The 68,737-nt window shown below is 39.7% G+C and overlaps 2 protein-coding genes, 1 long non-coding RNA gene and 1 pseudogene across 4 annotated transcripts; 3 read left to right on the top strand and 1 right to left on the bottom strand.

Moving 5' to 3' along the window:
• Positions 1-18,484: 18,484 nt before the first annotated feature.
• On the bottom strand, positions 18,485-20,773 carry LOC145440246 (induced myeloid leukemia cell differentiation protein Mcl-1 homolog). Its single transcript, XM_080317822.1, has 2 exons — positions 19,864-20,773; positions 18,485-19,680 (listed from the first exon to the last, which is right to left on the bottom strand). The coding sequence occupies exons 1-2, from the start codon at positions 20,332-20,334 to the stop codon at positions 19,567-19,569; spliced, it is 585 nt and encodes a 194-aa protein (XP_080173948.1). The 5' UTR covers positions 20,335-20,773; the 3' UTR covers positions 18,485-19,566.
• Positions 20,774-28,387: 7,614 nt separating this feature from the next.
• Positions 28,388-45,347, top strand: LOC145440243 (adhesion G-protein coupled receptor D1-like). The gene is made up of 7 exons (XM_080317819.1): positions 28,388-28,686; positions 30,248-30,343; positions 39,739-39,836; positions 42,929-43,061; positions 43,608-43,703; positions 43,800-43,882; positions 44,636-45,347. Exons 1-7 carry the CDS (start codon positions 28,522-28,524, stop codon positions 44,799-44,801), a joined length of 837 nt encoding a protein of 278 aa, XP_080173945.1. The 5' UTR covers positions 28,388-28,521; the 3' UTR covers positions 44,802-45,347.
• Positions 34,841-39,375, top strand: LOC145440250 (uncharacterized). Of its 2 annotated transcripts, XR_013915478.1 has the most exons (4): positions 34,841-35,384; positions 36,693-36,818; positions 38,119-38,304; positions 39,198-39,375. It is a non-coding gene; the product is annotated as an uncharacterized LOC145440250 (long non-coding RNA). The 2 variants fall into 2 exon arrangements; XR_013915477.1 differs by having other exon boundaries at positions 34,852-36,818.
• Positions 45,348-50,934: 5,587 nt separating the features above from the next.
• LOC145440898 (long-chain-fatty-acid--CoA ligase 1 pseudogene) lies at positions 50,935-54,149 on the top strand (annotated as a pseudogene).
• The last annotated feature ends 14,588 nt before the right edge of the window (positions 54,150-68,737 follow it).

Raw genomic sequence — 68,737 nt, 5'->3', positions numbered from 1 at the left:
CGAGTTGGAAATAAGTCCAATATTTGATATAATTTGAGCATAATATTGATTTTGCTAAGCAACCAATTATTACAAAGCCACATAAGCTTGGGCTGATATCACAGTGATATTTATACAAATGATAAATAGTACGAGAGAGGTTTTGGTTGTGTGAGAGATTGCATAGTTCCAGTCCAATAACGCTGAGAAATGTTTACGTCATTATGCGCATTGCAGTTGAAGCATGTGCAGTAATGATTACGTCATTATGATTGCGTACTTGATTACTTTAGTTATTACGAGAACGGCTTAGCTTAGTTTCCAGTAACGGTGAGATAGGATTACGTCATTATTGCGTAAGTTGATCACCTTTGTTATTGTAGTTGAAGCAAGTGCAAGGAAATATATAACGTGTCTTATTTATTACATGATTATTCCTTTATCATACGCTATAGATTGAATATGTCTGCAGAAATATACCTGGAGTACTAACGTTTTACTTACTCGGAAATGACTACTTCTATCTTATTTTAAAGGATTCCTCGCTCGATGCGAAATTTCATTAGGTTTTGAATAATATCCAATGGAAAAGTACATTTCAACATTCCATTACCAGTAAATTTCTTCCAAAGTACATGATGTGTTGATTTCCGAGTGACTAAAAAAAGTAAGTATTGAAGGTATTATTTGTCTGATAACTGAAAACTCTAGTCTAAACAGATAATCGCTTGATTAAGTATAGCCCAAGCAGGCGAAACCTATACTTGAGTACTCCAAATATTCAATTATTTCGATATCGAGAGGGTTTGGATGATATCCAATATGTAAGCTCACTTTGAAGGATAATTCGTAAAACTCAAATATTTCGCAGTGAAAGTCTGCAGATTCTCGATGCATTTTTGCTATTTTACGATGCGATAAGTCATTCTGCTGTGTGAAAATGCATGATAGGATATAGATGAAACTGACGCTGGTCCTCAAGGCCATTGAAAAAAGTACATTTTAACATTTTAGTAGCAGCAAATTTTTAGTAAAGTGCAGGAAGTGACGATTTCCGAGCGAGTAAATCACCACTCGGCCAACTCAGTAGTTATTTACGGCATTTAGCCTCAGCTATGCGACTGGTATTTAGAGCTAGAAGTGATATCCACTAAGTCATTTGTGTTTTTGTTATTATAGAGCACACGATTGAATCGCTACGACTAACGCATTGCTGTTTAACTCAATGGGGAATAGATTTTTCAACGGTTAAGTATTTAGAGCTAACAATGCGGTATGGGATCCACTAAGTTCGAACAATTGCGTTTTGTTATTGTCGAATACCGCGCACCTATTGCGATATCAGCTCTCCGCATTTTGTTGTATTTAGGGCTATTGCACAAGCTATCTTTAATATGCTGCAATATATACACATACAGCTTCGGACTTGTCTAGGGTATTCACTTCCCGTCCACTAGCTTTTCAAGAGGCATTGATAAGCGCGCGTATTCAATTACCTAGTCGATGGATGAACATTCCTGACAAAGGCATAGATGTCCCCAGGGAACCAAGCTAACTTCGCTTCTATTATTTTTACATTGTTTGCAAAGCACGGTATTTTATAATTCCATGAGACTACAGTAGTTCTAGAATCCTGAATTAATGAGAGTTGAATAAACCTCACAATGATAAGATATTCAGTAATAATATAGAAATTGGCTTATATTGTGAATATCTTATCATTGTGAAATTAGCAATTATCTCGTGTTGTTGATGAAAATGATCAGCTTACGTTCTTACTTGCAGGCGTCCAGATGTAACCGTTCTAGTATATTTACATATCTTTCTATGGAGACAGCGTTAATTTTTTATTCTTGACTTAACGTATAAATAACCTACTTGTAAACATTAAATGAAAGTATTTATGAGACATCGTAGCAACGCACATATTGTATGTTATCTATTTATTTCGCGATAATCGATTACTACTACTACATTTATCAGAGTACACTCTGTTAGGGTTTGCCTAATGACGGTACTTACTCAAGTCGATTTTGTAAAAACTTTTATACTGGGAATTTTGTAAAATAAATACCAATTTTTTAAATCGTCGAACACTTTACATCAAATTTAGTAAAGTAGATAGAAACTACTTTTTCCAAAGTACTAAAGACCTTTACACTACAGTTTTGTAAAATAAATCCTAATACAACGTAAGATGATCATTTTCATCAACAACACGAGATAATTGCTAATTTCACAATGATAAGATATGCACAATATTAGCCAATTTTTTATATTATTACTTTGTTAGATTTAATATTAAAATTATTTTTTATAGTCATTGAAATCGTGTAGATTATAACAGTGAACGTCTTTTGTACAAACTAATTCATCAACTATACAAGATAATCGATAATTTAACTAAAAATCAATAAGATATTCACAAAGCAACAATATTATTAAAAGATGTTCAGTTCACCCGTTATAAGCTACAATGATTTCAATGAATAATGAAAAAAACATTATTAATAATTGTTGTTTCAAAGTTAGAACCAAAGTAATATTTAAAAAGTGGAATATTTGAAAATATTTAAATCATGCTTTGGTGCTTATAATAACGTAAGCTGATCATTTTCATCAACAACATGAGATAATTGCTAATTTCCCAATGATTCGATATTCACAATATTAGGCAATTTTTATATTATTCCTGAATATGTTATCATTGTGAAATTAGCAATTATCTCGTGTAGTTGATGAAAATAATCAGCTTACGCTGTTATAAGCTATAAAGCATGATTTAAATATTTTTTAAATATTCCATTTAAAAAAAATATATTACTTTGGTTCTAACTTTGGAATAATAATTATTGATAATATTTTTTCGTTAATAATTGAAATCATTACAATAATATTTAAAAGATGTACACCGTTATAAGCTACAATGATTTCAATGAATAATGAAAATATTATCAATAATTATTATTCCAAAGTTAGAACCAAAGTAATATTATTTTTAAAAAAAATGGAATATTTAAAAAATATTTAAATCATGCTTTGGAGCTTATAACAACGTAAGCTGATCATTTTCATCAACAACATGAGATAATTGCTATTTTCATAATGATTAGATATTCACAATTTTAACCAATTTTTATATTATTACACATATTCAATCTACAGCGTACAGCGAATAATCATGTAATAAATATTACACGTTATATATTGCCTTGCACTTGATTCAACTGCAATAACAAAGGCGATCAACGCAATATTGACGTAATCATATCTCAGCGTTTCTAAAGTAATCAACTACGCATATGACGTAATCATTACTGAACATGCTTCAACTACACAATCATAATGACGTAAATATTTCTCAGTGTTATTGGACTGGAACTAGACGCAATCATGACGTAATCATATCTCAGCATTACTGGAACTAAGCAAAGACGCTCTCGTAATAACTAAAGTAATCAACTACGCATATGACGTAATCATTACTGGACATGCGTCAACTGCAATACGCAATCATAATGAAGGTAATCAACTTATGCAATGACGTAATAAATATCTCAGCGTTACTGGACTGGAACTATACCATCTCTCACACAACCAAAACCTCTCTCGTATTGAAACCACACCCACATCGTTCTGCGTTCTGATTGGCTAACAGATGTCACGTGATCAAATACTGAACGGTGATTGGAGGGGGTCAAAACCTGCTCTATAATACTACTCATGAATATATGTCGCCTTTCGAAGTCAATCGATTTGATAACATTGCAATACCACTCTCGAAACAAGAGAGTGTGATTCACTGCTACCACTACTGAGCTCGAAACTCAGTCGCTGATTCAACTATTCCAGTGATTCTTCAAGGTCAATGGACACGAGTTTACACTGAAGGCGAAAGTTATGCTAATCTTTGTTCGCTTAGCTTCGCTTGGCTTCGCTTGGCATCACCACGCTCCAAAACTCCCATCTAGCGTTTTTGCAACGAAGCGAAGCGCATAAATTTGCTACCTGAACTCGGAATCAAAATCCGAATGAGTTTATCGCGATCGCGAAGCCGGTACCGTTGAGTAAAAATCCCGAGTACAAGCGGCTTGTTTGGTCAGTTTCATTGCTACATTTACTCAATCTGAAAAGAAAAGGTTATGGGCAATGTTCCCTCTAATTTTGCAAGAGTCTGCGCAAACAAGCCAACTCACTGCGCAGGCCCTCGGACAACAGTGCGCAACCACCCTCCAATAGGGTGATAAAACTAACAACTGGGGGGCTTCGCCCCCCAGTCCCCCCTACGGCTCTAGGCTTCTTCCGGTACTTATCATGTACATTGGGTGGACATTTAGTGGCAGCGTCCCAAAACGCGCTAGGCGCGAAAAAAATTCTATAATTCATGATTGCATCGGCCAATATGATCGGGAATTGCATATATATTGCTATCAATTTTTATCCTCTCCCTGCTCACATAATCAGAATTACCGGTAGAGCTGATCCAGTGAGGTGTGTTGGAATAGATAGGCCCTCTAAATAATAATAAAACATCTTCGGGCGTACCCGTTGATATAATGACTACATGATGCTATTTCGTGACCCCCTATCTGCTATGTCAAAAGATATTGAAATCGCCAAAACGTACTAAAGTAAAAGACGTACACGATTTCAAATTGGTATTTCTTAACTGGAAAATAATGTTCCCTCGATATGGCATTTGTCTTGTTGTGGGACTCGGATCGCCAGGACAGGGACATTCGGCGCCAGCTATTCAGGCGCCCACGGACATGAACAATTACACATATAGTTGTATATATCGAAGTTTTCGGTCAGCACCGGGGCAGTCTTTTTCGCCCAAGGTTTTCTCGCTGCTGATCGTTCTGGCGCACTTCTTGGATTCGCATGTTACATAGCCTTTAACTTCATATGTCTTGGTGCGTCATGATGCGGTAATGACCGACGCCCAACTGCCCATTTCTATAAATCATGCCTAATTTTTGTTGGAAAAGGGTACCCAATAATCAGATATCTTACAATATTAAAACGTGCGTAGCGCGAAAAAAAAATCTGAAAAATTTCAAAAAATACACCATGATTTATGTTAATTCTCGAAATAAATTTGGACCCCCTTCGAGCTCGGCCCCTCCAATTGGGGGGTTTGGGGTGCGAAAGTTACGGTCCTGAGCAATGTTCCCACTAAGCTGCGCACGTGCGCAAATGCGCAGTGCTGAAACGGTCTCTGCGCACAGAAAATCTAGGCTGCGCACAAAAAATCCTAAGTGATGACTTTTTTTAGTCGTTGCGCACAGTTGTCCAGGGGACCGCGCAGGCGCGCTGACTCGTGAAAAAAATAGAGGGAACATTACCAGGGGCAAATATAGTGTTATCGCTGAAGTTTGAACCGAGGTACAAGTGCTGCCCGCAAAGGTAGATATTGCGCTCCGTGAAGAAATGAAAATTTGCCATTACGTGCGCCTCACGAAAGAGATTTTTCTTTTAGTATGGTCTCATACGCGTGAGCGATACTGATATCATTTAAATAACGCATTTTTTTCTGGTAATGGGGAAATAACATGGTTCAACAAAGTTATAAATAATTATGGGCTATAGCTCGAAGTTAATCTGCGAGAAACTAACGAATAGTCTTTTTTCCGCATGGCATGAGCATTGCGTGAGATTTACTATACAATTACACGCCGTAAATATTCGAAGTCATCACTTCCATCAGGCGGATCTGATCGCGTATGATGAGATATGATAATATGCAGAATATGCAAGTACACGCACCAATATTGTTTAAAAAATCTATTTCTTTGCAAACGTTGATCGGGAAATGCTGCAACTGTGCACTGGAGGGTGTTGAATTATACATCATGCTTCTCAGCAGCACAAATTTTGATTTTATTCGATTCGTTTGAACGGGAATCTTCCGTCGAAAACGTCATACGCTGATATTGTTCTTGCTTCAGTCAGACTTGAATATTCGTATCATTATATCTGACTGTATGTCTTGATAGTAATGAGCGCATATTGCCAGTATTAAGACGTGTCATCACTCATCAGTGTTTTAACGCGGTAGGCCTACGTCCAGCACCGTAACTGCCGCACCCCAAACCCCCCAATTGGGGGGGGCCCAAAATTATTTCGTGAATTAGCATAAATCATAGAGTATTTTTTGAAAATTTATGCAACTTTTTTCAAAATTTTTCGCGCTGCGCGCGATTTCATGTAGCCGTTTCTCTATATTGTAGGGTATTGGGCCATTACCGCGCCACGACCAACCATGACATACAATCAAGTTTTAGGCCATATAACATGCGACTCCAAGAAGTGTGCCAGAACGATCGGCAGCGAGAAAAGCTTGGCCGAAAAGATCTATGCCCTTCTGCAGACCGAAGACTTCGTTATATAGGCTATACAAAATGCATATAGGTTTAATTGTCCATAGGCGCCTAAATGACTGGCACCGAATGTTCCTGTCTTTGCAATCTGAACCTCACAAGACAAATACCATCCCGCTGGGAAAAATTTTATTCCAGTGAAGAAATACCAATTTGAAATCGTGTGCGTCTCTTAGTTTAGAAGCCTACGTTTGGGCGATTCTATATTTTTTGATATAGCAGACTGGAAGTCACGAAATAACATCATGTAACGAAGTCATATCAACGAGTCCGTCCGCCCGAAGATGTTTAATAGGGTGGAGTGAAAAATGAAAATTTTTGAATTTCAAAAAAGGGTCTTGATATGTGGTGCCAAATAGTAAACAAATAAATTCTATTATAATTTTGGGTTCGTACACCCTCTAGTGGTCGTGCAATTTCACCGAACGAGCCAAAAACAGCTAATTTCGCCATATCTGGATCATCATTTACACTAGAAAGTCAGTTTTGGGTTTAAAAGATGCAGAAGCAACATGTTTCTATCTCACTTCCATAGAACTTATTGTGCGATTTCGGGCAAAGCTCACAGCAGAGAGTGACTAAAGATTCACAGACTGAAAGCTGAATATTCCGAGCAAACTTTCGAACAAATAATTTTTGAAATTGGCACGGTGCATGCTCGTTTAGTGCTGGGTTTCTTTTCATGGTGCCAGTACCTTGCGGAGGGTGGTCCGATGTTGAAAAGCAAAGAATTTCAACTGAAGACACGTTATAATGTCGTGAAAAATTGTAATACGCGAAAAAGGATCACAGTGCAGAACTTACCAAGGTTCGTTTGTTAACGTGAACCTCCAAATTTCTGAGGGTCACACACAGAGAGCGAGAACATGAACCTCACGTTCACACCAAACATGGGGTAATCGCGATTAGTAATCGTAATCGATTACGACGATTACAGCATTTTGAAGTAATCGTAATCGCAATCGATTACATTCGAAAAAAATCCGAAGTAATCGTAATCGTAATCGACTACTTCCCATATCTAATCGATTTGTTTGTGAAAGAACGATTACTTTTTGTTTGTACAAGGACTATGACATAAACTGAATATTCGTAAACAAGAATGAGATAATATACCACGTTAGCGTTAGCACAAACGTCTGTTTTCAAACGCCACTGACTCATTATTACGTCAGAAGTATAAGCACCGCTCGTCATTGCGTAACAAGTATCCACACATAGTAAACAGACATGCGATGGACATTGTAGTGTGATTGTAAGAACACCTCCCGTGCAATGTTCCCTCTAATTTTTCAACAGTCTGCGCAAACACGCCAACTCACTGCGCAGGCCTTCGGACAACAGTGCGCAGCCACCCTCCAATAGGTTGATAAAACTAACTACTGGGGGGCTTCTTCCGGTACTTATCATGTACATTGGGTGTCGATTTAGTAGTAACGTCCCTTAACGCGCGAAGCGCGAAAAAAATTCTATAATTCATGATTGCATCGGCCAATATGATCGGGAATTGCATATATATTGCTGTCAATTTTATCCTCTCCCTGCTCACATAATCAGATTTACAGGTAGAGCTGATCTAGTGAGGTGTGTTGGAATAGACAGGCCCTCTAAATAATAATAAAACATCTTCGGGCGTACCCGTTGATATAATGACTTCGTTACATGATGCTATTTCGTGACCCCCTATCTGCTATGTCAAAAGATATTGAAATCGCCGAAACGTACTAAAGTAAAAGACGTACATGATTTCAAATTGGTATTTCTTAACTGGAAAATAATGTTCCCTCGATATGGCATTTGTCTTGTTGAACTCGGATCGCCAGGATAGGAACATCCGGTGCCAGCCATTTAGGCGCCCATGGACATGGACAATTACACATATATTTGTATATATCGAAGGTTTCGGTCAGCACCGGGGCAGTCTTTTTCACCCAAGGTTTTCTCGCTGTTGATCGTTCTGGCGCACTTCTTGGATTCGCATGTTACATAGCCTTTAACTTCATATGTCTTGGCGCGTCATGGTGCGGTAATGGCCGACGCCCAACTGCCCATTTCTATAAACCATGCCTAATTTTTGTTGGGAAAGGGTACCCAATAATCAGATATCTTACAACAATAAAACGCGCGCAGCGCGGAAAAAAAGTCCTAAAAAATTTCCAAAAATACACCATGATTTATGTTCATTCTCGAAATAATTTTGGACCCCCTTCGAGCTCGGCCCCTCCAATTGGGGGGTTTGGGGTGCGAAAGGTACGGTCCTGAGTAAATCTTACGCAATGTTCATGCCACGCGAAGAAGACTATCATTCGTTAGTTTCTCACAGATTAACTTCGAGCTAGCCCATTGTTATTTAGAACTTTGTTAAACCATGTTATTTCGCCATTCCCAGAAAATAATGCGCTATTGAAATGATATCAGTATCGCTCACGTGTACGAGGCCATACTAAAAAAATATCTTCCGTGAGGCGCAGGTGATTTTGAACTCTAATTTCTTCACGGAGCGCAATAGTTACCTTTGCGGGGCGCACTTGTACCTCGGTTTCAGACTTCAGTGATAACACTATTTAGCCCTGGCAATGTTCCATCTTAATTTTCACGAATCTGCGCGCATGCGTGGTCCATTGGACAACAGTGCACAGCAACTATAAAATAAAAACATCACTTCTGATTTTTTGTGCGCAGCGTAAATTTTCTGTGCGCAGAGACCCTTTCAGCACTGCGCATTTGCGCACGTGCGCAGCTTAGAGGGTACATTGCTCCCGTGGTGTATATCAGGTTATCAATACACTACAGAAGCCGCTACTTGGAGCAGCAGGATATTGATCCCCACTCTGCCTATAGTTTCAAATGGTAACTTATGTATTAATGTTTGGTTGTGCTTAGTTAAACGCAGTTTACCATTGCTGCTTGGCGAGCAAGAGGCCTACGTACGCACGTGCACCTGACGAAGATTCGGAATTTTGTACTCGTCGAATAAGACATTGCAGTTTCCACAACGAAGCATTACAAATATACAGCTGCTGATATATATCATAACCGAGCCGTGAGTAGTGAAGGTTGTATCGATCGGTACCGTCCAATCAGAGAGCGCCACGTCATCCTAATTGCCACGCCCATTTTCATACCCTAAGGGTACATTCATCTGCTACGTCATCTGTGCCACATCATCATCAAGCGCCACGCCTATAGTGCCACATCATCCATCCATTGCTATATCATCGCTGCATTGATTGCCGCATCTTGATACTTTTCTCAGATATTGTATTATGTGTATTTAGGACAAATATCATCCATCCATATTTTTTAAACTTGATTTTATGTGTACAAGTTACGGTTTCTGCAGTTTCCACATTTTACGACTTATGATTGCCGCGTCAAAACTTACATTGCCACTTTACTCAGTCTCCTTGAAATAGCATTGTATAGTGTACGAGTTCATTTTATTTCGAAAAAAGAGCATATCAATGATATCGTTGATCGTTATTGCATCGATTCACTAGCTGAAATCCTCCAGATCGGTTGATGTTTCGAGGTACACCGCTTTGCTGCCGTCCGACACTGCGATCCGAGTTCTTGCGTTCGATCTGACCGTTTTGTTTGATGTAGCGATCACTGGCTTGTAGTATATACGATACGAGCGGAAGGTCGGGATTATGAACAACTACGCTAGGCGAATAGATGACGAATTCATCAGCTCGCAGTATAACCGCTACCTGTATAATGTTTGCATGTCGAGTATAAGGGTATTTAACTCGGCACTAAAATGCCAACGGAATAGCCGCAGGGATCCGGTTCTCGTTGCTATAATTAAACGAACACCTTCGCCGCAGGTACGCGATCACCGACGTTATAATGATAGGGACAAATTAGCCGCATGAAAGCGAGTCTAATGAATATAACGACAGACAACAAGTTAGTTGAAAAGTAAAACTAATCGTGACCGATGCAAGACGGCGTGAAACAGCGCTTTCGCTCGATTCTTGTAGTGACCGCAATTCATACGATTCAGTCCTTTTCATGTCACTAGAATAAGGGTGATTAAACCGACAGTGAAACGCCGCTTCACAATTGCAAGTTAGTGTAATGCAAATTTTACCCCTTCAAGGGTTATAAAAGTATGGACGGCAAAAGGTATAATTTTGGGTCGACATGGTACCTTAGCTATCTATCAATAGGTATGTAATATTTGTTGAAATAGTTGCTATTGATCATAGACCAAGCTTGCTTTCAGAGCTGGAAACTAAACGCATATGAAAATTTACCTAGGTGTTCCCCACACGCATCAAATGTAGGCCTACTCAAGTGTTTATGAGGTGGCGAATAGTTCGATGGTTGTTGGCACGCAAGGACGTCACATAGAATTGTGGAGTTTTCTGTAAACTATAATCCAGTGATCTATTTTCAATCACTATATTTTTCATTAATCTAAACTAAGTACTGTTAGTAGGCAAACCCTAGGAAAGTATATCCTCTGATAAAAGCAGGAGTAATTTGTTATCCGTGAAATAAATAGATGGTGCGACTCTAATGGACATAAAGAAATGAAAATTTTGAAAAGTAGATATTTTTCGGTATGCTAAATTCGGCTACGCGGTGCTAGACTTCTTGGTCGCATGAAATAGGATGTTTTAGCTTCAACCTCAACGCATTAGCACACCGAATTTAAATATAGGCGATAAATAATATACAGTAGCTCCAATTTTAATGAAAAAATAAAAATAAAAAAGCGTGAAAAATTGCATTTATCCTGGAACGCACCAAGAAAAACCGTATGAATTTGTAAAGTAGTTAGAAAACTACACTATTCCGCTACACTAAAGACTTAAACAATCTGGATTTTGTATGGTGTATACTAATTTTACATTGCGGAGTATTCAGTAAAGTTCAATCCAGTGAATTCGCGTAGGCTATGCATACAAATGAGGAAAGTTACATCAGCGCGTGTTAACTAGTTGTATTATGTAGCTTGCAATTCATGCAAGTTTCGAAACTTCCACACTGAGTCTTTTAAAATAGATAGAAACGAAAAAAACTAATCGAAAAAATTTACGAAGTTTGGATGCGGCATATTTAGGTTTTCATAAGGGTGATTAAACCGACAGTGAAACGCCGCTTCACAATTGCAAGTTAGTGTAATGCAAATTTTACCCCTTCAAGGGTTATAAAAGTATGGACGGCAAAAGGTATAATTTTGGGTCGACATGGTGCCTTAGCTATCTATCAATAGGTATGTAATATTTGTTGAAATAGTTGCTATTGATCATAGACCAAGCTTGCTTTCAGAGCTGGAAACTAAACGCATATGAAAATTTACCTAGGTGTTCCCCACACGCATCAAATGTAGGCCTACTCAAGTGTTTATGAGGTGGCGAATAGTTCGACGGTTGTTGGCATGCAAGGACGTCACATAGAATTGTGGAGTTTTCTGTAAACTATAATCCAGTGATTATTTTCAATCACTATATTTTTCATTAATCTAAACTAAGTACTGTTAGTAGGCAAACCCTAGGAAAGTATATCCTCTGATAAAAGCAGGAGTAATTTGTTATCCGTGAAATAAATAGACGGTGCGACTCTAATGGACATAAAGAAATGAAAATTTTGTAAAGTAGATATTTTTCGGTATGCTAAATTCGGCTACGCGGTGCTAGACTTCTTGGCCGCATGAAATAGGATGTTTTAGCTTCAACCTCAACGCATTAGCACACCGAATTTAAATATAGGCGATAAATAATATACAGTAGCTCCAATTTTAATGAAAAAATAAAAATAAAAAAGCGTGAAAAATTGCATTTATCCTGGAACGCACCAAGAAAAACCGTATGAATTTGTAAAGTAGTTAGAAAACTACACTATTCCGCTACACTAAAGACTTAAACAATCCGGATTTTGTATGGTGTATACTAATTTTACATTGCGGAGTATTCAGTAAAGTTCAATCCACTGAATTCGCGTAGGCTGTGCATACAAATGAGGAAAGTTACATCAGCGCGTGTTAACTAGTTGTATTATGTAGCTTGCAATTCATGCAAGTTTCGAAACTTCCACACTGAGTCTTTTAAAATAGATAGAAACGAAAAAAACTAATCGAAAAAATTTACGAAGTTTGGATGCGGCATATTTAGGTTTTCTAAAATTATTCATACCCATGACTCGAAATATTGTTAACTAACTTATCATGTTCTGAAGTCTCATACATGCACCGACTCTGTGCATTCAATGTAGGGGTAGCTGACTTGGAGACAGAAAAACACACATATTTGACCGTAACATGGTCTTAGTATGAACCGACATGCATTCGACTTGTGGAAAAATGTGTCGCACACTATTTCACCGAGATTACAACCCTTTCGCGGATATTCGTTGGTGCTATCGATACGGTGAACAGCACGTTATGTATAGCGATATCTCCACAGTCAAATACGCGAACCATGCACAACCATATACCCAGACTTTCGTTGAATATTCACGACACCAACAAATCTGTACATCTCCTTTCCCTCGACATCAATGATAGAATCCTCATCCCAATGCGCAGTACGAATGGTGGGTTCATCGGGTGTAAAATCCAAATCAAATGACACCAAGGTCTGCTTTCTCATTTTCAATATTTCCACCACCGCGTCTTGTCTGTGTCTTAGCACTAGCGTGTGAGGATGGCGAAATCTGTGGGTGGTAACACGGATGAACATGATATTCTTCGATATGATCAACTGAAACCACGGATGTGGTGGGTTAGAGTCTTGTCGTGATGGTCCGTTTCGAAATGCAAGCGGATGAACTAGACCAAAAGTTTCGAAGATGTGTTTTATAATTGCTCTAGGTGTGAAATAGACATCGCACTCTTGCGCGGAAACAACACGAATTCAGTCTTCACACCGCAGAAACACAGCCGCTTGGTTAACATCACAAAACCGCAATTGAACTCAAGATTGCCATACACGGAATCGCTGTTAACGATGTCTGACTGCGGCGTTTCGGCGAGTAACGAATTCTCGTATTTGGTATTGATTGTGACACATAATCAAAACAGCGACAGTTTTCACAACCCGATACATACATTGAACCAACTGATGTAAGGTGAAACACTACGTTCGCAGCAAAAAAAGTTTGCAGGGTATGACCACCACCAACATATAGAGTAGTGAGTGAGTAATTATCCTACATACCCCGATTTTACTATATTCCGAGATCCGGATCACGATTCAAGTCTACCTGAGAATCCGAACCACCCTGTGAAGTTGATATATCAAGTTGTGAACCGTGAAAGGGTTGTAATCTCGGTGAAATAGTGTGCGACACATTTTTCCACAAGTCGAATGCATGTCGGTTCATACTAAGACCATGTCACGGTCAAATATGTGTGTTTTTCTGTCTCCAAGTCAGCTACCCCCACATTGAATGTACAGAGTCGATGCATGTATGAGACTTCAGAACATGAATTTGTAATCCATGATGCTTGCAGTGCCGACCATGATGTTATCCATGATGTATGTAATGTCACACACCTCGTTTACGCGAATACTTGGTATCTATGAACAATCGTGAAGTATACTGGATGTGTAATGTCTTGTTATTTTCATGGAAACATGGGGGTGTAACATGTTTGAATATTGTTCATTGGTTTATCGATTCAGAGTTGATATCCGGATCCGGGTCCTAGTTTAAGTTTTAGAAAATATGATACCGACATCCCGACATCTTTCGAAAACAAAACCGTGGTCAATGCTTAAGAGACCATTTTTACTATTTTTCATCGCCATAAGTCATTCTGGACCGCGAAAACGCATTGTACGATATAGATGAAACTTATGCAAATCCTAGGATACTCATTTTCAAAGTAGCTTAGATCTCGAAATAAGCTCTGACTCGCTATTCTCCTCAAAGCATGGAATTATCACGAGTATCACCTTCGGTCACTGAAGAAAAGTATGAAATTATATCCGAAGCATATTCCTTGACCAGGAATTTTATCATGTACGAACTCGACGGCTCATGCGTTAAGGTAAATACGAAAGCAGAGAGAACCTTACGTCGAGTTGGGGATGAAATGTTCGAGCGACATCGAACTGTCCTAAACGCAGTCTCCAAACGTCTCCGCTATGGTGATGTCGAAGTCAATGAAAAATATAAAGAATATTTACCCGATGAGCGAATGTTCCTGATGATAGCTGATGAAATTTACAAAGATACCAAAGAAAATTGGGGTAGGATTGTCTCCCTTTTTGTGCTCGGTAGCATTCTTGCTCGCAAGAACGAGGATGAACATCACGGGGACCATATAGAAGCTATCATACAGACAGTCGGAAATTACATTGCTAGCAGAAGACTAAAGTGGATTATGAAAAATGGAGGATGGGTAGGTGATTTACATGCTTTGCTTAGGAATTATAAATTAACTTTTAGCATGGATATATAGTGTATCTGCTCTCCAGAGCCCATATCATCTCTCGATGATGAAACTCAGCTTTACCCTCCAATTCGCTTCCCGACACGATAACTTTCCTCCGTACGATCATTAGGGCTTCTATTTTTGTTGCAGGATGGCTTTGTAGGATTCTTTGATAATACCGCTCTCGACTACAATAAAGTTTGGAAGGGACTCGTGTTTGTCGGAATCGGACTGACATCTATAGCAATGGCATTATCAAGATAATGGATGTTCGTATGTTTTGTCTCATGTAATATTTTAAGAATAAAATTCTTCATCGTTTAATCGCATCCATTTTACTGTAGGATGTATACAGTTTCTTCTGAGAATACTCGAAGGATTGCGCCATATGGAAACCTTCTTTATACTTTTAATTTTTTCAAATTTCTACAGATAACGCAGTCGAATACCGACTTTTACGCAAATCTGTTTTGCGTGAACATAACAGAGACCTACACATAGTCAATTTTATTTAAATGCATTGCGACGCTGTCACTTGGCTCTTAATTGGGTTGTTTCATCTGAAAGAACTAATTTTGTCTGTTATAATACTTTATTAGACTTGTATGGCGAGGCGTCTGGTATCGAGAAGCGAGATCGCAAGCAATCATTGAGTCAGTCGTGATGTCTGATTGGGAGTGTCGGCCTCTTATATCCAGCAAGTGTAATGTGCCATATTAGGCCATAAGTATCGTAGGCCCCGCGTGAAGTGTACAAATTTCGATGTTGCGCAAATACCACAAACTTTGCTTGCTTTCAGAGCCGGCAACTAAATGCAAGACAGACTTTACGCAAAAGTTGCTATTCTGAAAATTTTGTCAAGGTAATGGTTTGAAAACTTATACTTGAGCACTCGTACTTCTTGAGAATACCCAAGTAGGTTTTTTGCCTAGATGCACCACATAGTCTCAAGTCCTTATGATATTGGAGTACATCAACTTCATGATAGCTAGAGTATTAAACAGTAATATACCTAGAGTACTAACGTTTTACTTACTCGGAAATGACTACTTCTACCTTATTTTAAAGGATACCTCGTTCGAAGCGAAATTGTATGTGGTTTTGGATAACATCCAAGATGTAGGCTCACTTTGAAGGTTACTTCGTAAAACTCAAATATTGCGCAGTGAGAGTTCGCAAATTCTCGAAGTATTTTTGTTATTTTTATTGCGATAAGTCATTCTGCAGCGCGAAAATGTGTCGTAGGATATAGATGAAACTAGCACCACTCATCAAGACCGCTGAAAACAGTACGTTTCAACATTTAGTAGCAGTAAATTTCTAGTAAAGTACAAGACGTGATGATTTCTGAGTGAGTTAAAAAGTATTGCAGGTATAGTTTAGCTGAAAACCGAATACTCTGAAATAGAAGTAGATGCAGTGTAAATAGTTAATCACTTGATTAAGTTTAGCGCAAGCAGATAAAACCTATACTTGAGTAGTACAAAATGCACGAGTACTTCGCTATCGCCTCCCTGCACGTAATAAGTGCTTTTACCGATACTCGTCGGTTTCAGTTTAGATAGAATTCAGAAACCAAATAATTTCATAAACATAAGCTAATTTAATGAATTTACTCGAATGTACTATGCCGCGCTGATAAGATTAATTATAATATACTTATCATGTTACAGCGATTTTTTCTAGCGTAGAAAATCTTTAAAATGTAGTAAGCAGGCCAAATGAAGATATTCGTTGAGTTGAATAAACATAAAAAATACTCTCTAGACCACTTTATCGATACTTTACAGTTTCAGTTTTAGATAAAATTTGTCCCTTTCACCTATAATTACAACTCCTCGCTATCTAAACATGTTTAGAATATATTATTTGCGATGATACGAACCCGTGAAGTACTCAAGTAGCTTTTCGTAAGATATAGATGAAACTGACAACACTCACCAAGACCGCTGGTCCACTGAAAAAAGTACATTGTAGCAGTAAAGTCCTACTAAAGTACAAGAAGTAATGATTTCCCAGTTAGTTGAAAAGTAAGTATTGAAGGTATAGTTTGCTGGAAAAAGCGAAAAACTCTGAAATCGAAGTAGATGCAGTGTAAATAGGTAATCACTTCATTAAGTATAGCGCAAGCAGGCCAAACCTATACTTGAGTAGGCCTACTGCAACATGTACAAGTACTTCGCTATGTTCTCCCTCCACGTAAAAAGTGACTAGGTTTTAGACTACTTTATCGGTACTCGACAGTTTTAGATAAAATTTGGTAAGACTTTAAATTTTAAAGTAGTTTGAGCTTACGATTGTATCACCTTGACAAGTAACATTATCAGACATGAAAATGATACTATCACCTAATATAGAAGTTAACACGCGTCAATGTGCTTCGGAATTCACGAGAAATTGCTTACTAAGAGAAGTATATTCTTGTATACACAATAGTGAAGAGAATCTTTAAAATGTAATAAGCAGGCCGATGGGTATTCGTTTAGTTGTATAGACATAAAAAACATTCCCGCGCGCTCTTAAACAAAACACTTCCTAACCCTACCACCTAATACTAAGGCGCGCGGGAATGTTTTTTATGTCTATACAACTAAACGAATACCCATCGGCCTGCTTATTACATTTTAAAGATTCTCTTCACTATTGTGTATACAAGAATATACTTCTCTTAGTAAGCAATTTCTCGTGAATTCCGAAGCACATTGACGCGTGTTAACTTCTATATTAGGTGATAGTATCATTTTCATGTCTGATAATGTTACTTGTCAAGGTGATACAATCGTAAGCTCAAACTACTTTAAAATTTAAAGTCTTACCAAATTTTATCTAAAACTGTCGAGTACCGATAAAGTAGTCTAAAACCTAGTCACTTTTTACGTGGAGGGAGAACATAGCGAAGTACTTGTACATGTTGCAGTAGGCCTACTCAAGTATAGGTTTGGCCTGCTTGCGCTATACTTAATGAAGTGATTACCTATTTACACTGCATCTACTTCGATTTCAGAGTTTTTCGCTTTTTCCAGCAAACTATACCTTCAATACTTACTTTTCAACTAACTGGGAAATCATTACTTCTTGTACTTTAGTAGGACTTTACTGCTACAATGTACTTTTTTCAGTGGACCAGCGGTCTTGGTGAGTGTTGTCAGTTTCATCTATATCTTACGAAAAGCTACTTGAGTACTTCACGGGTTCGTATCATCGCAAATAATATATTCTAAACATGTTTAGATAGCGAGGAGTTGTAATTATAGGTGAAAGGGACAAATTTTATCTAAAACTGAAACTGTAAAGTATCGATAAAGTGGTCTAGAGAGTATTTTTTATGTTTATTCAACTCAACGAATATCTTCATTTGGCCTGCTTACTACATTTTAAAGATTTTCTACGCTAGAAAAAATCGCTGTAACATGATAAGTATATTATAATTAATCTTATCAGCGCGGCATAGTACATTCGAGTAAATTCATTAAATTAGCTTATGTTTATGAAATTATTTGGTTTCTGAATTCTATCTAAACTGAAACCGACGAGTATCGGTAAAAGCACTTATTACGTGCAGGGAGGCGATAGCGAAGTACTCGTGCATTTTGTACTACTCAAGTATAGGTTTTATCTGCTTGCGCTAAACTTAATCAAGTGATTAACTATTTACACTGCATCTACTTCTATTTCAGAGTATTCGGTTTTCAGCTAAACTATACCTGCAATACTTTTTAACTCACTCAGAAATCATCACGTCTTGTACTTTACTAGAAATTTACTGCTACTAAATGTTGAAACGTACTGTTTTCAGCGGTCTTGATGAGTGGTGCTAGTTTCATCTATATCCTACGACACATTTTCGCGCTGCAGAATGACTTATCGCAATAAAAATAACAAAAATACTTCGAGAATTTGCGAACTCTCACTGCGCAATATTTGAGTTTTACGAAGTAACCTTCAAAGTGAGCCTACATCTTGGATGTTATCCAAAACCACATACAATTTCGCTTCGAACGAGGTATCCTTTAAAATAAGGTAGAAGTAGTCATTTCCGAGTAAGTAAAACGTTAGTACTCTAGGTATATTACTGTTTAATACTCTAGCTATCATGAAGTTGATGTACTCCAATATCATAAGGACTTGAGACTATGTGGTGCATCTAGGCAAAAAACCTACTTGGGTATTCTCAAGAAGTACGAGTGCTCAAGTATAAGTTTTCAAACCATTACCTTGACAAAATTTTCAGAATAGCAACTTTTGCGTAAAGTCTGTCTTGCATTTAGTTGCCGGCTCTGAAAGCAAGCAAAGTTTGTGGTATTTGCGCAACATCGAAATTTGTACACTTCACGCGGGGCCTACGATACTTATGGCCTAATATGGCACATTACACTTGCTGGATATAAGAGGCCGACACTCCCAATCAGACATCACGACTGACTCAATGATTGCTTGCGATCTCGCTTCTCGATACCAGACGCCTCGCCATACAAGTCTAATAAAGTATTATAACAGACAAAATTAGTTCTTTCAGATGAAACAACCCAATTAAGAGCCAAGTGACAGCGTCGCAATGCATTTAAATAAAATTGACTATGTGTAGGTCTCTGTTATGTTCACGCAAAACAGATTTGCGTAAAAGTCGGTATTCGACTGCGTTATCTGTAGAAATTTGAAAAAATTAAAAGTATAAAGAAGGTTTCCATATGGCGCAATCCTTCGAGTATTCTCAGAAGAAACTGTATACATCCTACAGTAAAATGGATGCGATTAAACGATGAAGAATTTTATTCTTAAAATATTACATGAGACAAAACATACGAACATCCATTATCTTGATAATGCCATTGCTATAGATGTCAGTCCGATTCCGACAAACACGAGTCCCTTCCAAACTTTATTGTAGTCGAGAGCGGTATTATCAAAGAATCCTACAAAGCCATCCTGCAACAAAAATAGAAGCCCTAATGATCGTACGGAGGAAAGTTATCGTGTCGGGAAGCGAATTGGAGGGTAAAGCTGAGTTTCATCATCGAGAGATGATATGGGCTCTGGAGAGCAGATACACTATATATCCATGCTAAAAGTTAATTTATAATTCCTAAGCAAAGCATGTAAATCACCTACCCATCCTCCATTTTTCATAATCCACTTTAGTCTTCTGCTAGCAATGTAATTTCCGACTGTCTGTATGATAGCTTCTATATGGTCCCCGTGATGTTCATCCTCGTTCTTGCGAGCAAGAATGCTACCGAGCACAAAAAGGGAGACAATCCTACCCCAATTTTCTTTGGTATCTTTGTAAATTTCATCAGCTATCATCAGGAACATTCGCTCATCGGGTAAATATTCTTTATATTTTTCATTGACTTCGACATCACCATAGCGGAGACGTTTGGAGACTGCGTTTAGGACAGTTCGATGTCGCTCGAACATTTCATCCCCAACTCGACGTAAGGTTCTCTCTGCTTTCGTATTTACCTTAACGCATGAGCCGTCGAGTTCGTACATGATAAAATTCCTGGTCAAGGAATATGCTTCGGATATAATTTCATACTTTTCTTCAGTGACCGAAGGTGATACTCGTGATAATTCCATGCTTTGAGGAGAATAGCGAGTCAGAGCTTATTTCGAGATCTAAGCTACTTTGAAAATGAGTATCCTAGGATTTGCATAAGTTTCATCTATATCGTACAATGCGTTTTCGCGGTCCAGAATGACTTATGGCGATGAAAAATAGTAAAAATGGTCTCTTAAGCATTGACCACGGTTTTGTTTTCGAAAGATGTCGGGATGTCGGTATCATATTTTCTAAAACTTAAACTAGGACCCGGATCCGGATATCAACTCTGAATCGATAAACCAATGAACAATATTCAAACATGTTACACCCCCATGTTTCCATGAAAATAACAAGACATTACACATCCAGTATACTTCACGATTGTTCATAGATACCAAGTATTCGCGTAAACGAGGTGTGTGACATTACATACATCATGGATAACATCATGGTCGGCACTGCAAGCATCATGGATTACAAATTCATGTTCTGAAGTCTCATACATGCATCGACTCTGTACATTCAATGTGGGGGTAGCTGACTTGGAGACAGAAAAACACACATATTTGACCGTGACATGGTCTTAGTATGAACCGACATGCATTCGACTTGTGGAAAAATGTGTCGCACACTATTTCACCGAGATTACAACCCTTTCACGGTTCACAACTTGATATATCAACTTCACAGGGTGGTTCGGATTCTCAGGTAGACTTGAATCGTGATCCGGATCTCGGAATATAGTAAAATCGGGGTATGTAGGATAATTACTCACTCACTACTCTATATGTTGGTGGTGGTCATACCCTGCAAACTTTTTTTGCTGCGAACGTAGTGTTTCACCTTACATCAGTTGGTTCAATGTATGTATCGGGTTGTGAAAACTGTCGCTGTTTTGATTATGTGTCACAATCAATACCAAATACGAGAATTCGTTACTCGCCGAAACGCCGCAGTCAGACATCGTTAACAGCGATTCCGTGTATGGCAATCTTGAGTTCAATTGCGGTTTTGTGATGTTAACCAAGCGGCTGTGTTTCTGCGGTGTGAAGACTGAATTCGTGTTGTTTCCGCGCAAGAGTGCGATGTCTATTTCACACCTAGAGCAATTATAAAACACATCTTCGAAACTTTTGGTCTAGTTCATCCGCTTGCATTTCGAAACGGACCATCACGACAAGACTCTAACCCACCACATCCGTGGTTTCAGTTGATCATATCGAAGAATATCATGTTCATCCGTGTTACCACCCACAGATTTCGCCATCCTCACACGCTAGTGCTAAGACACAGACAAGACGCGGTGGTGGAAATATTGAAAATGAGAAAGCAGACCTTGGTGTCATTTGATTTGGATTTTACACCCGATGAACCCACCATTCGTACTGCGCATTGGGATGAGGATTCTATCATTGATGTCGAGGGAAAGGAGATGTACAGATTTGTTGGTGTCGTGAATATTCAACGAAAGTCTGGGTATATGGTTGTGCATGGTTCGCGTATTTGACTGTGGAGATATCGCTATACATAACGTGCTGTTCACCGTATCGATAGCACCAACGAATATCCGCGAAAGGGTTGTAATCTCGGTGAAATAGTGTGCGACACATTTTTCCACAAGTCGAATGCATGTCGGTTCATACTAAGACCATGTTACGGTCAAATATGTGTGTTTTTCTGTCTCCAAGTCAGCTACCCCTACATTGAATGCACAGAGTCGGTGCATGTATGAGACTTCAGAACATGATAAGTTAGTTAACAATATTTCGAGTCATGGGTATGAATAATTTTAGAAAACCTAAATATGCCGCATCCAAACTTCGTAAATTTTTTCGATTAGTTTTTTTCGTTTCTATCTATTTTAAAAGACTCAGTGTGGAAGTTTCGAAACTTGCATGAATTGCAAGCTACATAATACAACTAGTTAACACGCGCTGATGTAACTTTCCTCATTTGTATGCACAGCCTACGCGAATTCAGTGGATTGAACTTTACTGAATACTCCGCAATGTAAAATTAGTATACACCATACAAAATCCGGATTGTTTAAGTCTTTAGTGTAGCGGAATAGTGTAGTTTTCTAACTACTTTACAAATTCATACGGTTTTTCTTGGTGCGTTCCAGGATAAATGCAATTTTTCACGCTTTTTTATTTTTATTTTTTCATTAAAATTGGAGCTACTGTATATTATTTATCGCCTATATTTAAATTCGGTGTGCTAATGCGTTGAGGTTGAAGCTAAAACATCCTATTTCATGCGGCCAAGAAGTCTAGCACCGCGTAGCCGAATTTAGCATACCGAAAAATATCTACTTTACAAAATTTTCATTTCTTTATGTCCATTAGAGTCGCACCGTCTATTTATTTCACGGATAACAAATTACTCCTGCTTTTATCAGAGGATATACTTTCCTAGGGTTTGCCTACTAACAGTACTTAGTTTAGATTAATGAAAAATATAGTGATTGAAAATAATCACTGGATTATAGTTTACAGAAAACTCCACAATTCTATGTGACGTCCTTGCATGCCAACAACCGTCGAACTATTCGCCACCTCATAAACACTTGAGTAGGCCTACATTTGATGCGTGTGGGGAACACCTAGGTAAATTTTCATATGCGTTTAGTTTCCAGCTCTGAAAGCAAGCTTGGTCTATGATCAATAGCAACTATTTCAACAAATATTACATACCTATTGATAGATAGCTAAGGCACCATGTCGACCCAAAATTATACCTTTTGCCGTCCATACTTTTATAACCCTTGAAGGGGTAAAATTTGCATTACACTAACTTGCAATTGTGAAGCGGCGTTTCACTGTCGGTTTAATCACCCTTATGAAAACCTAAATATGCCGCATCCAAACTTCGTAAATTTTTTCGATTAGTTTTTTTCGTTTCTATCTATTTTAAAAGACTCAGTGTGGAAGTTTCGAAACTTGCATGAATTGCAAGCTACATAATACAACTAGTTAACACGCGCTGATGTAACTTTCCTCATTTGTATGCATAGCCTACGCGAATTCACTGGATTGAACTTTACTGAATACTCCGCAATGTAAAATTAGTATACACCATACAAAATCCAGATTGTTTAAGTCTTTAGTGTAGCGGAATAGTGTAGTTTTCTAACTACTTTACAAATTCATACGGTTTTTCTTGGTGCGTTCCAGGATAAATGCAATTTTTCACGCTTTTTTATTTTTATTTTTTCATTAAAATTGGAGCTACTGTATATTATTTATCGCCTATATTTAAATTCGGTGTGCTAATGCGTTGAGGTTGAAGCTAAAACATCCTATTTCATGCGACCAAGAAGTCTAGCACCGCGTAGCCGAATTTAGCATACCGAAAAATATCTACTTTTCAAAATTTTCATTTCTTTATGTCCATTAGAGTCGCACCATCTATTTATTTCACGGATAACAAATTACTCCTGCTTTTATCAGAGGATATACTTTCCTAGGGTTTGCCTACTAACAGTACTTAGTTTAGATTAATGAAAAATATAGTGATTGAAAATAGATCACTGGATTATAGTTTACAGAAAACTCCACAATTCTATGTGACGTCCTTGCGTGCCAACAACCATCGAACTATTCGCCACCTCATAAACACTTGAGTAGGCCTACATTTGATGCGTGTGGGGAACACCTAGGTAAATTTTCATATGCGTTTAGTTTCCAGCTCTGAAAGCAAGCTTGGTCTATGATCAATAGCAACTATTTCAACAAATATTACATACCTATTGATAGATAGCTAAGGTACCATGTCGACCCAAAATTATACCTTTTGCCGTCCATACTTTTATAACCCTTGAAGGGGTAAAATTTGCATTACACTAACTTGCAATTGTGAAGCGGCGTTTCACTGTCGGTTTAATCACCCTTATTCTAGTGACATGAAAAGGACTGAATCGTATGAATTGCGGTCACTACAAGAATCGAGCGAAAGCGCTGTTTCACGCCGTCTTGCATCGGTCACGATTAGTTTTACTTTTCAACTAACTTGTTGTCTGTCGTTATATTCATTAGACTCGCTTTCATGCGGCTAATTTGTCCCTATCATTATAACGTCGGTGATCGCGTACCTGCGGCGAAGGTGTTCGTTTAATTATAGCAACGAGAACCGGATCCCTGCGGCTATTCCGTTGGCATTTTAGTGCCGAGTTAAATACCCTTATACTCGACATGCAAACATTATACAGGTAGCGGTTATACTGCGAGCTGATGAATTCGTCATCTATTCGCCTAGCGTAGTTGTTCATAATCCCGACCTTCCGCTCGTATCGTATATACTACAAGCCAGTGATCGCTACATCAAACAAAACGGTCAGATCGAACGCAAGAACTCGGATCGCAGTGTCGGACGGCAGCAAAGCGGTGTACCTCGAAACATCAACCGATCTGGAGGATTTCAGCTAGTGAATCGATGCAATAACGATCAACGATATCATTGATATGCTCTTTTTTCGAAATAAAATGAACTCGTACACTATACAATGCTATTTCAAGGAGACTGAGTAAAGTGGCAATGTAAGTTTTGACGCGGCAATCATAAGTCGTAAAATGTGGAAACTGCAGAAACCGTAACTTGTACACATAAAATCAAGTTTAAAAAATATGGATGGATGATATTTGTCCTAAATACACATAATACAATATCTGAGAAAAGTATCAAGATGCGGCAATCAATGCAGCGATGATATAGCAATGGATGGATGATGTGGCACTATAGGCGTGGCGCTTGATGATGATGTGGCACAGATGACGTAGCAGATGAATGTACCCTTAGGGTATGAAAATGGGCGTGGCAATTAGGATGACGTGGCGCTCTCTGATTGGACGGTACCGATCGATACAACCTTCACTACTGCCGTGCTTAGCCGTTTCTCGTAACAGCAGCTCGCTGTATATGTATTAAGTTGAAGGCAGAATTTTTATGTTAACCATATCTTATTCTCATATAACTACTTGAAACGGGCGTCAATCGTTATTTCACAGTTCGTTACTTAGCATTTGGACCTGCCGCCATAACCATCCGCTTATACAGCCTGACATGTTAGCGTGGGTTGTAGCTAGAATCAGCAATTCAGCCAAAACAGCAATTCCCCTGTCCAACCGTTGGTCAATTTTCAAAAGTGAATTTCGTCAATAATATTGGTAATTGCATTATATTACTATTCATTTATAACCTCTCTGAGCCCCGAGTGTCAGATTTACCTGTAAAGCTGGGGCACGTAATTCATATTCATAGCATCTGGTATGTTGTTATAATTACTGTATGTTGTTAATTCGCGACCGCCAGTCCGTTGTATAATCACAAGATATTGTACTCGCCCAAACGTAGCAGACTAAAAGAATATCTTTTGTGAGACGCACACACAAATTGTCATGGCTTTATTCTTTTGTGGATGCGCCGGGTGACATTTGCATTGTGGGCCCAGATTGGAAGGACAGGAGTCATTAGTCCCGCCCACTCAGCGCGGCTATTGACAATGGACTAATACCCTAAGTTTCGGCCAAGGTATTTCTTTAGTATCACATCTCGTGGAGTTGCGTGTTGGTCGAAACTGCATATGTGTTTTGGTGTGTTGTGGGATCGTGGCGCGGTAATGACCGGCTACGAAATGCCTGTTCCCATAAAATATAGCCTATGTATGTTTTTCTTGAGGGGAAGAGGTATGCATTTCAAACCCAGCTATCTACTGGAGCAGGGGTCACCAACTGTTTTGAAACAAAAAGCTACTTCTTGTGTAGTGTGTACTGATTATTGCGACGACCGACGGGTTACCTCGTACTCCCACCGTTTATCCATGTTCAGTTGGATTTCTTCACTTAGAGTAAGTCAATCAGAGCACTGGGCCGGGTTTCCGCCCCTTACCAAGAAAAAAAACGCTCACTCGCAGGGAGTCACACCAGCTCCTATAAGCTCAGTTGCGTTGCTGCAGTGCGCGCAGAAGCGCCGATCTCCGCGTCTAGACTCGGGAATATTAACTATATAGATTCCCGTTGAGCCGCCGCGTGGGCGAAGACAAGCAATGCCCCGAGCGACTGCGTTCGTATGTTCCTTGGCGTCGGCCGACCCATGTTCAACTGCTGCTCATATGAAACGAGCTTCAACTATCAAATCTTTCATTTGGATATTTGCTACAGCGCAGTGGTGGCCATACGAACGGGGGGGGGGGCGCCTGGGCGAGACTTACCGGGGGCCCCCTATAAGTATCTATCCGTAACTTATGAGGGGGCTTCGCCCCCCAGACCCCTCTTTCGCATCTGTTATTATTATCTATCTATCAAGGTTTGGCCAGGTGCTGGATTCGGCCATGTCTATTTTTTCATGTGTGCAAAGATACACGACATTAAAACAAAGTAATTCTACCGCATGCAGAGACGTGATGATTATCGGGATATGGTACTTTTCTAACAAATGCAGAGATTTGATGATGATTGACACATCTGTACGGAATCCTATTCTTGCCTTACACGGATTTCCATGTTTATTCGTTATTATCCTTGAAAAACGCGCATAATCCAAATAGGGGAGCCCTTTGGCCAGCCCACCTCGCCCACCCCAAAAGCCACCACTACTACAGCGACCGCGGGCGACTCATTTGGTCCGCGTTGGTGACCCCTGTACTAGAGATATATGAATCGCAAAGCTCGAAAAACATTTACAAGAATTAATTAAATTCTCGAAATTGCTCTATAATATGTGTTGGTTTACGAAGTACTTTTGAGTCCCCTTCGAGCACGCTCCCCACTCTATTAAGGAATTTGGGGCGCGGCAGGTAAAGACCTGGCAATAATGCAAATCGTTGGATGCGATAAATCATCCACTAAAGTTGGGCAATTGATGTATTATGACGTAATAAGCAAATGACGCATGATGAAGAAAGTTGATATCTCATTAAGCCTTTTCATCGCAATCCTTGTATTGTCTTCCCATATATCATTTAACATTGTAGTCCTAAGCAAAACAAATGTAATCGTGAGTAATCGTGATTACTTTTTCAATGTAATCGTAATCGTAATCGACTACTTCCTGATTTTGCTGTAATCGTAATCGTAATCGTAATCGCGTGATTCCGAAGTAATCGTAATCGCAATCGATTACATTCATAAAGTAATCACCCCACGTCTGGTTCACACCATCCCTACTAGACACAAAACGGTTTGATTCATTTGTAATCCGCCGTAAATGAGGTGTATTAGTTTGCATGCGACTACGAATACACTACATTTAACAAATTCCAATGCCATTGATGAAGATGCTTCGAATGAATTATTGACGACTTCGCAATACCAAAAGACGTCATAGTTTGTGTCACATCACAATTTTCGACATGAAATAAGCCTGGGAATGTTCTACGAAAGGCGAGATCTGGGTAAAATGGCCAGGAAGTAGCGCAGTTTTTGTATCAAGACTCCAGATACGGTCTCAAATGTGTGTTAAAAATCCAACCTCAATTCAATTGGCATTATTTCCGTGTGTGACTCACATCCAGGATTGTTCCACACAGTGAATAAATAGGTTGAAAATAGGTCGATTTACCAGATTCCCGCCAAAACGTTGGGTGCAAATCAGGTAAACGGCACTTTCTGGCGCAAAATCGATCGTTCACGCCCATTCCGTGGGTGAATAGACCTACTACTCAAACACACAAATTGAACGGAGATACATGCTGAGGGTAGTGTATTATGTTGACCTGTATTATATATTTTCCCGCTTTCTTAGGTGTTACACCCCTGGGTTATACCTCCATAATTTCTGTATTTAATTATTTCACCCATTGGAATCGCTGTGGACGCTAAATTGTGTATCAGAAAGCACCGTCGAACTGACTTGTAACCTACAGTATGGCGGAAATGGGTAAAATACAAGATTTTCGTTAACAGTGCATATTTTTCCAAAGACTACATGTACAATGTACATCCAATCTTGATTCTACGTCAAAACGCCAATCTGACTTCGCCACAATTTGCAATTCAAATGCGACCAAAATCTTGAAGTTTGCATTTTCCAGATTTCGGAATCCCCACAAATCAATACATGCTTAAAATAATATATTTGCATAGCAGTACAAGTGTACTTTTCTGCCGCACAAACGCTACTGTATAAACCTTCTAATCTTATACTTTCAGGGCCACCCGAACGCTTGCTTCGCTTTCGCCATTCTAGCGCATTTGTTCTTCCTCTCGTCGTTCGTCTGGTTTCTAATGGAAGGCGTCTACCTCTTCTACAAAGTAGTCATGGTGTTCTCCACGAAGTTGGGCGAGTGCTCCGCAAAGTACGCCCCGTTTATGGGCTGGGGCTTCCCGACATTGGCTGTGGTGGTGACAGTGGTGGCTTCAAGAAAGTTGGATCGCGACCATGATGGCGAGGTATTTCGTTTTTGTTCGCGTTTATTTTAGTTTATTTTAGATCGTCGGCGTTGTGAGTGCTGTTGCTGGTGTTAGTGGAGGCCGGAAAATTCCAAACTAGTTACATGCATATGTACATGGTACATATAAGGCAAAACCACTCAAGTGGAGCTGAGGTGGACGCAATTTATCTTGTACGTGCCAGATCATGTAACACTTGGATCCAGTTTTAAGATATCTACTTGGTGTATAGTCTATCGACCGAACACTCATCATTGAGTGAAATTAGGCATTTAAAATGTCTGATGTTGATCTGTACAGTGGTATTAGAACGAAGTAGTGTCCCGTATTGGGCCCATCCAGACCTGCCGTGTCTCAATCCTGTTCGACGACATATAGTAATGAATTTAACTTATTTGAAAGTCGCATGGTAATCCAGGATTATCATGACTTGTCATACGATGAAATTATTTGCAAGTCCAGTTTCCAATCAAGGTTTACGTGTTGCATTCTCTAACACGTAGGCACGTATTTCGCTATATCGCCCTCTCGTCGAGGATAACCACTACTCGGATTCGTACAATTGTTCAATTTCACGGATTCAAGGATTTCGAGATCATCTGGGGAAAATAGCGTTAAAAAATTAATCGTGCCTTCGCGAATATAACTTCGATCTTGTCAAAACGTCATAATATCGCAATATATCACAATATTGCAAACGTCAGAAACCCAATTTTGCAATCTTGATTATGAGTGTCTGATGGTGTTATTAGGCCAGGACACCATGAGTCATTGAGCCGATCATGTTAAGTCGCACAATTGCGCTGGTAATATATGCTGACTAGCCTAACCTACAAATTTCGCTGTTGTTGTATCCGAGTCAATTCATAAAATCGGCCTATATAGGAGAGGAAGTGTTTACTCCAGCATTTCCGTGTGCGTGTTTTGCCACGCTGTCAAAACAAGCACGCTTTTATGAATGATATATCCTGTCACTTTAAACCGACAGTTATCGTGAACCGGAGGCCGGTTTACACTGTTAGTGCAATACAAATATACATTGATCATCACTATGTGTTTTAGTATGAGACATGTGTTGCTACCAGATATGAGCATTGAGTTGGATTGATTATAGATTTACGGTTATTTTGAAGCGGATTTGGATTTGGACATGATACGAAATAATAATGGATTTGAATATGGAAGAAGATTTGAATATCAAATTCAGATTCGTATTCATTTTTATCGCTTGTCCTTTTTTATGTAACCTCCTATTACTTTTCATGCAATGTGCATGCCTCTTCTTTACATCGCCTTGGGCCGGGTGGGGTCTGATTCCAAAGACTACTCCAAGTCTTTCCGACACCCTCCTATCTTTTCATTGTATCGCAATCTAGTGGTGTATTGATCTGACGAAATTATTAACAATAAACTGAAGTTAATGGTCAGTGAGTTCATTTTTGTCACATCTACAGTTTCAGCCGACCCGTATCGAGACCTGGCAGAATAATTCCGGGCTACATGTAATATATTTCACATGCGCGCAGTTTATAGGCTGAAACGGATATCGTTCTCTTTGCAGATGTACGACCCTTATTACGATCAAAAAACTTGCTTCTTGCAGACGGCGAACGGAATTCATTGGGCGTTTCTTGGGCCTGCACTCTGTATCATCGCGGTGAGACTGTAGCTTCGATATAGAAATGTTATGTGAAATGTGATATCGAATTGTGACAGCAGACACTGTGTCGTTGCTCGTAGACCAGCGCAGTAGTGCAGAGATTAGCGAATTTAATATTTTCGAATCCAAACCCCGTTCTGGATGCCATTTCAAAGAATTTCTCATTGAAAGGTTGTTAAATTGTCTAATTTCGTCCGAGAAACACCTACAAAAAAGCTTAGGACGATTTGCATTTGGAATCGTCTACGTGTACGATATGGAATGATTGGAACCCTCGTCATCGTCGTAGGTTCAGCAATTATATAACACACGGGTTATATATCACTTCAACCTACTGCAGTGGTTCTCAACCGGTGGTCCGCGGACCCCTGGGGGTACACGAAGCATTTTCTGGGGGTCCGCGAGGCCTTAAAATATTTGATAACCTAATTTGTATTTTTTTTCATTTCGGAAAATCACGAGACAGTTTCGCTTCATCTCTAGTAAAACTCCAGAGCTCAAATCCACAGAATGGCCATCTCAGATGAAAAATCCTACTTTGCAGACTCATTTTAATTGCTAAATGGTCAATAGCCTACTGATACAAACATTTTGATAAACTAATTTGCTTTTTTTTAAATTCGGAAAATCTCAAGGCAGCTTCAGTCCATTACTAGTAAAACTCCAGAGCTCACATCAACAGATTGGCTATCTGATATGAACTATCCTGCTGTGCAGACTCATTTTAATTGCTAAATTGTCAATAGCCTACTTATACAAACATTTTGCTGTTTAGAGATGTTTTGTTGGGGATTGTCGAAAAAAATGGATGAGAAAGGTCAATCACGGTGACTTCGAAATATTTACAAAAATCCATTTCCTCCTGTGGTATAAATAACCATGTATTCCATAATGACTTAAAGATAAGCTTCTAGATATGAATGACCAGGCTTGTCGTTATATGTTCATTATAAAAAAAATGTTTGTCAATTTTGGTGGCATATTTGTTGCGATCATACCCGAATGTATCGACGGAAGCGTCACGCGCGTTACTAATTCAATCGCCACCACCTATATTTGTGGAAATTGATTTTCGGCACTCGTTCATATCAAATCGAAGGAGCGTATTTTCAAGCCACGACCACGTATTTCAAGAAATGCAGTTGCAGAAATCGTTTTGAAATAACAGAAGTCAACCCAATTTTCCCAAGTATAGTGTGGTCTTATTTTCAAGAAAAGTCATTTTCTTGCTGTTTATCACTAAGCCTACAGTTATCATTTGCACGAGACGCAGATGACGATTGTCCGATAATTGAGCTAAATTTGAACTGAAACTTCATGGGGGTCCGTGGCTTCCGTGACGGTCCGAAAGGGGTCCGCGAAGACAAGAAGGTTGAGAACCACTGACCTACTGGATGTTCTGATGATGACGGCCTGAGGCCATAAAACGCGATATATTCTTTGGTCTGCGTAGGACAGGGGTCGGGAGTCGTGTAGCGTGAAAGCTTTTATGGCAAAGCCGTGTATACTGTGTAAAATTGAACTTGGGATTTATTCGATTCCAAGCAGAGTCGGCCTGGAGTTCATGATTCAAGTATTACTAATTTAGAGGGCTAAACTGTTAAGATTTACACCTGTTTATGTGACACCAAGAAAATGATGTAAGCTAGGCTGGCCGGCCGTGGCCCGGTGGTTGAAAACCACTGCTGTATACGATTATCTCTTGACCGCAGTGACCATCCCTCCCCTAAACACGATCCATACATACCCTTTACCGACACATTTCGTTTTCGTCACTTTGTACTCATTGTGCATTAGATCCCAGCATGTACCTGATCTCCTTTGAGACGGCTGTGAACGCGAACCTTTTTGAAAGCTTCTGTGTGAACGCGAACGTGCACCTATGACGTCACGTGACGTCATATTTCTAATTTCAACCCTACATTTCAGTGAAGTGACATACAAAATACCTAGCGACGACTCAGGCCACAATATGCCACAATGCTGAAGTACATGCTGACTTTTTGAACATCACCAAATGTATCAACTGGAGCAATCAAATGCTATAATAAAACCATAAAATCAATATCTTCCGTCGCTTTGCCGAGGGAATTGCAATGGAATATCAGCTTACGCCTTAACGGTCCAGGTCAGACCGGACAATATGTTCGGAGTCTGACCATTTCTACATTGATATTGAGCTTACTGTAAACGGGTTTCCATACTTGCTACCGATATTACCCCATAAACAAGTTATACAATAGCCAACACCCCAACCGCACGGATTTGGGTTTTATGATGCAATAAACATATCAAATCAAGATGGATCCCGTACGCTTGTTAGATTTTTTAAAGTAGACAACGATGTATTCTTAAAATATATTGCATTGATTGGTTGGCTGTATAAGCATCACTCGCTGACTACCTGCATGCAGTGTAGGCTATCTCATTATTGGCGTGTGATTGCGGGTCAAGCTCACAGCAGAGAGTTACTAAATATTAACGACCAGAAAGCTGAATATTTCGAGCATAGAGTGGCCCTATAGTTGAAATGCAGAGAAATTTAACCCAAGATGTTATAATGACGTGAAAAATTGTAATATGTGAAAAAGGTTCACAGTACAGAACCTATCTATAAGGTTCGTTTGTGAACGTGAACCTCTAAATTTCCGAGGCTCGCATACAGAACGCGAACGTAAACCTCTCGTTTACACCATCCCTAATGTAGACTACAATACGGTTTTCATCAAAATTGAAGTCATATATTCGGCAAACAAAATCACGATATTCTGCATTGTTACATCAATACTTGGTTTCTGTGATTGGATGAAAGTTTACTGTTTGAGTTGATGATAATCATCGGACAAAATAATACTAAAACGCAATGGGCGGTCGTTGAATACCTGGAAGTATTGTGGCGAGATAGCGCAGTGGTATAATCCGCGGCTGCAACACCAATGGGTGCGGGTTCGAGTCCGACCGAGGTCGACTTCCGAATTCCGATACCTAAGTGTTGGAGGTTTACCTAGGCTCCTCCTCGCCACCTCATCCGCGTCAGCGGTGTCTTACAATAGGTCTAGAGGTGGGCCGTGCTATAAGTCGGCAGTTATGGAAAATAAGAAGAATATCGGCCTGGTGTAAATGACCATAGTAGTCGACAAACACCATGAATACCACAAAACCAGGAAGTATTAAAGGTTACTTCCGAAATTAAAGCACTTCAATCCATACTAAACTTGGATTAAGTACTAAAATACAGTCTGTGCCTAGATCCACTGTACTTATAGCATACTAACTATACATTTATCCTGAGCACAGTAGGAATGCTTTGATTTATCTACCATTGATTGTAAATAGCAGACTCTCTTGTCTATATTCAACGCTTTTCATTATGCACCCAGCATTTTTCGTGGAATACCTCATTCAAACATAGTTATTTCCTTCTATGTTTGTAACTGTTTAAAATGTATACACTAGCAGGCTAACACAGTAGCCTAGCACTTTTCCTTCTACGGTACACAAGGCTTAGGAAATTTCTTCTCTTCTTCATTTCTTCCTTCAGTCATGTAATTGGAGGTAATATTAGTCGTCCTAGCCCGCCATTTATACACGAGATGAATTAGCTTCTATCGTGTTGTGCCGCAGAGCGCGGTGGTGATTTGAACTCGTCCCAGCAAACACAAAACCGTAAAAGGATCATCAGGGATCATCTCGATTAGGTTCTGATTTTCTAAGTGTCGAGGGAATGTCTAAAATACGTAGTAGGATGGTCTTGTGGTTATATTCAATCAGAATAAATTCATACTCGGTGTTGTTCCATCTCATGCATTAGGCTTCGTTATATCCGGTAGTTAACCTAATAATGCAAATTTTCTATCTCTCGCGGGTACGACTAAAATACGTAGAAAGGATGACTTTGTCGGTATATTCAATCACGATGAATTCTATCCGGTTTTGTTCGATCTCATGCGGTAGCTTCGTTCTATCCATTAGAAAACAATGTTCTCCCTTCGTTTTATTGCGTGAGGATGTCACCGGTGTTGTATATTCGTGTTGTTGCTCTAAGGTCGAATAGTTTTGTTTTCCTCTGATATATATGATCCTCATTATATATATATTCGCTCTTTCGGTAATCTCGCATGTTCAACGAGTATGGTTAATAGTTTTATTCAGAGAATAACTAAATAAGTGATATGTTGTACGTTTAGGAATATGATTATCGATGCGTGACTTCTAGAATATTTCGGCGATTCAAATTTTACGTCATCGCGCCATACAAAGATTTGAAGCGCAACAGGTCGCAGCCAGGCATAGTTCGCTCTTTCTGTATGGTAAATGCCGTAAATATATAGGAATTGTGACTGACTGAGGTAGCGGGTTAAAGGTATATATGCCGTAGCATATAGCTTATGGGGTATTTCGAATTGCCTGTAGTATATGACGCCTAGAGCTGTTTGACTTTCTGCAAAACAGGTGTAGACAACTATAGAAAAGTTTCAGCTTTTCCAGGTTAGAACTTAGAATTAGAGCTAAACCGTTTTTCCGAATTAGATTACAATTATATTGCTGGCATTTCGCTCTAATTTAGTGAAATTAGACCACTATAATTCGCTTCAAACATCTGAATTACCGGTACCTATACCTACGGTATATCATAATATTTATGCTTGAATTTTCTAGGTATATAAGTCATATAGATACATTCCTGTAGAACACTGATTCATGATTTTATAAAAGTTGGTGCAAGAATGGACATTTTCAACTTGATGTTGATTAATGGAGCAAAATTTGATATTTGAGTGCAATTATACCTCGAATCCAGTGACAAGATTATTAATCGTTGAAACCAAACGCAGCTTGATTATGTTGGCCCAGAGAATTTGGCTAGCCAGACCATATTGATGGAATATGGTCACAGTAAGATAATATTTTGGGCTATTTTACATGAACTTTCCAACATTTGATTTGATATGTCCACTAAAACAGTTGTTATTCTGCTTTCGAATAAGACCTTAATTGCTGGTTTCAATGGTAACTGTGTTTGTCAAAGGCTGCAAAGGTAATTTCTTTTCCTTGTTAGATGTTTATTTGTTTGTTTGTGGTGTTCATGGTGGTGGTTCGACTACACTGGTCATTTTACACCAGGCCGGTTCTTATTATTATTATTCCGTATCTGCCCGATTACCAGTGAACTCGGCACTTAGTGAATTCGGCCGCACAAACTCGGCACTTGGTGAATTCGGCCGTGGTAGATCTCGTAGCGGTACCGGTCACCATGATTGGTTACTGGAATGTTTGCCGGTGAACTTGGCACTTTGAGTGGTTGTCAATGTTGTACGGCGGTCAGGGCATGCGTAGATCACACAGTCACGGCGTGATTAGATCACAGATTGCGTAATTGCGGGAAATAACGCGACGCTCTTCACTTGGTGAACTCGGCCCTTGGAGGAATTGGCACTAGAACACCTTCGCATTAGAAATGCATTTAGTATGAATGAACAGTATCAAAAAGGAAATTTAAACGTGTCGTGGCTCGTGGTAGATCTCGTAATCTTGGGATCCTTCAACCGTGTTATCGAGACACCCTAATCCCAGAGTGGAATCGTCTCTCCAAAGGCAAAAAATAATTTATTTTGACGTGATCATGCGAAACATTTGTTGATGAGGAACACTGGCTTGTCGCGATCGATAAACGAAGAAGCGCCGCTTGATGTTCCACAGTTTTGATCTCACATACAACGCCAAGATCCATCTTCTCAAAACTTACACGACACAGGCCCGTGACTCACGCCATCGATTCCAAGCAGACCGCGCGTGGTCGGTATATGAGCGCTGTGTTATTTCCCGTGGCTACGCAATCCGTGATCTAATCACGCCGTGACTGCGCGATCTACGGATGCCCTGACCTCCTTACAAGATTGACGAATCACTTGATAATACTATTATTAGTTTGATAATTCATATTAATAGCTGTAAATACACTTCATTTCAAAATTTCCCGAGGGCCGAATTCACCAAGTGCCGAGTTTGTGCGGCCGAATTCACCAAGTGCCGGGTGCATCGGCAACCATCTGCCCACTTACAGCACGGCCCACTCCTAGGCTTTTTAAGACATGGCTATGCGAATCAGATGGCGAGGAGGAGCCTAGATAAACGGCCAACACTTCGGTAGGAATTATGGAGTCGACGTGTCACGCTCGAACCCGCAATTCATTGGTGTTTAGCTATAATGGAACGTACCACTACGTTTCCTCGCCATACCTTGTAAAATGAGACCGTAGCATTTGGCATTTCGTGTGGCAATTGACTTTTGTGTGGAAAATTGTGTTCGTTTTAGAACTTATCCGAAACTTTTATTCCGCCATAGATTGTATATGATAAAACAATATCGGAATTGATCCTAGAAGAATTCCAAAGCAACTCACCACAAAGGAGGATTTAAAGAAGTTTGATGGAAAATTGAATGAAAGCAAAAGCCTTTGCAAGAGATGTGGTATGTTGAATCTGTTTTGGTATTTTTAAATAGGCCTACTTTGTTGTGCCGATAGCAGACAGTATATATAAACGTAAGATGTGGAAGCTATCAAGGTGTTTTTAGAAATTCAGTCAGTCAAAGTGGACGATTGTATTGCTTGGATTATATTTATGCTTATTTTAGCATCTTTGAGATGCAACTCTAAACGTGGACGGTCATGAACAGTAGGGCTCTTCAAAAATGAGTTTTTTTCTCAAATTGTACTGGCTACTTGATAAAATTGTTAGGTTACCTAATTTAAGCCTACAAACAAAATATGGTTCAAATCCAGCCAGTATCCGCTTTGCTACAAGAGAAGAAAGTTCCTATTTATTATATAAAAATGAATAATAAAAAATTTGAAGATTTTCTGTTAACCCCATGAAAGTGTTAGGCTGTCTATGGAAACGATGCTCACCAAATTTGGTTCAATTCCAACCAGTGAAAGCGGAGTTATTGCTGTCGAAAAATGTGGATTTTAATAAAATAGTACTTACGGTGAGCACAACTTTAATAAGTAAACAAAGAATCGGTCACCGTAAATACTATTTTATTCAAATCCAAATTTTTCGACGGCAATATCTCCGCTTCCACTGGTTGGAATTGAACCAAATTTGGTGAGCATCGTTTCTATAGACAGCCTAACACTTTCATGGGGTGAACAGAAAATTTTCAAATTTTTATTACCTATTTATTTTTATATAATAAATAGAAACTTTCTTCTCCTGTAGCAAAGCGGTTATTGGCTGGAATTGAACCAAATTTTGTGTTTAGGCTTAAATTAGGTAACCTAACAATATTATCAAGTAGCCAGAACGATTTGAGAAAAAAAGTCATATTTTAAGAGCCCTAATGTCCATGTGAGAGAAACGTTTTAGGGTAGGCCTACTCATATGTCTCGCAGCGTTCTCTACATAATTGTCAATTGCGATACAAACTGTTTGCTTGTATTGGTAAAGCCATCCAACTTCGAATTGTAAAATGTTGGGAGTCTTGATATCAAATTTTTGAAAGGTGCACTTTGAGAAGATTTCGGAATCTGTCAAATTATACAAAAATTTAGCAAATTCTTTGACATATTTCATCTATTTGGGACTCGATCAACGTAAAAGAATTGGTAATCATTTTATACAATGTATTGTATTTGTAGTTGAAGTATAGTAATAATTCTTATGGTTACCGCACTTGTAACGATTCACGGCCATAACTGGAATAATTAGAATGATGTAACTTTCAAATTGTCATGCATTTTGCAACCACATTGTTCTCAATTTTCAAGGTGCTGACCATTCGAGGAAGAATCGCCCACCGGGAATTCACGATCCGTAAATGCGGCCGACTGTTTCTCTTCTCAAGCGGAAGCGACAGAGAAGAGGAACGAAGAGAAAAAAGGAGCAGAAATAGCAAGAGTGTGACAAGTCGCGTCCGTTCGCTTTAATGCGTATTTCCATCCGCGAAGTAGTAGGTGGGAAAACTAATGGGCGTTTGGTTAGGGCTTATATAAGGTTGACTCCAGCGCTGTATTTGCTAAATGTTGCTATGAAATAGGGGTGGTGTCATTTGGTATCAATATTGACTATTGAAAGACCATTTGTTAGTGGTCATGGATTTGTTCGGCCAGTATGCAGTAATTTCTGATGGTCACTTCCCGGGCTTCTGTTCTCTAACCCCTCATGATTGTTATTCTGCTTCTAGTAAGACTGTCGATTCTAATGTTTTATCGTATCATTTGTCGGAGGTTTCGCTCGCTTTATTTACAACGTTTTGCTCTCTGCTAGGTCAATTACTGGCTGAGTATCACTACAGCCTAAGAAACTGCACTAATTCTCATTTTAATGTCTTGCTGGTTATCTTGCTGTCAATTCTAATAATTTATTAATGTCTATACCAGTGCCGCCACTCAAATGTTTTGTTCTCTGGACACAATATTGTTAGGTCTTCAACTTTCCAGGCAGAGTATCATTCCACTTTCTAGACTTGAGTATATATCTCTCCAACTAGCTGCCAAATAACTGATTCATTTGGATTGTTGAATTGATCATTTTGGACAGAATGTGAAGAAATTTTAGTCAAGAATTCTTTTTGTGTTAGTGGCTGTTTTCAAAGAGTGCTGAAGTAGTCATCGTTGATCTTGATAATCAAGTAGAAGTGACGATTGAAGTCAGTTCTCTAGTCATATAATATTAAAAAATATAATAATAAAACTTGAAAACTTGAGTGGAAATAGTTCAGAATCGAATCCATTTTAGTAAGTATGGGCGAAAAAAATGTAGGAGTCATTCGTTAGTCGCTACCTCTGCCATTTTCGCAGTACGAATGTCTTAGCTATTAATCATCATTTTCATTTTATTTCTGCAGGGTGTTGAGAAAAAAGGCCGCATGCTGGTTATTTAACTGGCTCATCAGAAGATGAAACCTGATGATAAGGACTGTTTTCACTTTCTTTCTAAAGACATTCGTTCGTTTGTTCGTTTTATTTTTTACAACGGCATTATTGCCAATTCGTTTGAAATTAAATTATCACAAATGTGATTAATATGTAGTAAATAATGTGGTGTGTGTACGCAGCCGTGATCAGGTTAAGCCCATAGTGGTAGAAAACAGGTTATTATATCAGGATCTTCTTCTTCTAACGTAGGATCTACATTCTACTCACCATGTTTAAAGGCTGTAGCATCTGCATAATATTTACATTATTGAAGGACATGGAAAAGACGTTGAATTGAGTCGACACAAAATCCCCCTTTCTACGACCTGCCGAGATCTAATATCTACTATATCGGCTCGGCTTTTCTACATCTTTGGTCTGTACTGTGTTTGCTGGGGTGTGCCAAACCAAAATTCACCCGGCATACTAACCGGCACTCATCGAAATCAACGAAACAAAATTTCTATTCAGATAAACATCTGCATCCTAATAAAAGTGGTTACGGTGATATTTCAATCGTCCAGATCGTCGTCCGCTACAAAAAATAAAACTATGAGCGACTCGGTCAGGTAAGCTGGTTTGCAATACATTCGGAACATGTTACGCTACACACTGCACAGTAAGTATGATGTGGTTTCATAGTGAATGCCGTCATAGCGAAAAAGATGTTCGGATTGCGAGATGCGACGGTAGCGTGAGTTCATAGATATGCCGGAAAAGCACAGAACACTAAGACCAACCCTGCTGCTTTCATGGTATGTCTATGCCAGGGGTGTTCAACCTTTTCGCTAATCACGGACGCATTCCAGCGAACAGTCATAACGGACCACCTGGACGCCAAATAACTATATGTTAAATTGACTACTGGAAGAGTTCGCATCTCGGACGGCGCTTGTGGTATCGATGTGCTATGGCCGTTTCATTTTGAAATACCTTGCGCTTCAAAGTTTCTGACTGTATAAAAAGAATGTCTAATCTCAATAATCTGTGCGGCGCCCGTCTCGAGCAGAATAGACTTTTGGCTAACCGTCACTTGTGAGCATAATCATTCGTCTCCATTTTAGATAGAGTTTCCTAGGTATCGATAAATAATGCCTACTTCAAAGAATTCTATACGAATTCGTCATCTACTAAAACTGGCACGTTTAGAATCATTCGAATTGTCAACGACAGAGCTCATAAGTAGAACAATTAACGACAAATCGTGGAAGTGAATTCATGTCAGCATTATCGGACCACAAGCTTCCGAAAAAAGAACAGTCTCAGAAATATAAAAGTAACAAATATCTGTTCATCTCAGTCACGGGCATAAGCAGGGTTAAAAAGCACTTCTTCAGAAAAAAAGCATGCTGTTACCAGGATCCGAACCTGAGTTACCACGGCCACAACGTGAGGTACTAACCACTCTACCATCACAGCGCAGCGCGATATGCTAACACACCGACCTACCATGCGCTTGACAACCACGCTTATGTCTAGCCCAGTGGTCCCCAACCTTTTTCGACTCATCGCCCCTTTTGAAGCTCAACACCGATCATAGCCCCCCCAAATATTGGGAACCGAAAAATGGGCATACAAACTGGGATCACCGGAGAGTTGACTAATAAAAAAGCTCAACTTTTCGGCTCAACCTCGAAATTACACTTGTACAGCTAAATTTTCGAGAGCTGACTAAAAAAGGTCATTTCTCCGACTTGACTCCCATCAGGACGGTAACAGCACTTCGTCAGCCCCCCCAAAAACGTTCTTGGGCCCCCATAGGGTGATAAACCAAACCCCAGCCCCCCTCAGCCAGTGGGCTTTAGGTCGCTACATTTCAGCTATACCCTATCTCATGTACTGTTTGGTAAGTCGCCGTATTTCGCCTAACCGCGCGAAGCGCAAAAAATTTCTATAATTCATGTTTGAATCGGTCAACATGGCCGGGAATCGCATACATATTGCTATCAATTTTTTATCCTTTCCTTTCTTTACTGGCAAATAATTTTTCCCTGCGGATGGCATTTGTCCTACAGGGTTCAGATCTCCAGGAAAGGAACATTCGACGCCAGCCATTAAGGCACCCATGGACAATTAAACATATATGTATATTGTATATGTATCGGAGTTTTTGGTCAGAACAAGAGCATTCCTTTTCGGCCGAGGTCTTCTCGCTGCTGATCGTCCTGGCACACTTCTTGGAGTCGCATGCTACATGGCCTGTAACTTGATATGTCTTGGTACGTCGTGGCGCAATAATGACCGACGCCGAAGTCTGTATTTCCATAAATCATGCGTATTTTTGTTGGGGGAAGGGTACCCCAAAATCAAGATATCTGACGATATGAAATCGCGCGCAGCGCGAAAACATTTTGAGAAAGATGCATGAGTTTCTAAAAAATTTGAGTTCGGCCCCCGATTGGGGGTTTGGGGTGCAGCAGTTAGGGTCCCGACACCGATATAGCCGTTTGAACGTGCCATCGCCCCCTTCGTTGTTTTCGCCCCCTATCGCCCCCTTCGTTCGTTTTCGCCCCCCTATCGCCCCCTTCGGTATTTTATATCGCCCACGTTGGGAACCACTGGTATAGCCAGTCCTCAGGATTACCGGACTACCACCTAACATCGACCTCATCGCCCCATGCCACCTCATTTTGTCGCTTCCGTCTTATATTCTCTGCATTACTTTTCATTCAGTGTGCATGCCTCTTATTTACATCGCCTAGGCTAAGGTGGGTGTCTGATCTTAATGGCTACTCCAAGTTGTTTCGACACCTTCCTATCTTTTCATTGCATCGCAGTCTTGTGATGTTTTGAAACGATGAAAATATTAATATACCTGATTGATTGATTGATTGATTGTCTACAATGAGAAGAAAACCGAATGATATCTATAGACTGAGAAAACCCCTCTGTAATAACACAAAAGTTGGGATATGAAGACAGTCATTTTTGATTAGTTCGTGAACTTCAGGCTCATCTATTTGTTCATTATCCGCTTGCTATTAGGGATGTTGTGAACGTCTGAAAGGTTCTGCTATTGCTAATTCTCAACCATACATTTCCACAACGTAATATATTATTGTCTGCATAATCATGCTTCTACGGCCGCAGGTTGGCGACTCCTGGTCTATGCAATACTTGTACTTGACGCCAAATCCTTTCCTAATTGGCTATTTTCACTCCAACTTATATGAAACCACGAAAAGGTAGCCCGTAGCCCGTAGCCCCTTTTAGCATATTTTACGGTTGAATATCGTAGGCCCCGGTTGCTCCTTCGACATCAATGATGTTCGGTGTTAGCGTTTTGTCAATTTGAAGTCACGCCACAAAAGCGTGCTAGAACCAGGATTCGAATCTGGGTTATCACGGTCACAACATGAGGTACTCTATCCACTATGTGATCACACCGCAGCGCGATGTACTAACACCGACGACCCAATAAGCGTGACAACCACATGTATATATACAATATGCAGAAAATAAAGTGATATCTAAACTGAGAAAACCCTCTTTAATGACACAAAAGCTGGAATATGAAGGCTGTAATACTTGAATAGTTCGCGAACACTTCAAATGCAATTGGCATGACTTGTGTCGAGTACAAGGAGTTTGATTGCGCATAGTATCCTATACTTACTACACACTGTTATATGACGAAAGCTTGTTCATTGTATTGTTACAGAGCATCTGCGAAGGGAGCCATAATTCTTTTGCCCATTCTCGGCATTCCATGGATCCTCAATTTATTCTCCAGTCTTCCGCCACCTGCTGGGATAGTAGCAGGTTACGTACACATCGTCCTAATGGGACTCCAGGTAATAAATTAATTCAGCACTTTCTCGCTGGAGTCAGACACAAAAACTATGCCGGTAATATTATTAGTTCAATAGCTGTGAGGTAAAGTGGAAATATGCAGACCTACAGTAATAAAATTCAAATCCTGAATTAAATTGATATCGCGCCAGATGCCAGATGTCGCTGTTCTTCCTCTTTGGTGTTTGTGTCTTTTCCGCTTCAGTTTATTGCTCTTTCCATTCCTTGTACGGGCGCTCATTCTTCATCGGGCCTTTTTCTGTTTTTTTTTTTTTGTCGCCGTCACAACAGCGATGCGGGGGAAGATGAGCCCAGAATAACCTCCGTTGCGGAGTCGAACCCAGGTCGCCGGCGATTATCGTCACTACTAAGCTGTATCTCCCCATCGGCTCGAGTATTGGAGGCAGTGTCGGGATGACCAAGTGGCGGAATATACTACTTGATTACTTCAAAAAAGTAGAAGTACTTCGTTACCGACCACCTTTAATTATTTTAGTATTTTGTATGAGGTCGATTAAACATCGATTAATTCGGGCATTCTTATTCAGGGGATCGCTATTTTCTTATTTTACTGCGTCTTCAACTCAGAGGTTAGAAAAGCCATCAAATTAACGACAGACAGGCGAAAATCGGTGGCGTCTATCGTAAGTATGAAAGCACGGGGAAGCTGGGCGCACAGTTTGATCCCAAGTGCATTGGGTACCGGTTGAACGCTGTCACAGCTCCCATCTGCGTTACAGGATGTGGCGTCGAAAAACAGGAAGCGAAGTCAGACCCCGCTTATTGATTCCAATCTGAGCGGCGGATCACCACCCAATGCCAGGTGGGTATCGGCGGTTTGCTGCTATCAATAAAACTGGGGCCACGTGGTCATTTATTTGCATTTAGCTCATGTAAACTAAAGTCCGAGATTAAATAAGCGGATTATATCAACCTCCAGAATATTTGTGGGCATTTATGTGATAAGGATGGATTTGGTTTTCAAGTTTTTTATCCGAGATTTCAGTTGGATTCGGATTTTCGATTATATTAAAATTGGATGTGCATGATCTTCAATCTCAAATCCCGACCGGGTTTGAATTTAAAAATTGTACCCGCTCATCTTTGAGTCTTCACATTTAGATGAAAAAACTTGAAGAAAATTTGAGATGCTGATTTGTGGTCGATATAGGGCTGCGATTACAGCCTTTGCGTTCACTTTACTTTTTGTTATCGTTCATTATTATAAGCTATCAGTAGTAATGAAACTATCGTAATGAAACTATCGTCTATTATCACGGGCATGGAAGGAAAAGAACAACGCCATTAGCCCGTATCTGTATTCTGGACACAATTCCCTTTCGCTTTGTGACGTAACAATAAGCCATCGTTGGAGTTTTCTAACCAGGCCCCTAAATTAGGTTCTTGCTCAAAGGTTCTTGCTGTAACACGATGATAATGTAGATTTTCTCAGAACATAGCTCGGTCCTTGCCAGATCTAATGGCTTTGGGCTAAGTCGACCGATATCTGCCCAATAACCGTGCAATTCCATCGTCCACATTTTTAGGTGATTGAAATCGAATCCCTCAATTACAGACACAAAGACAGTCTTTCACTCTACAACACTGGCAGGACTTACACGGGCACGTCGCAAATATCATACTACTCCAATTCACCGTCTTCGCCGAATTACAGGAAGGAAGGAAGTAACAATCTATCACCAATGGCTCCGTTACCTGAGGCCACAAGCACCGACACATGACCCCGGCGATGGAATGTGTATAGAGCAGTACACACGGCACAGATGTAGCAAAACGCAAAGTCGTGAAACATAATACATACTAGTTTGGTTCGCGGATGCAATGTTAGTGTTATCGCACAAGCCAGGCACTACGTAGGACTGGTGTGGTACCAGTGGTCAAGATCGTTGGGTTAATGAACGGCTGTACTTGGCAAGTATTGCATACTTGGCAATTATTATTAAGATATGTAATATTTTACATAATGCTTATGGGTGTGATATCTAGTATCTACATCTTTGTCAACTGTCATCTCGATCATACACCAACCGTTATCAGTTCAGTTATGCGGAAATCCTATATATTGTATATACTATAATAATGCCTTCTATTCCTTAGCACTTAACGATATGGATTTCTTGCCTATAGCTTGCGTTTGTATTTAAAGCATTACGATCTGATCTTAAGGATTTTTATGCTCGAATTTGCAGATTTTGTACATCTATCGTTTCGTTTGGCCATCATGTGCACTTTTATTGATTTTTCACAATAAATAAATTGCATCATAAGCGCCAAAGTTGCACCCATCCATGGTCTTAATAAATTAATAGAATCTTACGAGTTCTAACCCCGTTATCTCTCAATCGTTCACGGAGGCCCCTAGTTGTCCGCTCGTTCGCAGGGAAACCCAACGTAACTTCTCACTACTACCAGATATGGAATATTCAAACCACAACAAATGCGAATGCGTGAATTATTTTAGGAGAAGCCAATCCTACAGCGGTATTATTAATAGATGAGTATGAGCTCCACTTTTACGTCAGCTTATGCTGGTGAGGCATATGTCGGTCAATAATAAATCTACAAATCTTTTTGAGTTTCAATTACAATTTGAATGATACTTTTAATGAACCTAAGCAGGGGTCGGCAACAGCTCTTTCATGCGTGTGTATGTGTAGCTTCATGTTCAATTTTCCACCAACACTAGTCTATAGACATTCGTAAATAATAATATAATAGGGTTACCATATTCTGGAATCGGGAAATGAGGACACTTTTCAAAATTACAATATTGGGCTTACAATACTGGACTAAAAGCCGGAAAAAAATTGTAAATTTTCCAAGAATTTGTGGTCGGCTGACTAAAAATAGGTCGTCGCTTACGTTCAAACCACGAATTTCCTGTTTAGCGTTATTTATGCCCATTTTCACTCGAATCTATCCATCATGTTAGCTCTAGAACCAGTAAAGGAGGACATTTAGGCTTCCTCGAAGGACATTTTTAAATACCTGAAAAGGAGGACGTATGGTAACCCTATAATATAAGAAACAGACGGTATTGACTTTTGAATCTGATGTCCTTGTTTCCATCGGCGTCCCATTACCCCGTTCGAAAATATGGCACCCATGCGTAATCGCCACACCCGTACGTACGTACATACAGGTGGCGAAGAGGACCGTATTATATAAACATATAACACTTAGGCATATATTCCTAGTATCGCTTGGAGCAGTGAGGATGCGTTAGTCTATGCGAATTGCAGAAATGGAGCTATTAAGAAGAGGTACTGGCATTTCTGCACCGGCCATGACATACCAAGTAGGGATGCTGCGAACCCCTGAAAAGTCCTGGTTCGCGTGAACGCGAATTGTTTTGAAAGGTTCCATGTGAACTCGAACACGAAGCTATGCCATCAACTCACATTGCCAATTGCAATTCTACGTTTCCGTAAAGTAATACAATCATGTACAATTGTACATGTTACCTTGCGACGATCAGGCCACATCAGGGACGTGCGGTCAGGGGAGGCAAGTGAGGCAGTCTCAGGATGTCGTCAGGTTGAGTGAGCGAGAATTATGAAACCTTCAATGATTATGATTTTCTATCGATGTTCATGAATGACGAGATTTCGAAAATTTTACTCCCAAAATCACGCAATTTAGCATATTTATTATTCGAAAATAAAGCGCCAGGGCCAAGCCTCAACTATGATTGCACGATTCATCATAAATATAGTATTAAACATTTATAATAACTAATATTATTCGATTCTAATTGTCGAACTGATTCCGAAAATCTATAAATATTGATCGACTATTCTCAATTTTCAAAGTTGATGTTTGTGGTATCATGGTGTTTGTCGACTATACTATAGCCATTTACACTAGGCCAATTTTCTTCATTTTTTATTCCGTAGCCCGTACTTGTAGCACGGCTCATTTCTAGGCTTTTTATAAGGCACCGTTTTTACACGGATGAGATGGTGAGGAGGAGCCTAGATAAACCTCCAACACTTAAGTACAAATTATGGAGTGGCCAATGGTCCGACTCAAACCCGCAACCCATTGGTGTTGCAGCAGTGGATTATACCACTACGCTATCTCGCCACACTTCATCAATATGTGATGCGATTGTGAAATGCGATTCAGTGCTTCCACGAAATTCTGACAAACCTGAGACTCTCCATATCGAATTTATACGTTGAGTGCAGCATCTTCAATCGACCTATCGCGTGCGCTCCGGCGGATTGTTTTCGAGCAAATATCGCGTAGAAGGCGAAGATAATTTGCATATGCGGCGTAAGAACGTGAACACTGAACAGTGGAGATCAGGGCTGGTCGCAAAGAATGTTGAAGAGCACTGAATGGTTATTATGGAATATGGCGCAGAGAGGTCACTGAAGAGCTTCTTGGAGGGGACAGAACTTCAATATACAATTGATTAGTATATTTATATTGAAATAAACCCGGATATTTTCAGCTTGGTTGGTTGTAATCGTCATCAACTATGGCAGGAAATTGGAATGAACATTGTATATCAATATGTATTGTTGATATATAATGTTCTTTCCAATTCTATACTAATTGCTGACGAATAATACTGATGGGGGTCAGCCGAAAATAATCGGGTTTATTTCAATATGAATATACTAATCATATAAGCAACACACATTTTCGTCGATCTTTTGGATATCACGCGGCATTGTCGCGTATCTAACTGAAATAAATGTAGTGGTACCGTCACTGAAACGTGGATAGGAACTCAGATACATCCCTGGTGAGCAGAGTGCGGTAAATGCATTCCTAAAGATAACTATAGCTGACGATGGTGACTTGGTTTTCGATGGGCGATGCGGCGAAACATGGTAGATTTGTCGGTTCACTGAGCGAAACCACATTCCGCTTCATTGAATATTTCGTAATTGTGCTTTCAGACCATTTTACGCCCTTACCCTAGTTGAGATATGGAGTAAAGTAACAGTTTGAATGAAGATATGTGTCTACGGTTTTGAGTTCGAAAAGGCAACACCGAAGGTCGCTGGTTTGATGTCAGTATAGTTGTCACATAAACCGCTCGGAGAATATTGTAAATTAGTAAACGCAATAAGTCTACCGCTCACGGAAAATGATGTTGAAGTTTAGATTAGTCACTATGTGATCGCGGAAGTCAAGTCACGTACAACGGGGGTTTTAATTGAATGTTCTCTCTCTCATCTATAAAATGTCTCAAAATTCCGACCCAGGTGCAACAATTTCTTAGGGGTGTTTGCGAATACTGGAAGCTATCCCGTCGGTGGTTTATATCAAGTAAAAATCACAAATGACGATCGTAGCACCATAGGTATCGGATGCACAAGCTAAACGATTATCGGGTGTTCAAATCGTAAGTATGTCAACAGAGATGTTCGATCAGTAACCACACTCCGTTCCGCCTGCTCAAGCAGTGCATGATTGAAACATAACAAATATCACTGCGAGATAATCGCCCCGGGCTCTCCGCTGAATCTAACAGGGCGTTGCAAAGAATCCGTTGCATTCTAAGTCACGTCAGCGCAAATGAAATTCGCAGCAGTTTTCCGATGGCCTAATCGGGCAACTAGCAAGTTTATCAGTAGAAGCCGCTGAAATAGTGGACTTTTGGGAGACCATACGGTGCCGTTTTCTGGGCGACGTATTTGTTATTGTCTGCCGAATGTGAGCTTGATAACCAGGCTGTAAATTCGAAAATATGTACTAAATCAGTAGTCGCTATAATGGCTGCTGCAATCGCTGATTTTGGCGCCGTAAAGACATACGTCCGTAATAGTGCGGAGCGGATCGACAAATTCTCTGGTCCGGCTCCGATCCGGCTCCGGCCGCATCAGGAAAGGAAACTGATCCGGCTCCAATCCGGCTCCGGCCAAAAATGAAAAAGTCCGGCCAGAAATCCGGCCTTACTCGGTACGGAGGTTCCGTGAATTGATAATTATGCCTCGTTTATGTTCACACTGGCTTGGTGGTTATTTACGTGTGGTTGGTTGGTAGTTATAAGTTATATAGTTATAAAAGTTATGCTTATCCATAAAGATTCTGACCGGATCAAAAAAGTAATGATCCGGCTCCGATCCGGCTCCGGCCGTAACAGAAAAAGTACTGATCCGGCTCCGTTCCGGTCCGGTCAAAATTGTAAAAATCCGGCCGGATATCCAGTCCGGCTCCGGTCCATGATCCGCACTACTCCGTAAAGCAACTGGTATGGCGTAATCATATTTCAGAAAATATTTATCCGCTTCCAAATACCTGATATGCAAGTTCGAGGCATCAGATTTTGTAGATAGTTTATAGTAAACCTAGAATTTTAATATATCTTGAGTCCTCGTCCATGTACTGGTAGAACCGGCGCGAGTCTGCGATTTACCACTTCACCAGTAACAATACCGCGCCATTTCATAGCTACCCTCTTTGGCTTCTAAAAATGACAAAGTTATCTTTTCTTCTAGCATTCAATTAAGTTGAGATAATTGTTATAAAGTGATCATTCAGTACAGGTACCCATAACGCTAAATTGACGCCCATGTTAGGTTGGAATTCCAGTATATACATTATAGCGCTGCATATTTACATTGCATTGCTTTAATATAGTGAGCCAGTCGATCACAGCTTTTCATTTATACTAGGTGGATAATAAATACTTTACAGAAGGTGATTGCTGCGAAGTTTGAATTGCTATTTACTCGAGAGATATGCATCTCCACGCTACACTATATGGATTGATTGGCCTCAGCAAATGAGGCACATGCAACATTGCCATCTCTTGAAATAAATTCCTAAAATAGTTATTTCACTACAGGGTGTTATGCCCAGTGTTGGGATGACTCGCGTCATGACTTGACTCGAGTCAGACTCGAGTCACCTTTTTCGTATGACTTGACTTGACTCGAGTCACTTTGCTAAAATGACTTGACTTGACTTGACTCGGCGTATCAGAAATGTGGATTGACTCGTGAGTCGGAGAAAAACTCACGATTCAATTTCAAGTCATCAAGTAATCGGTGTCGATAAATATCACTGTATCTTGCATATGTTCGGATTGTTCCGAAACGCTGATGTAACCCGTGAGAGCGACCAATCATTCAATGATCGAGTGTTTTACTGAGCCTTCATTGCTCTCCCACAAATAAATTGACAACAAACGAAGTGATCGAAGCTTACAGCTGACGTTGTCGTGAACTAGTAGTAAGGTATATTATTGGCAATAATTTCATTTCTGTTCTCCGCTCATACCTTGGCTTAGCCAAACCTCTTGTTTTATTGAAATTGAATTCGAATATAGTTTATATACTCCTCGACCATTGGCGCAGGCTCGACTTCTATCATATCAATATGTAAATGGGTAATGTATTGCATGTTATTAATTCGTTTTTCTATTTTGGCTGGTAACTGTAAACTGAGGCTACGTAATTGCTCCGTAGTTAACCTTTTACGTATATGTGAGAGATACAGCGCATTCTTTCGTGTATCGTTAACGCTACATCCGTTCATCGGTTCAGAATTAATGACCACTCAATCTGTATTTCAGACAGCTAGCAAAATACAATGACGTAGGCCTAATCATACCTCATACTTCGAAAAGGCAACTTGACTTGAATTGCGACTAGACTCGTGACTTGACTTGACTTGACTCGACTTGACTCGGGTCACCTTCAAAAATCGAGTGACTTGACTTGACTCGAGTCACCTTTGAAAATCGATTGACTTGACTTGACTCGAGTCAAAATTTGCAATGACTCGAAATGACTCGTGACTCGAAGGTAGTGACTTGATCCCATCACTGGTTATGCCAATATGGGAATCCCAATCACACACGCTACTACCGGACGTTTTTTCAGCTGCACTTGTAAATTGTAGGCTGTTATTATAAGCTGTTACTGCCAATGCAAAACATCCCTATGCAACAAACTGTAATGTAGATGGATTGCACCGGAAAGCACATTTCGAAAAATAGACTCCGACTACTTTACAATCTAACCTATTGTTCTCAAATTTTAATATACGTTTGCTGCAATTACAGAAGTTATCAAGTTATTAACGAATTTGCACAAAAATGTTGCCACACGAGCAGAATTTCTTCACAATAAGAAAAATAAATAGATTCACTTAGTGATAATATTTACTAAAATCTAATGGATGTATAATTTTCTAAGTATATTTGTATAGGTATTTGTATTGGTATATGATTCGGAGTTCTGAGAAGAAAATATCAGGAACCGGAGAAACTCTGCTTATAACACTGGCTACGCCAATGCTCGTAGTAGGGTTGTAATGACACGAGTCATGACTCGACTCAGGTCCGACTCGATTCATGATTTTCTGATGACTCGACTTGACTCGAGCCATTTTCTCAAATTACGGAAATGACTCGACTCGACTCGAGTCGATATCACCAAATACAGTTTCAAATAGTGGGTTTAACAAGACGTTTACTGGAAACTGCGCAGTCAACACAATGATGTGGACTCGGACCTGAGTCATAATGCCATGACTTGACTTCACTCGAGTTAAACTATGAAAGTGAGGTTGACTTGTGACGCGGAGCCGTGTGACTTGGTTACAACTCTGGGTCGTAGCCTGATATTAATATATATATAATATATATACAAATTATGCATTTCATACGCAGAGATATACATTTTATTTCGGATTACGGTTATCTTCTTACGATAGCCTAGTCATCAAATTTATATCATGAATAATTCCGAGCAGTCTGCCAGCACTGAGCAAAGAGCGAATGCGGACTCGGAAGTACAGCAACAGAACAATGAACAAGACCCTGCAAAAGTCTCACCTCCGCTGTGGGATCGAAGCATTCTTTCCAAGCCAATCTGCAAAGAATTGATCAAAATGCAATCGATTCCACTCGAGAACGATCCGTCCGTGCGACGCAGTCCCCGCGTGAAAGACGAGAATCATTTATTCGGCACTATGAAAGAAGGGGTTTACACATTGCACGAGGTCTTCATGTGCGGCTACCACGCGAGTCAAAACGCGAACTGTATCGGTTGTAGATCTAGCATCACGGAACCGTACAAGTGGGTGACGTACCAGGAAATCTACGAGATGGTCTGCAAGGTTGGCTCGGGTCTCATTGAAAAGGGAGCTAAAGCAAATCAAGAGCAACTGATAGGAATCTACTCTCGGAATGGCCTACCGTGGTTTGTGTTTGACAGAGCGTGTTCGGCGTATTCCATGGTGTCCGTTCCACTTTACGATTCTCTTGGACCGGAAGCGTTAACGCATATCGTCAAACAGTGTGAGTTAGGTATTATCATGGTCGACACTAGCGACAACGCAATGAAGCTGTTAAAGGACGCGAAACAAGGCAAAACAGACACGCTAAAATTAATTGTGTTGGTGGATGACGAAAGCGATGAAGTCAGAGAACTTGCAAAGGAAGTATCCGTCGCCGTGGTGTCCTTCGAACAATTACAGGACATCGGAACGAAATGCTTATGCGAGTTTGTTCCGCCGAAGCCGAACGATCTGTATACCATTTGCTACACTAGCGGTACCACGGGACAGCCTAAAGGGGCGATGCACTCTCACAAAAATGGTGTGGCAGGAATATCTGCTTATCTTGTCAATGCAGCAGACTATCAGTGCGAGTTTACGCCCGACGACGTCTATTTTTCGTACCTACCACAGGCTCACGTACTGGAACGGTACTTTCAATGTGGCTTGATCATGCACGGTGGTAAAATAGGTTTCTTTTCGGGAGACCCGAAGAAACTACTGGACGACGCTGCAGCTCTTAAACCGACGGTTTTCCCGATGGTGCCGAGAGTTTTGAACCGCATTCACTCCAAAATCTATTCCTTGGTGGGCCAGTCGGGTTTGAAAAGAATGTTCTTTGATTTCTGCTTATCTAGAAAGATGGCGAGGTTGAAGCAAGGCATTGTGGAAAACGACTCGATTTGGGATAAGATACTATTCCACAAATTCCGAGCCGCCGTTGGCGGTCGTGTGAAGTTTGGTCTCTCCGGTGCAGCTCCAATAACACCGGAGGTCTTAAATGTTATACGTTGTGTGTTGGGTTTTCCTATGCTGGAAGCTTACGGGCAAACGGAAAGCACGGCGGCGCTGACCGCTACGTTGCATGGCGATTTTACCGGCGGTAATGTAGGGACTATTCTCCCGAACATGATAATAAAACTTGTCGATGTTCCAGAGAAAGAGTACTATGCCAAGGACAATGAGGGCGAAATCTGCTGCAAAGGTCTCTCTATCTTTCAGGGATACTATAAAGATGAAGAGAAGACCAAGGAGGCCATTGACGAAGACGGCTGGCTTCACACCGGCGACATTGGAGAATGGCTTCCCAACGGATCGCTGAAGATTATTGACAGGCGCAAGAACATTTTCAAATTATCTCACGGTGAATACATTGCTCCTGAAAAAATAGAACAGATATACCAGTTGTGTGCGATCGTAGGACAAGTTTATATCCACGGTAACAGTTTAAAATCAAGCCTTATTGCTATCGTTGTACCTGAGGAGGAAGCGATTGCCGAGTGGTGTAAAGATAAAGGCATCAACGTCGACGGAAAAACGTTTTCTGAGATTTGCGATCTGGAAGATGTCTCGACGAATATCTTGAAGGACATGAATGCAAACGGAAAGCATCACGGTTTGAAGTCGTTCGAATTGGCGAAGAAGATCTACGTGTCATGTGAGCCGTTCACTATTGAAAATGAACTGCTGACGCCGACATTGAAATCCCGCAGAAATCGAATTGAGAAACAATACGAAGCAAAAATTAACGAGATGTGTTCCGGGCTTGAATAAAGTTACTGGTCCTTACTAAAACAGGTTGTTACATTGACGAAGATCGATAATGAAATCAAAGTGGGCCAGGGATTTGGACAGGGACAGAATTAAACATCAATATTCAATTACCTTCACACGGATGCGAGACAAAAACTTGTTCAATAAGGCATGGGTGTAGCTCTTTGTACTGTCACGAACTGCAATTTCTATAAGCTAACGAGTGATTGCCTATTTCAGGAAGAGAATTGTATTTTTCTGATGTCGTTATAACCTATTTTTCTAATGAATTATGCATTACGGAACCTATCTAAACTATAGATTATATCAGGTTATATCAGGTATAGTCGGGAAAGGTGCGAACCTCTGAAAGTTTCTGGTTTGTGTGAACGCGAACGTGAACATTTGACGTGACATGACGTCATATTACTAATTCCAACCCTACATTTCCGTAGAGTAATATATTAATGTACATGTCATTATGTACATGTACTTGTACATATTATTTCACAATGCTGAAGTACATGCTGACTTTTCAAACGTCACCTGTGTCAACTGTAACACTCAAGTGCTATAATAATTCCATAAAATCAATATCATCCCTCGCTTTGCCAACAAATTCGAAGAGGACTCGGCTAGATCGGACAGATGCACTCTTAAGAGTGAAACACCGGTTTTTATACTTGCTCGAGATACTAGATCAAATGCAGTGGCTACCACCCCAATCGATCCCGTACGCCTGATGGATTTTTTACCTCACGTTCACACCATCTCGAGGCATATTGATGTTGGGATCGCGAAACGTTATGCGATAATTAAGTATTATACATTTTAATAATATATTCATTGCATAAATATATTAAAACCCGAAGCTTTTCGAGCTGACACTCTTCAAGGGCAATCGTCAGCAAATGGAGAATTTCAAAAACATGCATATTTGTATATTTCTGCAATTAATATATTATCAAATTGTATAAAAGTTCTGTACCCAAAGAGTCTCTTCAGATAATTAAGTTATCTGCCATCATAGTGAAACTGGTTAAATGTTAGTGCAACATTCTGAAAGTATGCTGCCACGGAATGGTGTGAACCCGTGAACTGATCCAATTTCGTTGGAACATTTATACCAAGTTTGCTGTGAACGAATCCTATACGACGTTACATTGGCAATTCCATAGATTATTGGATCGTAAGACGCAACAGTTTGGGAAAAAAGTTGACGGCTCTCTTTCCGTTTAATTGACATAAATCTTGCCAAGTTTCTTGTATTTGAAATATTTATGAAAAATGATTCTAGGCGATCACTGCTTCGGTTACTTTTGTAATGTCAAGTTCCTCGTGCCTATAGCGTTACCATATTTTGGAATCGGGAAAGGAGAACACATCAAATCATAAAAGTCACTTAACCGAAATTGAAAACAGCTGATTTTGAGATATTTACTGGAAATTTTGTTGCGTTGAAAAAAAAAGGTCATCACTATCACTCGACTCCAGAATTACCCACTTTTTACGATACTTATACGGAGTTGACTAAAAATAAAACAAAAAACCGAAATAATAAAAAGCTAATAAATCAATTTCACTCGACTCCATGATTACCCACTTTTGACGATACTTCTGTGGCGTCGACTAAAAAAAGGTCATCACTCTGATCCAACTCCCTAATGAAGCGCTCTAGCGTCCGCATTACCTATTTCGTGTCATTGAAGCTGGTTTTCAATTGTAAAAGCTGTAAAGGAGGACGAACTGCCAAAAAGAAGGACATGTAGGTCATTTTAGGCGTCCTCAGAGGGCATTTTCAATTTTCTGAAAAAGCAGGACATATGGTCACTGGTCAGGGTTGTAATGACTCGAGTCATGACTCGACTCGAGTCAGACTCGAGTCACGATTTTTTTGTGACTCGACTTGACTCGAGTCATTTTCTTGAAAGTGTAAAATGATTCTACTCGACTCGAGTCAATATTTGGATTGACTCGACTTGTACTCGAGTCATTACGCATGACTCGACTCAAGTCATTGACTCGGCTTATTTTATATGACTTGAAGATGAGGAAATTTGCGAATCGTAATGGTTAGATCAATGCATCTGACGAATTCTGCCGACATCGCTATTTGTCACCACTGCTTTTGTTGCACTCGTATGCTGCCGTAAAAAGAACAGACACTGTAACATATTGCATTGTACAAAATCATCCAGTGAGAGGTAATAGATCCTCCGCAATCTAAGTACTCAAGACTTTTCTATTATACAAGCAAAAAGTCGAAGCAAAGTTCAATTAGAGCCAATGAAATGACTCAGATGGTCAAGTACTTGGAAGAGACTGTAAGCTCATGTGTAGATTTGAAGGTGGCGATCCTTTGCATTTTTGAGCGGCTAGAAAGGATGAGTATCCAATGCTCTTCAGTTAGGTTCAAAGATGCTTGTCAATTCCTGCATCTAGTGAGCCAGTGGAACGTGTATTCAGTAGCTGTGGATTTATTCTAAGGCCATGCTGCTTTAACATATCCGGGGATCTCCTTTCCACTTTAGTATTTTTGAAGTGTAACTCATTGATTTGATTTGCTGTCTGTGAAAACACACAATACCCCCCGTCCATTTGACTGAGTACTAATGAATGGCTAATGTTGTGTGATGTTTGTACAATAGGGCTGTTTAAAAATAACTTCTTTTTTTCTATTTGGTAGCTTCGATAAAATTATTATGTTGCGTTAAAACAACACCGAATCTGGCTTAATTTTAAAAAGTAGAATCAATGATATGAGAGGAGAAAATTTTGGATTTCAAAATAAATGGAGTATTTTTAGAGGAAAATTCTTTCAAATAATATAACTACATACTATAGTAGTAAGCCGACTATTTTTTCATATCCAAAATATTTCACTCTAATAACTTCGCTTCTTCTTTTTGGAATTAGGCCAAATTTGCTATGAATTATATTTTACACAATCTAACAATATCATGAGGTAGCCGGTAAAATTCAAAAGTCTCTATTTGTAATTATTCCAAAATTTTATCTCATAGCATTGCTTTCTACAGGTTGGAATTGCGCCAAATTTAAGTACTTTTAGGCAATCTAACAATTGTAACAAGTAGTCTCCTTTTTAAGATTTTGTCCTTTTTTGAGAATTTTCGGTAAATGTAGGTCAAATACGACTAAGATACAGCAAATCAGCACTGAAGTAAAGCTCCAGCGGCTATTTCGGAAGCTGAGCAGGATATAGTTGACCTTTTCCTTAGTCAACCTTTTTTTCAGTCAACCACCTGATAACGTGAAAGAAAAACTGTACCTCTACAGAAACATGCATCTGTTGATTCTCCATCAGCTGGTATCTGGACGTGAATTCGTTGGTTTTCTATCAGATTGTATATGTAGACTTGAATTCGCTAGTTCTCTATAAGCTGTGAGCTGTCGTCGATGTGCTCGTAATAAAAACTGAATGCTTGTATTTGTGATGTATCAGACTGACAAGACATATATTTGATTTTATGTTCTAAGATTAGTAAAGTTATCATACTGGCGGCTTGTCTCGTCTATCTGTAGCATCGGTAAATGAGGTCAGAAACTGTCCGTTATCTGCCTAAATAAACATGTGCCAAGACTCAGATAGGGACAAAATAACCATGTTTGGCAAGCAAGGAATTAGATATCACCCAAGCAGGATTGAAAACATAAGTTGAACATGACTTCAATGCTGTGACTTGGACTCGGACTCGAGTCATAACACTATGACTCGGACTTGACCCTTTAACGGTGACTTGGAATCGGACTCGACTCGTTTATGAATTGAAAATGACTCGACTTGACTCGAGTCAAAACCACAAAAGTAAGATTGACTCGTGACTCGGAACAGTGTGACTTGGTTACAACCCTGCATATGGTGCGCTAACCCTATCCAGACTGACCAACCCTGACATGTCGTTACGACGATATGTCCTGATCACAAAATGTGTAGCCAGCTTGTATTACCGCTTACGCAATTGATGTATTGATGTAGGTATCTGGGGGAAATCTTTAGCTTTTATGGATTGATATCGGCAAACTAGGAAAATGGATTCTATGTCCGACCTGGTAAGCAAACCGACATCACAGTCTGGTTTCTAAATATCTAGCAAGTCGTCGGTAACTTTAAGGTAGTGTCGAGTAAATTAGTTTGGTTCAGAGAGAAAAACAGTCAGAAACCCTTACCTAAAATCCACTACTTATACCGTCGCACATAATTGTTCAATGCGTGATTTTGCAAAATTACCCGTTTACCTAGATCTAGAATTTGGCGGTCCATGGCTAGGATATAGGTTTGGAATCACTGCTATTGACACATTGAACACGGAAATGAACAGTAAACTTGTTTAGAAACTATAAATCACTCTGTTTCATACATTACCGGAAGAAGATCTGAGCAGAAAAAAAGAGAGTTGGAGCCACGCTTGTTGGGTTGGAATTACAGATTAGACCAGTGACTCTGAAACTGGGATCAACAGCAGAGTTGGATCAATTGTAATTTGTAATTGAACTGAATGTAATTAATTACATTTTTTCGTGTAATTGTAATTGTACTTGAAGCATTTCTTTTTGTGTAATTGTAATTTGATCAGAATTTTGCTCAATTGCAAGCTCAATTACATTTTCATGGAAACCTGACAATCACAACATAAAATATTCATTTAATCAATTATTTACTCGTCGCACCAGTGAAAATGCGGTACGAACCTGGATGGCGACGAGGGGCCTTAAGGCCTTAGTAAACAGTCACCACATATAATAATTAGCCTATTTACATCGGTGTTCTACGCGTGCCGCATTATAACTAGATAATTCAGTCACGCTAAACTGTTTCCCATACTTCAGTAGCAACAAAAAACTTTGTCAATTACAATATAGGCAAAACCAGTGGTTCTCAAACTGGCGCCTTGGGCGGCGTGAAAGCATCTGAACGGGGCGCGACGCTCCAGTGAACTGAAGTCTTTTCCGCGCTTGGCCAGATTCCCCTCCGCTTTATGGTTATTGCTCGGTGTATAGTTTGAATTTCGTATTGGAGAATTCTCTCATCAACAGTCATAACCTCCCATACCATCAAACTATATGTAAGGATTGCTAACTTTCTGGTTTCATTGCGTGCTATGACGATAAGGGGGGCACGAAATATTCACTGTCATAAAGGGGGGCGTGTCTAAAAAAATTAGAGAAACAGTGGGCTAAACTAAATCTTAATATCTCAAAAATGAATGAACAGGAAATAAAATCTTCTGAAACCCGTGCTGAGCCATTTCCTATAACACGGTCAAAGTTTTTTTATTATTATTATTTTTGTCTCTGACCAGTACCGAGATTTGTTGCAACAATAGCAAAAAAATTCGAGTTTCCAACGCTTCATCAAACTTCATCACGCATTTCTAGAAATGTTATCCCAATCTTACCTCCAATCTTGGCCAAATTTACTGGGGCCGAAACTTTTCGCACTCTAATGTTCATCAAATGAAATCTAACAGTTTCCGAGCAAGTGAAAATGTAAATGCGGACCAAAAGATTGTAATTCTTAGTTATCAGGAGGTTCTTTCCTTTTGCATTTATTTTAATTTTACGCACCTTATCGGTATCATCCTTATCGCTGACGCCTTACCAATTACATTTCATTATCCTGTCTCAGCTGTGAGTAGCCTTATCGTTTGATTACATTTCATTGACTGTCCTGTAGCCTATTCGCTGTTAGTCACTCAAACCTTTGGTTCGTAACAGTCGCTTGAAACATTTTTCTGTGCTTGCAGTTTTCAGTACTCATGATTAGGAATAGTTCGAATATGTTCGATTTTTTTTGTTAAAGGGTATTCTACATATCAGGAAGGGAGCATGAATAGCTTGAGATTGTTGCTAATTACGTCGCTACGGTTGTCAAAGAACACCTCTTTACTGAATCAATTACCTGTTTAAAAGTAATTGTAATTAGATATTTTTAGCATTGAGTAATTGTAATTGTAATTGTAATGTAATTGAAACATGCAAGGAATTAATTGTAATTATAATTGTGATTGATCCAACTCTGGTCCACAGATCCGTTAGTCGTCCGCGAACTAGTTTTATGGGGGGGGGGGGAGTCCGTGAAAACTGAAATGGCAACACGCCATCAAGAAACTACAAAAACATATTATTCTTTGAGAATGACATTGTGAGTGGGACTTTGAATACCTAGCCTTGTCATTAGTTTTCTTATTAAGGCATGAAATAGCTTCAATATAAGTTGAACTTTGGTGTGATGACCTTCCAGTCATCGGCTTATTCTGAAAATGTATTGACATTAAAAAAAAAAATGACAAAATTCTGCCAAGTATTTAAATTAGGCATTGTTTCACACAATGTTAGTGTTTTCCTACATTTCTGATATGAACTTGCAAGCTTATCATGAATGGAAATATGACGTTTTCGACAGCATAAGCATTCGTCTGCATCATGGGATGAAAATGATAGTATTGATATGGAAATGCGATACTAATCCTCTGTTTAGACCGCGGAGCTATTCTGTGCGGCCCGCGAAAGGTTGTTTGAAATTCGAAACATAGAAAATACTTTTGAATGTTGTGGTGTGAACTAAAACCATAGGCTGTTTAAACTGAATAGGAAATTGGTTTAATTTGAAGCCTCTGTTCAATAACATGCCATGATTACGCTGCCTATACGTAGCCTACCTGGCATGTGTCAACCACATTCAAAATAAAGTTATTGTAGCAAAGTAGGAGTAGCATGCGGCCCCCGTACGTACATGTCTTCTTGCGGCTCGCATTGACATTATATCTACCTGTACTGGTGATAGACTTCTATAGATATTTTTCTGTGGCGGGTTATTGCCCATGCAATTTTACTAGCATCGAGATAAGGGCTAATAGCCAAGCATAGCAGTAAGTTCAGTATTTTACTCCGCGTATATTCCCAGACATTGTGGGTCCATAATGGGTGGAAAATAGGTGAATTTGGCAGATCCCATCCATATAGCTGGATGTAAATCAGGTAAGCGGTAGGGATGGTGTGAACCTCTGAAAGGTTCAGGTTCGTGTGAACGCGAACCTTTTTGAAAGGTTCTGTGTGAACGCGAAAGTGAACCTCGTGACGTCATATTGTTAATTCCAACCTCACATTTCAGTGAAATGATCGCCTATCTATATCAGATGTACACTGTACAGTACACAATATCTAGCTACGACTAGGGCTACATAATGCCACAATGCTGTAGTACATACAGACGTTTTAAACGTCGCCAGATCTATGAACTGGGGCAATCAAATGTTATATAATAATCCCATAAAATCAATATCTTCCGTTGTTTTGCCAACAATGTCGACGAGGACTTGCAAAGGAATATAAGCTTACGCCTTGACGGTTTAGGCCAGACCGGACAATGTATTCGGCATCTGAGTATTGCTAGGTTGGTTTTGAGGAGAATGTGAAACGTGTTCCTATAATTGCTACCACTATTACCTAGGCTTACCATACGTCCTCTTTTAAGAGGATTTGTCCTCTTTTTTGACTTTTTTGAAAGTGTCCTCGGAGGACGCCCTTTTGTCCTCTTTTTTGAAAATTTAGGTAACATTTAGAGCAAATTGCGAGTGATATGCAGCAACTTAGCACAGAAGTGACGCTCAGGCGCGTATATCGTAGTGAAAAACGGTGATTTTAGCTCTGAGCGAAAATAAGACCTTTTTTTTTAGTCAACCGATCACAAAGTGGGAGAAATTCACCGTTTTTTGAGAATTCTACTCCGGTTTTGCAAGTTGCAATTTTCTGAAAAAGTGTCCTCTTTTTAGATTTTTTCCAAAATATGGTAAGCCTACTATTACCCCATTAACAAGTTCTACAGTAGTAGTCAACACCCCAATCGCACGGATTTGGTTTTTATGATACAATAAACCTACAAAGTTAAGATTGACCCCGTACGCCTGCTAGATTTTTTACATCAGACAACGATATCAATAAGCCTCAGCCATTTAGTTCATAACGCCACCGTAATGGAGCTGCAATTTATTGAAATTTCCACATGCATTGACTACTAGTGTATTTCGCTCTTGATGTTGTATGATTGCGGGTCCATCTCACAGCAGAGAGTCACTAAATATTCACAAACGGAAAGATGGATATTTCGAGCAAACTTTTGTAACAAAGCAAGTAAAATTTTAAGGATTGTCAAGGTGTATGCTCGTTTGGTGTTGAGTATTTATCCTGCCAGCGGCCAGCGCCATTTATAGAGTGACCCGCAATTGAAAAGCAATAAATTTCATACAAAGATGTTATAATAAAGTGAGAATTGTAATATATGTAAAAGGTTAAAATTGCCACTGCGCGCATTCTTTCTGTTTCCGTTTTGCAGAATCGCCGAATGAAAATTGCAATAGGTTGCGCCTACCCCGATCGCGAGCTCTGCTCGACACTCGTGACATTTTGCCTACTGCAATGTACTGCAGTGAATCATATTCCCGAGAAATCAATCCGTGTTGCTGCAACAGATCGTTCGCCCTAAATTCGCGAGTACGACGCGGGAATATAACGCACAGTAAATATATTTCAACTAACCCCGGCATAAAAACTCCTCGCAGATAAGCAGGATTTTTCGGAAAAGTTATTGGATTCGGATTTTCGCGGATTCGGGACGGCAGGCATTATTCGGATTCGCATATTCCTGGTGCATCATAGCGCTTCACAATCAACGCGTTCGTTTGTGATTTAGCTACGTCGACAATTTCAGTAAGGATTGTATTGACTGATGACTTATAATGCTCTGCAGTTGACGATTTACAGTTTAGCTGAGATCACCGGTCATGTTTGGCCGAAAAGTAAATTAAAATACGGTATAAGATTTGATTCCGGATTCGGTCTTAAGAGATTAAAAAAAACATATAGCGGTACGGGGTCCAAACACACCCCAAAATGCATCTGTATGAATTTCAAAAAAATGCACAAGATGCAACGCCCTTGATTTAACTGTTCGTCGCACCTCGGATACATTGTGTAGCGCCTGCGCTATAGTCCCCGGTGTCACCATTGATGGCGAAATGTCTTGGAAGCAGCATACTGAATGTACAATATCAAAACTAGCTCGGTGTGTGGGAAATAATGACCCGTCTACAATCTTGGTTTCTAGATCAACACTACGAACCATCTATTTCTCACTTTTTCACTCCCACCTGCAATATGGGATCGTCGTGTGAGGAAATGCATGCAACACATTTTTTGCACAGAATTCGACCCCTGCAAAATCGTGCGATACGGTTGATCTCATCTGTACCCTTACGTACCAAGTTATCGCCTTACTACCGTAAGCATCGAACTTTGCGAGTTGACGAACTATATCGCTTCGAAGTAACAGTTCGACTCATGTGTATGTTGACCTTTTCATACCTGCTAAAATGTCCATTCCCATTATACGAGATCCTCATTAAAGAGAAATATCTATTTGCCCCCACCCAATAGCAACCTAAATAAGAGATCTATCGACTACTTAGGACCTATCACCTGGAATGGATTGCCACAAGATATCCGTGAATTGCCCTATAATAGATTCAAAAAAGACCTACTCAATCACCTCTTGTCGTAATAATAACACTGTTGTCCTACCCTACCTAGACATTGCTTCACTGATCATTTGCTACCATTGTTTACTTTTTCTTGTTATTATTCTTCTAAAACCAACATTATTTACAGCCTGACTGTATAGAGTCAAGTATACCCGTTTGAGGCTGGTGTGATCAGACTAGATGACCTTTACGGTCTTGTCGATCATTCCTATCTGATACCGAATACAGTGCAATGTGCATGCATTTCTTCTGTATCACCATGGTTGCTGTCTGTTTTTTAACGTATTTTGGTTGGATGAAAATAAAGACTCTCCCTCTCTCTCTCTCTCTCTCTCCTATTTGAGTCGTCAGGCGTCAAGCGTGTAATACTGAAAAACAACATGTTTGACGTAGACTCAATGCGTCCCACGAAGGGCACTTCAGTATTCTTTGTGTGCGCCAGCAGCAGCCTTTATGCGGCTGAATTAGGAGCTAGAAAACATATGATTTCACCTACGACCCCCAAGAATATAAATGCCCACTCAATGTTAGAGAATGCCGCGTTCTACTTCAACTTGAAATTACTAAGAAAAGTCCCCGACGACAAATCTCTACGGATTCGAGATCTTTCTTGCGAAAAACGAACAAAAAGTACAAAAAGTACACTCATGTAAATTTAGAAGCGATGTTCTTGTTGAATCGATGGTTATTAAGTGTTTCCTTGTATTGGATAAGGCGGGCCTCTACAATTACCAACCTCGATCCATTCTTCATTCTTCAAATATATGCTCAGAGCTCATGTTCAAGGAAGCAAAATACGTATAGATGATACGTGGATAATCGTGATTGATTTTTCCATGGGATAATCGATTACTACGGGATTGCGGATTTATCAAAAACGAAATCAGATTTAGGTCAGTATTGATTTCATAATTGTCTTCAATTAGTCGGTCTTCTCTTTGGTGTTTCGACGTCGCAGTAGCCAACTGCCAAAGTAGCCACCAGAGGCCCCGATACCAGTAATTGCAGATACTCCCGCCACTACCGCCAATGAGCCTTCTAGCGCAAGGGCACACCCTAAACCGACGGGAGTAGCACAAGCACATCCAATTGCGATAGCTGCTGCCCCGTGTCCGGCGAGTCGCCATTTTGCCTTCTTCGCTTCTCTTATGGCTTTATTTGTTGCCTCCTCAATTTGATTTTTGCATTGACGTCCGATTTTTTTTATTTCTTCTGAATCCATGTCATCATCAATCGTGAAACACATTTCTAAGCACTTCTCCCTGACCTTCTTTAGTTCATTCTCGCTTGTGTAAATTGTTCCAGTACATTCCTAGAAACATTACTTAATTAGGTTATTTATATTCTCTATGCCCCTTTGTAATTAAATACGCTTTCTTGTAGACTAACTATATATTTAAAAATAGAAGTAGCGCAATTTATCACTTATGTGCAAGAAATGAATAGGTTGGATTGGGAAAAAGTTTGGTCTTGCAAAAATTAAAACTAATACAGTAACTATTCACTATTTGAATCTATAGGCCTACGTTTGAGAGGACTTTACTACATTTTGTTATACGACGACGATAACCGGCCAAAAAGATTCCAGAAACAATAATCCGAGTCGAGTAGTCAAAGTTTACCTTCGTGATATATTAATTATGATCAGTGTTGGGATGACTTTTTCGCATGACTTGACTTGACTCGAGTCACTTTGCCAAAATGACTTGACTTGACTCAGCGTATCAGAAATGTGGATTGACTCGTGACTCGGAGCAAAATTCACGAGTCAATTTCAAGTCATCAAGTAAGCGGTGTCGATAAAAATCACTGTATCTTGGATATGTTCGGATTGTTCGGAAAACGCTTGTGTAATCCGTGAGAATGAGAGCGACCAATCATTCAATAAGCGTGCATTTCACCGAGCCTCGATTGTTCTCTCACAAATAGATTGACTGTAAACGAAGTGATCGACGTTGTGATCGACGTTGTCGTAACACTAGTGGTAAAGTAAGAGAATAGCAAAATGTCTATTTCTGTTCTCATCTTACCTCAACCAAACCGGTTTTTTATTGAAATTGAAGTCGAATATAGTTTATATAGTCCTCAACCATTGGCGCAGGCTCGAATGGTACCATATCTATTTGTAAATGCGTAACGTATTGCCTTATCAATTCGTTTCCCAATTCTCTATTTTGGCTGGTAACTATAAACTGAGGCTGTGCAATTACTTAGTTTAACAGTTCTACGTATATGTGAGCGATAAAGCGCCTTCTTACGTGTTTATTCAACTCTTTATTCGTTCATTGGTTCGGAATCAATGACCAATGACCACTCAATCTGTATTTCAGACAGCTAGCAAATTGCAATGACGTAATCATGCCTCATACATACATCGAAAAGGCAACTTGACTTGAAATGTGACTTGACTCGTGGCTTGACTTGACTTGACTCGACTTGACTCGAGTCACCTCCAAAAATCGATTGAATTGACTTGATTCGAGTCAAAATTTGCAATGACTCGAAATGACTAGTGACTCGAAGGTCGTGACTTGATCCCAACACTGCGCAATCGATTACATTCGAAAAAAATCCAAAGTAATCGTAATCGACTACTTCACATATCTAATCGATTTCTTTGTGAAATAACGATTACTTTTTATTTTTAGAATGAATATGACATAACCGAACATTCGTGAACAAGGACGAGATATTATACCAGGTTATTGATAGCGCAAGCGGTTGATTTTCAAACGCCACTGCTCATTATTACGTCAAAAGTATTAGATTTGCTCGTCCTTGCGTACGAAGTATCAACACGTAGTAAATATATATTCGATGTACATTGTTGTGTGATTGTTAAAACAGTGTAAGCCATGCTGTGTATCAGGTTATCAATACACTCCAGACGCCACTACCTCGCAGCAATATAATAATCACCACTCTGCCTAGTTTCAAATAGTAACTTATGTATTGATGTTTGGTTGTGCTTATAGCTAAACGCAGTTTGACCGTTGCTGCTTCGCGAGCAGTAGGCCTATCTATGTAGTACACGTATGTATTGTACGTACACCGGACAAAGATTTGAAGTTTTGTACTCGTCAAATAAAACATTACGATGGTTAAAATCAACAGCTGCGTTTATATTATCATAAACGAGCCGTTTTTTGCCGTTTCTCGTAACGGCATAACGGCAGCTTGCAGTATCCGTATTAAGTGGAAGGTACAATTTCAAGTTCACTTTATCTTATTCTCATATGACTACTTGAAACGGGCGCCAATCGTTATTTCACAATTCTTCAGTCGACATTTATACCTGTCGCCATAGCCATCCGCTTATACACCATGTTAGCGTGGGTTGTAGGTACAATCAGGACCAAAATAGCAGTTCATCCCCCACTCCAAACGTTGGTATTGGTAAGGTTGTATAACCAAGTTACAATGTTCCGAGTCACAAGTCAATCTCACTTTTATAGTTTTGACTCGAGTCAAGTCGAGTCATTTTCAATTCACCCCGAGTCAAGTCCGAGTCCAAGTCAGCTGGTATAGGGTCGAGTCCGAGTCATATTTTTTTACTCGGATACGAGTCCAAGTCGTTATGTTCACAGATCAGTGTTCTGATCAATCCGTTTCAACCCACTTTTTTCAACTCTGCTCGAGTGATATAGAATGGCTCGTATTCATAATATAGTAATGTTCATCAGTTTTCACAGTTTACGGCCCTATTTCCAAGTATCATGATTGATAGACGAAATACAAATAATGTGGTAACTTTACTATTCTTCGAAGTTGCATGGAATGTCTGTCTTGGCCGTTCTAGTTTCGATTCATATGACTTGGTCCGAGTCATGCAAAATGACTCGAGAACAAGTCGAGTCAATACAAAAAATTACTCGAGCCAAGTCCAGTCACCAAAAAATCGCGACTCGAGTCATTACAACCCTTGGTATTGGGTCCCCATAGGGGGTCAGTTTTCAAGTTGATGACTGAATTTCGTCAATAATATTGGTAATTGCATTATATTGATATTCATTCAGATTTACCGGTAGAGCTGGGGGCAAGTAATTCATAATTATAGCATCTGGTATGTTGTTATAATTTCATTATTGTATGTTGTTAATTCGTGACCTCCCGTCTTTCATATAATCAAAAGATACTGTAGTCGCCCAAACGTGGCAAACTAAAGGAAAAACTTTCGTGAGACGCACACACAAATTGTCATGTCTTCATTCCTCTGTAAGTGCCCCGGGTGGCAATTGAATTGTTGGAGCTCAGATTGGAAGGACGGACTATTCGTCACGCCCACAGAGCGCGGCTACTGACAATGGACACATACCCAACGTTTTTGCCAAGGCCATTCTTTGGTAGCACACTTTGTGGAGTTGCATGTTGGCCGAAATTGCATACGTCTTTAGGCGTGTCGTGGCGGGGTGATGACCGCCACCGAAATGCCCATTCCTATAAGTCATGCATGCTTTTTTCCTGAGGGGGAGAGGTATGCATTTCAAAATCAAGCTATTGAGACATTAAATCCCGCAGCTCGAAGAAAATTTTCAAGCTAATTAACTGTCTTGAAAATATGTTGATTTACGAAATACTTCTGAGTCCCCTTAGAGCTCGCTCCCGGTCCTATTGGGGAGTTTGGGGTGTGGTAGTTACGGACCTGGCAAGAATGCAAATCGTTGGGTGCGACGAATAGTCCTGCATAAAGGTGGGCAATGGGTGCATAATGACGTAACAAGCTAATGACGTATGATTTGTAAAGAAAGTTTTTATCTCATTAGACCTTTTCATCGCAAGCCTTATTTATATTTTCTTCCAATATCTCTTCTGAAATTAGTTTTAAGAAGCAAAACAAATGTAATCGTGAGTAATCGTGATTACTTTTGAAAGTAATCGTAATCGTAATCGACTACTTCCTGATTTGGCTGTAATCGTAATCGTAATCGCGGGATTCACAAGTAATCGTAATCGCAATCGATTACATTCGTGAAGTAATCACCCCATGTCTGGTTACCATACGTCCTCTTTTAAGGGTATTTGTCCTCTTTTTTGACTATTTTGAAAGTGTCCTCGGAGGACGCCCTTCTGTCCTCGCTTTTTAGATTTTGTCCACTTTTTTGATAATTTTGTACATTATTAATAGCAAAATGCGACTGAGATGCCGTAAATTAGCACCGAAGTGCCGCTCCAGCGGGTATTTCGGGAGCCGAGTGTAAAGTTGCCTTTTTTGTAGTCAACCACCCGACAACGTGAAGGAAAACAAAACTGTATTGTGGGCACCGAGCGAGGAAGTTGATCTTTTTTAGTAAACCGACCAGAAAGGTGTAAAGATATACCAA

The sequence above is a fragment of the Botryllus schlosseri genome, chromosome 6, assembly GCF_051294905.1.
Source record: "Botryllus schlosseri isolate E-star chromosome 6, Bs_hap1, whole genome shotgun sequence".
NCBI classification, from domain to species: Eukaryota; Metazoa; Chordata; class Ascidiacea; order Stolidobranchia; family Styelidae; genus Botryllus; species Botryllus schlosseri.
This window is presented reverse-complemented; position numbering and strand designations above follow the sequence as displayed.

Excerpts from the sequence above, each read along its gene's own strand:
- LOC145440243 (XM_080317819.1), top strand. The coding sequence starts at position 28,522 with ATGGAAGGCGTCTACCTCTTCTACAAAGTAGTCATGGTGTTCTCCACG. Across the intron at positions 43,062-43,607 it reads TCGTCCTAATGGGACTCCAG|GGGATCGCTATTTTCTTATT; the intron begins GTAATAAATTAA and ends ATTCTTATTCAG. Across the intron at positions 43,704-43,799 it reads GAAAATCGGTGGCGTCTATC|GATGTGGCGTCGAAAAACAG; the intron begins GTAAGTATGAAA and ends TCTGCGTTACAG.
- LOC145440246 (XM_080317822.1), bottom strand. The coding sequence starts at position 20,334 with ATGGAATTATCACGAGTATCACCTTCGGTCACTGAAGAAAAGTATGAA. Across the intron at positions 19,681-19,863 it reads TTATGAAAAATGGAGGATGG|GATGGCTTTGTAGGATTCTT; the intron begins GTAGGTGATTTA and ends TTTTTGTTGCAG.